General features: G+C 31.1%; 1 protein-coding gene, 1 long non-coding RNA gene and 1 other non-coding gene across 5 annotated transcripts; 1 reads left to right on the top strand and 2 right to left on the bottom strand.

Moving 5' to 3' along the window:
• Positions 1 to 32,743: 32,743 nt before the first annotated feature.
• Positions 32,744 to 32,850, bottom strand: LOC123201215. The gene has a single exon (XR_006498776.1). It is a non-coding gene; the product is annotated as a small nucleolar RNA R71 (small nucleolar RNA).
• Positions 32,851 to 45,885: 13,035 nt separating this feature from the next.
• On the top strand, positions 45,886 to 48,427 carry LOC123200697. 2 transcript variants are annotated; one of them, XR_006498666.1, is made up of 3 exons: positions 45,886 to 46,245; positions 47,770 to 47,834; positions 48,231 to 48,427. It is a non-coding gene; the product is annotated as an uncharacterized LOC123200697 (long non-coding RNA). The 2 variants fall into 2 exon arrangements; XR_006498665.1 differs by lacking the exon at positions 47,770 to 47,834.
• A 7,410-nt stretch (positions 48,428 to 55,837) lies between these two features.
• On the bottom strand, positions 55,838 to 68,856 carry LOC123200695 (protein TRANSPARENT TESTA 9). 2 transcript variants are annotated; one of them, XM_044616028.1, is made up of 21 exons: positions 68,601 to 68,851; positions 68,410 to 68,461; positions 68,252 to 68,328; positions 68,034 to 68,167; positions 67,845 to 67,941; positions 67,656 to 67,713; positions 67,230 to 67,338; positions 66,733 to 66,856; positions 66,461 to 66,647; positions 66,042 to 66,313; positions 64,683 to 64,771; positions 64,530 to 64,600; positions 60,937 to 61,047; positions 59,865 to 59,930; positions 59,423 to 59,560; positions 58,454 to 58,559; positions 58,302 to 58,373; positions 58,104 to 58,162; positions 57,643 to 57,802; positions 56,889 to 57,055; positions 55,838 to 56,451 (listed from the first exon to the last, which is right to left on the bottom strand). In XM_044616028.1, the coding sequence occupies exons 1-21, from the start codon at positions 68,651 to 68,653 to the stop codon at positions 56,152 to 56,154; spliced, it is 2,502 nt and encodes an 833-aa protein (XP_044471963.1). In that variant the 5' UTR covers positions 68,654 to 68,851; the 3' UTR covers positions 55,838 to 56,151. The 2 variants fall into 2 exon arrangements, 1 of the variants encoding a protein (XP_044471963.1); XR_006498664.1 differs by having other exon boundaries at positions 56,136 to 56,451; positions 56,889 to 57,036; positions 68,601 to 68,856.
• Between the last annotated feature and the right edge of the window lie 3,233 nt (positions 68,857 to 72,089).

Raw genomic sequence — 72,089 nt, 5'->3', positions numbered from 1 at the left:
CTTTACAAGTTGGCTTGCCAACTTGGCTAGACTTTTAACATTATATTGTGCATAGATAACTGGTCTAACTTCATGTTTACTACTTTTTAACCTTTTCTTATGCTTCCACCTTTTGTTTATAAGCTTATATAAAGCTTTCCATCAACAATTTAACATTGACCATTGTAATACCAACAATTTCATGGATCTTAAGTGTTTTTTTGGAACTGTGCCATCACTAATGTCTTCACAAGGATTTAATCTATCTCTAGAGCTAAGTATCTAGGTTTAACGAATACATGAACTAATTTCCCAACCACCTCTCAATAGTCTATGTGAACCTACAAACATGATTGATATCAGACCCTTGACTTAATGCAAGATATGAATTACTTATTCATTAAATCAAAACATCAATGCTAAAATATATTAATAATAGAAATAAAATACAAGTTTATAGGGATCAAAGAATCCCTCTTGATCCCTAGATAACAAACTTAGCTACTTATAGTCATTACAAAAATACATGAAAAATATTCAGGGAAATTGATAATTAATTCTAGAGTTAAGTTCAAAGAACATCTCAATTTTGAGCAATTTAATCTGTATGAATTGTCTTTGTCATCTACAAGTCCATCACTAATTGTGTTCTATGTTACAGTTGAATCCTAATGGTTTATCGAAACTGAGAAAATGGAAGTGAAAGTTGACTATCAAAAGTTGTAAAAGTAAACTTTTTCTTTTTATAGTTGAGGGCAATTGCTTATGCAAATCCAATAATTTCGGATTACTGTCACATCTATTGTTTTTTTCTTACAATTATATATGTTTCTTAGTAGGACTTTTATTCTTCATGTGCTAAGGATGTCAGTGTCCTATTATGACCCGGATTCCTCCATTTTCTTGTTTTATTTTTCTGCATTTCCATTATTCAACCTACATTTCCTACAAATGAAAGGATTTAATACTAAAATAAGAAAAAAAAATAAAATGACACAAAAACGACATTAAACCTGATTATTTCAATCTAAAATGATCCTAAATTTAAGTACAACACAAAAATGTAATGACACAAAAATGTGCATAAAATATCAGTACAACATACTTCCATGATCAATCATTTAACAAGGTAAAATCATATTATTATTAACATGTCACCATTTCCTTAATCATCAATACCATGTATTGTAAGGATTTTGCAGTTTTCAATAACGAAATAATAGATTAAAATATAATTTAAACAAGGCAAACATTTCACAAAACCCATTTCTGGATCATCCTTGTAGTATGATTAATTCATAAACATAGAAAAACATGTATAAGGTGTTTATTAGGTATACCTGCATAAGTGGCTCTTTCACCTTTCAAAACTAAGTCGTGCTTTCAAAACTAAGTATAGACCTACTCCTTGGTAGTTATATGAAGTAGTAACTATAGAGGTTGAACTATGCTCGTGGCTTGCTAAAACTAGAGAACAACTTTAGATGAAAAGGAAGGAAAATAACTCTCTGTTGTGGCTAAGGTTGAATGTATTATGTAGTGTATCTTTTAAAACAAGAAAAAACACACATATATGTACATATCACGTGCCTACTACCTACAACTTAAATATGTCCCAGGTCGCACACCTATGCACACTCAACACAAATGAATGTGCCAAGCAGACATGACTTACATGGAAAGATTCCCACCCAGCTTAGGTAACATGGATTTACGTCAATCCAACCTAGTCCTATCAGATCTTGCATACACCCAAGTAACTTAGGATTATTACCTAAGACCCTAAAATACATAAAAAATATATTTCAGGTACATAAACCTTTCTAAGCCTTTAGACTTTCAATCCAAAATTTAGACTAAATCCAACTTAGATTATCCTTACGTCTCAAAATTTCATCAACTTCTTTCGTGTATGACCCATAGGCTTTCTACTAAGTCGATAGTGACTAGATTCATATCGAACTCTTAACTTAGTATGCATTTAGACATAAACTAAGATTGACCTCTAGTAAGGTATCATGGCCACCTAATTAGTAGTTGTCATTATATGACTTCTTTTAACTTTTCAGTGATTTGGTTACTCTTACAATTTGATCCTTTTGTTATACAATATCTTTTTGGAGGCTGAGGTATAGATTAAGTAGTTCCTTCAGGGTAACCCGAATTACATAGGTTAACTTTTGTTAATAACCAAATAGTATTAGATCAAGCATCAACATAATCCCACTATAGTCACAAATTTAATTGGTTATTGACATCCATTAGTAAAGTTTAACTAAAAAATCAACTCTTATGTTCAAGAGCGATAAATCCTTTATAAATCTACCATAACCTTCATACAATCAATCACTACCTTTTTTGCAATTATTTGACTAGATTATGTTGAGTTGGTGTTAAATTATACTAATCTTTGTACAAAATAGTCTGATAACCTTAAGTTTAAAGATCACATATACCTCTATTCACTAAGAGGATATTTTTCATAGACACTAGAATCATGTAGAATCTTTTTGGCAAATAAGTTGGATGGACATGCCTACAACGTGGACCATGTGTTGTACCAAGTTGTCAATAAATAACTTTGACATGTAAGACCTGTCATCATCTTTTGATGAGGTTGTTCAATAGTATGATAACTCTATCACTATGTCTCGTGCCCTTAGTCATGGTAATATCACGATTGCAGACATTTTAAGAATAGTTATCTAATATGCATAGAGGGTTTTCACGATCTGGTGCCAAACAATGAGACCCTTCTCATAATTAAACTATTCTTAGGATAATTATTCATTTAATATAATATACAGATAATATAAATGTTATTTTTATTAAAAAATATTAATAATTAAATTAAATATTAATTATGACATTTGACTTTAGGGCACTACCCTAATAATATTCCATTTGACTTATGGCTAATTAGATATATATCTAACATCATACAAGGCTACATGCTTATCAAGTTTCTGCTACGATAAAGGTTTGATCAATAGGTCAGCTAAATTGTCATCATTATCTACTCTTCTTATTTACAGATCTTTATGTTTAATGATTTCTCTATTCAGGTGGTATCATTTGAGTATGTGTTTAGATCATTAGTAAGATCATGACTCTTTTGCTTGTGTTATTACTTTGTTGTGGTCATAACAGAGTTTTATAAGATTTTTTATAGATAAAACCATACCAAGTTCGATAACAAACTTCTTGATCCATACTACTTCTTTTGTTGTATCTAATAGTGTTTTACTTAGAGTTTTTCTAGTTGACTACCTCATTATTTAGGCAAAATACAAATCCCGATTAAGATTTGAAGTCAGCACAATCCATTTGGAAACTAAGAATATATCTTTAGTCTTTTTGAGGTACTTCAGAATATTTTTGACAATTGTTTAGTGACATTCTCCTAGATCTGATTGATATTTATTACAAACACTTAAAGTGTATAAGACATCAATCCTCATACATAATAAGTGTACATGATTGATCCTATTACACAAGTGTAAGGGATCAGTTTCATCTCATCTTTCTCTTCTTATGTTTTAGGACACATATCACTAAAGAGATATATGTCATGACTTATCAAAAGATATCCTCTTTTAGATTCTTTTATGTTGAATCTCTTCAGCACTTTATTAATGTACGTGCTTTGACTTAGTCTAAGTAGTATACATGATCTGTCTCTATAGATCTTTAATCCAAGGATATATGTTGTTTTTCCTATGTCTTTCATGGAAAAGCATTGGGACAACTAAGTATTTATTGATTATCAGTTTGGTATATCATTATCGTTAATTAATATGCCATTGACATATAATATTAGAAGTATTATCTTACTCTTATAAACCTTCTTGTATATGCATGGCTCATCTTTATTTGTCATGAATTTGAATTTCTTGTGACTTTATCAAAATGAATGTTACAACTCTTAAAAGCCTATTTGAGTCCATAAATGGATCTCCACAACTTACATATCTTATTTGTTTGTCTATTAAGAATAAAATCATCAGGTTATGCCATATACATATCCTATACTAGGTTCCCATTTAGGAAAATAGTTTGACATCCATTTGTTAGATTTCATAGTCATGGTATACAGTTATCATAAGCATAATCCAAATAGACTTCGACATCACAAATGGTTAAAAGGTTTCATCATAGTCTATGCTATATTTTTGTGTGAAATCTTTTGTAACCAGTCATGTCTTATAGGTGTACATGTTACCTTCTATGTCGGTGTTTTTTTTAAAACCTTTTTGTACCTTACAGGTTTCACCCTTTTAGATGGATCTACTAAAGTTCGTACTTGATTCTGGTACATGGAGTCTATATTGGATTTCATGGCTTCAAGCCATTTAATAGAGTCAGGATCAAAGATAACATCTTGGTAAATCCTAGGTTATCATCTTAGATGACTAAAACATCATTATGTTAAGTTAAGAGATAACTAAGCTTTTTTGACTTGTAATATTCTTGATTGGACCTATGCAGCTTATGTGTATGTTGAGTTAGATGTGCAACAAGCTCTTCATGATGTTCAACCACTTATGGTGGCATATTTTCATGTCCTATGTTTATGGCATCTTATGGTGTCTGAACTTCATCAAGTTCAGTCTTCTTCCTACTTGCTCTTTTATAAATGAGCTTTTTTTTAAAAAAAAAAAAAACTCTAATCTAAGCAATAAAGACCTTTTACTTATCTATGTGGTAAAACTAGTATCTTTTGGTTTCTTTAAGATATCACACAAGGATACATATTTCATATTTGAAACTTAGCTTGTTCGAAGTTAATTTCTTAACATGAACTTTACTACCCCAAACTTTTACATATTCTAAATTGAGATTTCGCTCAATCCACAACTCATAGGAAGTTTTATCCACATATTTGGATGAGACTTGGTTTAGTGTATACATGACTATTTCTAAAGTATATCCTCGTAATGACATGGGTAAATTAGTAAAGCTCATCATGGATTTGACCATATCCATCAAAGTCTTATTCCTCTATTCAAATACACCATTATGTTGTGGTGTATCAGGAGGAGTGAGTTATGATACTATCTTATATTCCTTTAGGTAGTCTTTGAACTCAATAAACAAGTATTCACCTTTTGAGTTCTTTAAATTTTCAAAGCATTCAGACTTGTGTTGCATTAGAAACATATAACCATATCTATTGAAATCTTTAGCAAATGTAGTAAAGTAGGAATACCCATTTCTAGCTTAGATTGTTAGGGGTCCACATACATCATTATAGCTTGGTTATCTTGCCTAAAAGGCATGATTTGGATTCATCATAACACTCTAGGTCAAATGATCATAAAACCCCATCTTTATGAAGTTTTGAAATACACTTTGATCTTATGTGACCGAGCTTATAATGCCAAAGATATGTGATGTTTAGATCAAAATGTTTAGTTCATTTATTTTCGATACTAAATACTTTATCATCTAAATCAAGAACATAAAGACCATTTATTAAACTATCAGTTCCATAATAGATATTATTTAAGTTGATGGTTATAACACCACCAGTAATTAAGAAAGAATATCCAAATTTGTCCAAAGTGGACAAAAAAATTAATTTCTTAGAAATGCTAAGAACATAAAAATAATCTTTCAATTCTAAAACAAACCTAAAGAGCAAACAATAAAATAACTTTCTATGGCTAATGCAGTTATTCTAGCTCTATTTCTAATGCATAGGTCCATTTTCTCTTTGGCAAGCGCTCTACTCTACCTAAGTTCCTATATATTAGAGCATATATGAGAACCACATCTTATGTCCATAACCTAAGACATAAATGTTGAGAAGTTTATTTTAGTAATGCGTATACCTAAAGTTGAAGCTATCGACTTTTTTTCTTGCTCTCAAGGTAGGTTTTGTCATGTTTCCTCTAATGTCTAGCCTTATTGCAATGGAACCAAACAACCTTACCTTGTCCAATGTCATCTATAGGCTAAATAGTGGTAGAAGCCTATTTTTGGGCTTTAGGCTTGGGCTTGGACTTAGACTTGACCTTGGCCTTGCCCTCACCCTTGCCACTTTATGCCTTAGCATCTACCAAAAGCGCATTAGCAAACTTTTCACCTCTTGCTTAGCAATCCTAACAACCCTAAGAGCTCAGGGAGAGATTTTTCCTTTTCACTTATAAGATAATTGGTAATGACTATCCCATATGAGTTAGGAAGGGATTGCAAGACAACTTTAATTACCAAGTCATTGTTCATGATCATCCTCAGTGATGTCAATCGCTCTATATAGCCAATCATCTTGACTACATAAGGGCTTATTGGTTCTCCCTCAAACATCTTAAATCTATTAAGTGCACAAATTGTGAACATCTAACAAAGGGGAAAAATAATGGATTGGGTGTATATCTTCATGCTTCTTCTATAGCTCAAGTGTCATAGCAACCAACATTAAACATTGGACATTATTGGAGTCATCCAAATACTTATTATAAGTATTCTTCTCCTTCTAGATAGTATCAGAACCATGCTCAAGAGGCATTGCTCATATAAAGACATACAGTTTCTTCACTTGGCATAGAATAATTCAAAGGCCTTGGTAACAGTTATTAAAGTTATTGCCTTCAAACCTATTCTCTTTTTCCAAAATTGATCGATAATTCATGTTGTTTGACATGGTGGGTTTTTTATCTACAAGTGTAGAAAAGTAAATATTTATAATCTTGATTTTAATTAATTATTTATTCAACATTGTCTTTATTAAATAAATCATCCCACTATTTTATTTAAGCTAACATCTTTCTTTGTTAAAGTTAAGAACTCCTGTTTGACTTCCTAATGGGTTGAGATCTTATTATATTAACTCTCCCTATTACTTTTGCAAATTAGTTTGAATTAATCAATAAGTAGGCCAATCAAACCAACCACAAAAAACCACTATCTATAATTCAACAATTAACATGAATCAATCATGTGATATCAATTATGGCTTTCGATTTACAATAGGGTGGATACTACATATCATCTATACAACGACAATTACATGTCCTTAACTGTGCCTTTAATACACTTTCACCTTCACTTTAGTGAACAAGCTAGATGCATTAGTTAAGTTAGACTCAATATGAAAAATTATTTGGTCTTATACTTGGTAAAAGTAGACCATTTACTTTAGCAAACAAGGTTCCAATGAACAACGGCTTGTCCTGAAGCATTGTATTGGAAAACATTAATTATTTCAACTTAATATGTTTAAGAGATTTATTATGGTCTCATCAATTTTAAATGTTTAACATGTAAGGTGATTATTTGAAAATAAAACTTAACATCCATGCTACAACATAAATTTAAATGTGTTGATATACAATTTTAACTATTTTCAATTCCCTCATGCTATGAGGGATTATTGGTTAACCTAGGTCTTGCTCTTTAGATCTTCAAAAGTCCTTCATCTTCATTCATCAGGAGTGCATAGTTTTATTTCTTAGTTACAATTTTTCTAATACAAAAAAATTAAATCATATTCTAATTTTACATTGGTAAAGCAGAAACTTCGAGTTACATTCGAGAGAAGTTAGATGAGGAAAGAAATATATTAAAAATTGAGAGAAGACAAGAGACGCAGGTCCAATTTTTAATGAAATTACAAATCCAAAAATAATAAGCATTTTTAACATAGATAGTCCAACAATATACTGGGCACCATACATATCAACAATCATGTACACATATAATCAAAATTAAAAAATATTAATTTTAATTGTTTTAACCCAAGTGTCAATTTACAATTTAGTCTCTCAAAATTACATAACTACATTCAACCCCCAAAGGCTAAGAAAATTACAATTTAATCCCTGTTCATAAAAATGGGACTAAATTGAATTTTTTATATGTGCACCTCTATAGCAAAACATCATATTATATTTATTCTCTTTATACTATAATAATATTATATTCAATTTAACAAAAAACTAACAATATATTTACATTTTAACATAATAATAATATTATAATAATTTTTATATTAAATTATTAATATATTTATTAATATAATACTTTTTGCTAATTCTTTTATATTATATTCAATTTATTTATTTTATAAATAATATAATATTCATTAATATTATATTTAATATCAAATCAAATTCAAATGGAATCCAAACAGGTGAGAGATGTTGTTGTAAAGTTATTAGTAGGAATAATGTTATTAGGATAAATAATATCGTCAATTGGATAAACAATATTATTGAAAGGATGAATAATGTCGTCAACGAAAATGAACATTATCATCGAATAAGAATTCAAGTCAAACTCTGATCAAATTGTCAAATTGAAACGTCAACTCAAATTTGGTTCAGATTAAATCAAAGACCAATTCAAATTGAGTTGACTCAATTCTAGCTTTAAGAATATACCAACTATTATGGAAGAAAATAATAATAAAAAAGGTGTTTTAATCATTTAAATGAGAATATATTTAGAGCATAAGAATATATTCTATAATTTTATATAAAAAGGTGTTTTAATCAGTAACGCAATTGCTTGCCACATCCATCTCAACTTAGTAGGAGTAGTAAGATTAAACTTCATTCTATTTCAGATAGTGGGAGCGATGATCTTCAATTGCATAGGGGTGGACATCTGAAAGTACCTAAGTGACAATATGAAATTGAAAACGAGATTTTCATAACCTTTTCACAAGATGATGAAAGACCTAAAGGCAAAAATGATAGTCTATCATCCCCTACTAAGGAAAAATGGTAAGATGCATTAGAATAAGAGAAGAAATACATGGTAATAAACCAAGATTGAAGTTTGGTTGACTACTGCCAAGTTAGAAACCCATGGGATCAAATAGATTATCTAAATGAAACATAAAACGAATGACTCAATAGTCAGATATAAAACTCGCTTTGCAGCAAGACGCTATACTTATTAAGAAAGTATAGATTATGAAGAAATAGTTTTGTCAATTTACTTCAATTTGTTTGATTCCAATTGTAGTAACATATTTGAATTTAGAGTTGCATCAGATGAATGTCAAGGTAACTTTCCTTAATGGAGAGCTTGATGAAGAAAATCTAAATGAAATAACTTGTAGATTTCATTAGTAAAGGTCAGAAGCACAAAGTGTACAAGCTTCAAAGATCAATATATGACCTAAAACAGTTATCCAGATAGTGGTACTTGGAATTTTATAAGGTTATAATTTCTTATGACTTTAAGATAACTGAACAAAACCACTATATCTATGTGACAAAGTCTAATGGAAAATTTTGATCTTTGTACATGATAATGTGTTGATAGTTGGAATCGATTTAGAGTATGTGATGACCATGAAAGGTTAGTTTTATATGAATTTGACATAATGGATAGAGGTGAAGCAGATTACATATTAAGAATTAAAATCAAGAGAGATCATTCAAAAGAAACTTGACTTTATCACAAAAGTATTATATACAAAAGACTCTATAAGGATTCAATATGGTAAACTGCAAACTTATTAATACTCCTGTGTCAAATGGCGAATTATTAAGCCAAAAGATGTCCCAAAACTCAAGATGAAAAAAAGAGAAATGTTAAAAGTATAATATTCAAATGTCATTGGATGTCTTATGTATACTATGGTACGTACATGCCTAGACATTTGTTTTTGTTGTTAGGTTGGTCATATCTTGAAAAAGAGCACTGAAAGGCTAGCAAAATGATATTGAAATTTCAAAAAGACATTATGGATTATTATTTATATTATCAAGGATCAATTTTACGATTGATTGGTTATTTAGATGCCAATTGGGAGGTTATTTAGACCAACGCAAGTTTATTTCTGGTTATGCATTCTTACTTCAAAAGGGTCTATATAATATAATAGTAAGAAATAAACATGCATAGTCTATCCATAATAAAGGCCGAGCATATAGCCTATTCAGTGATTATATAAAAAACTATTTGGTTAAAATGATTCTTCGCAAACATGGGTAAATCGGACAATATTTTGGATCAATAGTTATCCATTGTTATAACTAAGCTAAAAGAGATTTTATAAAAGATCTCGACTTTTATAGTAGAACCAAACATGTCGACACTAGAGACATTTTTTAAAAGACATCATTTCTAAGGGGGAAGTGAGTATATAATATATTTCTATGCATCGAATGATCACTAATCTATTAACCAAACTTGTTCCAAGAAATGTATATCTTTCACATGGTAAATCTCTTAGATTATGTAGTATGATTGATAAGTTATTGAGTTTATATATTGTACTACTGACACAACATCGAAAACCATGAATTCAAGTTCTTTTTTGTTTTTGAACTTGCATCATGAAATTCTTGGTGTTCACTATATACATATCGTTTTATTTGAAAGCTCAACAAGAATATGATATCACACAAGTTTAAGATTGGCTTATGAGCAATCACCTTTAGCACTGAAAAAATGAGTAAATATGAGACATAATTCTTGAGAAAGGTGGCCCTAGTAGAACATGCAAATGGGAGACAAATTTCTCAAGAAAATAATTATTAAAGTCGAAATGTTACCTTGATAATCAATCAAGATAAGGTCCCAAATAGATAAATTTAATTATGACTTGTTTGGATTCCCCACGTGGAAATAACTTGTGTATGTTAGATGTAAGTTATTAATAAATATAAATACCTTCATGTTTAGAGAGATGATTAAGAATTCAAGTTAAGTGCTAGGTATAACAACTAAACTAAGATCTATATAGTGTTAATGTAATGACATTTATAGAGAATATGCATTATAGCTTATGTTTCATACATGTATGCATAAGTAACTTAACCAATTGAAGTAGTGAGAGGATGAATCTTTACTCCCTCACTATATGAGACTTTATGAGGTTTATCTTATATTGGCGCCCTTAGACTCTTTACTGTTATTTGATATTTACTTTTAGTATTTGCTTTCTTAGCATGTCACCTATGGCTACACACGATTTGATCTATGGAATATGACTAGAAAACAGCTAAGTTTAAATTGAGAATTTTGAGTAGAAGAGAAAGACTTATATATTATGTGTATCCATTGTCTAGCCAATCTTGTCACTTATATAAGAGAATGGACTTGATCATAGATACATAAGGAAATAACATAATAATTATTGAGAGATTAAATGGAGCTAATGTTATCAAGTAAATATGGGATACAACAATACTAACGTTGTATAGTTTTATTTAGTTGAAACGACTATGTTATTTTTTATAGATGTATAGTTATTAGCTCATAAGTGTAAGTTTCTCATAAGGTGAGATGACATATTTGCAAATATAAAACATACTGCTATATGGGATTTCTATGTCTAAATATTTGGTTTGAGGTTTTCATCATGTGTAAGTGAGAGATATTAGGTCTGGGTCAACTCGACTCAAATTCATAAACTACTATGGGTAATTGAAAGTTTGTAATTAAAGGGTAGTTGAATACTTATAAATATGTTCAAAAACTACCTCCCTAAGTAGTGAATGCAAGTTATATAAGAGAATTTTCTCTTCTTTCTAGGAACCAAAAACAAAAAACATAGAAAACTATGTTTACCATATTAAGTTAAATGAAATGGCAGTAAAAAAGCAAATTGCATTGTGGAAATGACTAACGATCACACTTAGATCGCATTCAGATTACTTTCGTCAAAAACTTGAATCTGAGTACACATTTATGTTTGTTGTAATTTATAGAATTACATGTTTTATTTTCCAATAGGTAACTAAATTATGCTTAAGTTTGTGACTCTACCAGTTCTGGGCTTCAAATTCTCTTGAACTTGGTATAAACTTCTTGAAAATGGTCTTAAATTTAATGCAACACATTTTGTTCAAGTGTGCATGCTTAAACGCATGCTAGGAGAAGAAAGTTTTAGAAAAATTCCTTTAATCTTCCCTGAAAAGTATAAAAAACTCTACACAAGCATGTTACAATTCTTGTATGTTGAGTTTCAATTATTGTTAATTAAGTTATGGAAGGCAAAACATTTGAGTTGAAGGCATGAAGGTTCTAAGTTCTACATGCAAAAATGCATGTGAGTTAAATAAATGCTTGATATGTAATTTTCATCTATAGTACATGCATGGAACAAGGATAACCATAAAATGTGTAGCTTCTTCTCTTCTTCAATTAAAATGGAAAAAGGGCTGATTAATGGGTTTATTCAAAAGGTTGTTATTTTTTATCAATTCATTGTTGAAGCACCTACCTTTTATTATGGCAAGTTGTGATAAACCATTACTAAGGGTGAATATAAGCTTAGATTGTTGTTTGGCTCAGCTTGAACCCTCTCGTCTTGTCAGCCATCCTTTTTTTATCTAGTGATAATTAATCTGAATTCTCTAGTGATTCTTCTTCTTAGTGATACTAGTCACTAGTAAAGTAAACCAAACTTAATCTCGAATTGACCATTTCGGATATGTATTAAGCTCAAAATAACTCTTTCTAAGATTTGGCTTGACTTGAATTTACCCTTAACCATTACCATTCACAAATTGAGAATCTTTATACTATTGCTCAAGCCTACTACCTAAGTGCTCAAGCCTATTAGGCTTTTAGCCCAACTCATATTTTTTATCTTTTTTTTTTTCTTGACCTTAAAGAAATAAACTATACTTATAGGATAGTGGAAATATTTGGTATGGGACCGCAAATGGGATGTTGTTTCTAAATTATGACCTTTTTGAATTGGTCAGATATATAATCCATTATAAAATACCCAAATTACCCTTTCACTTATCCATCCTTAAAACCTTACTAACACAATAAACCACATTAATGATAGCTTCTTGCTTTCTTTCTTGAATGTGATATCTCACATTCAAAGTTTCAAAGTTGATACCAAATAATGATTGGCTCAACTCCATATTACCAGTTCAAGCTCATTTGAGTTAGTGTATAGGATTGTTGAAAAGTTATTAATGAGATAAGCAATATTGTTAGAGTAAACAATGTCACAAACGAGTTGATAACTCATTTGATTAATGTAAATTTAAATTGAAATGGCTCAATTTGAATCTATCCTTGATTTAAAATGAAAAATATTTTATTAACTAATAACAATATTTTTAAAAGATGGTTACTTCTTTTGCAATCATATTCTTAGTCAAGCCCTTTTTAGCTAGAAAATCATCCAACAAGTGATCAAAGGCATCATCAAACACATCTATGAGCTTTCGAAGCAAAACCCTCACCTTGTGATTCTTTTTTTTTTTTTTTGTCTTTGTCCTCAACATAAAGATGTGCAACCTTGATGGTACTTACAATCTTTAACAACCAAAGCTAGGGTGTGACACCCCTTTCTAGAAATATTGCTCTTTAGAGAAAGATGCCAATAATTAGATCATCTGAGCATGCATTTAATTCAAAACATATAAATAAATCTAAGAAACTTTTGAATAAAACAACATTTATTAATATTCAAAATTATAAAAATACCTTTTGTCATAAAGTCAGTAAAAAATGAACGAAAGATGTCCAAATAGTAAAACATAATTTTAAAACCATAAATTATGTAACCAAATGCATAAAAACACATTGAAATGCATAAATTGATAAAATCCCAAGTGATAGAAATGCTCTTGTAACTCTATGCCTATTGACCACCGTTTGTCCCATAACTATCATGATCACCTATACCTGTATGCATGAAATTAGGGAATCAGTGATGAAACACCTAATAAATAGAAGACTCTACAGCTAACATTTGCATTCTCTCCAAAATGCCCTTGAATCAACCATGTTACCTTTGTCATTCAAAGCCAAACATTAAACTCCCATTAGGATGTGGTGGGTCATATATATTATCTAAGTCCTTATATTGAACTCTAGGGAATGTCTAGGCCACATCTCTTAACTCTCGAGTTGAACGATGTCTTGTTCAATCATTAAAGAACCACTTCTTAGATCCTTATCTCGCATGACCATAACATTTCTTGATAAAAGCATCATTATCTAGAAACTATGTTTAAAGTTGTATACTAAGTTGATCATACTAGATCGAATATAAGGATTTGACACTTTGGCCATTTGAGCTATTTCTCTATTCCACTACACCAAAATGATATTTCATTTGGGCTTTACTGTGAGCAAGTAACCTACTACAAATACGGTGTCAAACTATAGACATGCCCTACTAAGGGCAATATAGGGAATGTGTTCTTACGGTTCCCTCTCGTAATGATCTTATAACATCTAACATATACGCCTCTTAAAACTCATTCCTTAGACACGTCAAGTGCTATTGTGTATTCGGGATCTCAACACTACCTATCAGGATAACCGATCAATTTCTAGCCTAGTTTCCTCTATCTTTTCTTTCTTCTACCCTTATTACACAGACATGTGCTATAAGATACATAAGGGTGTATCCTTTCTTGACATACATTACCTTTTTCTAGTGGTCTCTCCTATTGTAGCATTTTATTATATACACAAGGGTGTGTTTCATTTATTCTAGCATGTGCCCTCTTGATAAATTAATACACTTTCCATTTTTATACTTATCTCGACTACACTACTTCTCAGACTATCATGTAAAAGTCATATACATAGGTGAACCACATCCCTTAGATGATCAGTGACGTCCAATGATTATTGGAATCTAAAGAACTCAACCTAAAATTTGCATGTCACACACACAGGCATGTGTCTTATATCACACGGAGATGTGTTGAACCTAAAAAATAGATCGAGAAAGCCTAAATTCAATCCCTAGTTTGTTTCTATGCGTTTAATCTCTACCTAATCATCCTTGGCATGAAATAATGATTAAAACACCAACATAATCCAACTTTAACCAAAAATAAATGCCCGAGTAATCATTAATCACCAATTCAAGTCAATACAGAGTCCTTTTACTCAATATCACCACACCATTCATCACTTATAATAATTCAAGAGCATAATTTCACATGTAAATTCATCGATAATAGACTCATCATCAACATATTAATCACACAAAAGTATCACAACTTAACATTATATAAATTAATACAATATCCCAATTCTATCATTCACTTCATAGAATCATATCAAAAAAATCTTGCAGTCAATTTCACGACAAAAGGAAACCTCCTCCATTCATATAGAAAGTCATGGTAAATAGAGAATGGAGTGACCCTTACTTACCTTTCTCTTCATAGGGCGTCATTCTTTCTTCTTTTCCATTCACCACATCATCGAAAAACATTATTGAAAAATGCCAACCAAAATCCTGAAGATCAAAATCAAACACTCCATTCTCGTTCTCTCTGAATTTATGCGTTTTGGATTAGGATAATACACTGGCGTGTATCCACCATGTACAGTTGTGTATAACTTAATTCAAAATTTATGTAGAAATGACCTTACTGGCTAATGTGGCAGTAACACACAGGTGTGGCCTTCTCAATCATAACTATGCGTCACCCAAAATTCATACTTTAACATTTAATTCATTTTAAACCATTCACACATCAATTATCTTCATGCACAAAGATTATTTTGCCCTTAAAATGTACCTTTAGGTGTTACATAAGGCAATTTCCTTGGAGACTTGGGATCCTAAGTCTTCCAAGAGTTTCTTAGCAACTTCGAACATTACCATTTCCACCATTTCTATTTGGTTGCATCTAGAAATGTTAATGCAAATGTTCGTGATCAACAGGTTTAATGCAATTAAAAGGTTTACAAACAATAAAGACTAAAGAGTCCAGTGACAAGGTTGAATTGAGTTGTTTATTAAAATGTAGCCTATATGTTAACTAATTTGCAAACTAATTAAACTAATTAATTGTTTATTTTTCTGTAGCTTGTAAAATATCAACTACCAAGTTAGGTCATAAATTTTAGCTCATTTTATATCTAAATTTTTTTTATTATATAGCTTTGTAAAAAGAATAATTTTATTTTATTTTATCATACTTTTTTAAATAACCTCAATAAATTGATCAATATATAATCGATCCTTAGAAAAATATGAATTTAATTTTTAGTTGTCTAACACGAGGATGAAAAAAAAGATAAAACACCATAAAAATCTTCTCAGGTCCTCTTATTTTGTTTTATATTTTATTTTTTAATCTTATCAAGTTAAGTTTTTCCTTACTTATATTATTGATACTATGTAAGAGATTTGATCTGAATAATTAATCAAAACAAATTTAGTATTATACATTCTAGGTAAAATATACCTATAATAATAATTTTTTTGAGTTTACCAAGATTTCCTTAAAAATAATAAAAACTAAAGGTAAAGAGGATAAACAATGTACAAATATTTAATTATTTTGAAATTTTTATTTTATTAATCATTTTGAATAATACCATCAGCCATGAATATTATTCATCAACAAGATTCATATAATGCTAAAAATTTTTAGATTGACAACAACACTTGGTGTCTTCAAAACATCTACTGATTGTTCCTGGGTAGTTTAAATTGCAAAATTTGGTGCATCCAGACATAAGGCAAGGCGTCAATATGGTACAGTGTCCTCGTGCCTCCACATATAATGTAGCTGTCATTTCATAAAATCAAATATTAACATCTATTATGAAAACAAAAAATAAATAAATATATTCAATTTAACAGTAGAAAACATCATAGTCAATCTCTCACAATTATCTAAATTTTAAGAGCAACATTTCGCCTTTCACGTGATAAATTTATTAACCAAAGAACTTCATAGAATTTCATGAAATTCTATAAGTATTAAAGTACAAAATTTAAATGATACAACTTTTATTGCTTATCTCTAAATATCATCTTAAACTCTGAGTAGATGACTCTAAATGGAATTTCAACAAGCAAAAGAAAAAAAATAAATCAAAGAAATAAATAAAAAGACAGAATTGAATGTTGATGTGTACTTAAAAGAGTTTACCGCATGAGAATAGGAAGAAAAAAAATGCAAGGAGAAGAAAGTGCTTTGAAACAACCATTTTTATTTTTGAAGATAAACTTTCAATCTTGTATGTGCAAAGCTATTAAACACACACACACACACACACACACACACACACACACACACACATATAAAATAATTGATATGATTATAAAAACGCGTATGTATATATATGGAAATAATTTGATTTCGGTATATGTATAGTTGCTATATATATAAAATCAAATTACCATATGTACCTTACTATAATCAAAATACTATATACATGATTCAGCACCATTATTTTATATATAAATACTTTAATCTTGTTACTATATATATTTGTATAATTATATTATGTTGTCCATATATGAAAATTTCCTAAAGACTTTATTCTTAGATTGCCAAAATATATAGTCTCCTTGTAATCTATAAACATCCTTGATTTATTGACTTGTAAAGGGTTGATAGCCAAACAGGTTGGTTTCGTGCACACCAAAACTACATACAACATATACAAGTAAGACAAGAAGATAATACAATCGTAGTCGTTTGTATTAAGCAATTTAGCATGCAAACCCATATTTATCTATTCAAATATGGTGAATGCACTGCTCCTAACACGTGAAAATTTAAACAACACATTTGATGCAAGGATTATTACACAAATTCGCCAAACAAAGATATCAATGACGCTCTCTCATGAATTTTTGTGCTTGCCTTAGCTTCATGTCTTATTTTCCTATCCCCGTTCTAAACCTATTCTCAAACTAAAAAAGGAAATCTACAACAATAAAAACAAACGATGTCACAAACAATGTGTACAAATGATGACATGTTACCACTGTAGATAACTTATGTGTTATCGCATATCTACGTAATCTTATCATGCTCTCTAACTCTAATGGTTCTTCCAATCTTTAACACCCTAAGCCAAGGCAATTTCTGTAACATCTCTAATTTAATAGCCCAGTCTACAATTAAGATGTTGTCTACTTTGGACATATAATTCATCATGGTTTTGCTTTTAAACTTTGGAACCCAAAATATGTTTTAATAGCTTAAGAAGCTCACAGGGTATTTAACTAGTTTAATCTTCCCATCCGAAGTGATGTGGGATGTATAGATAAACTTAATATCTCTCCCATGTTTTACCAATGTGAGATTTGTCTAAAAATGTCATTATAAGACTTAGTATTCTCAATGAGATTTTCCTCACTATCACTTAAGAAGACACATAGAGTGATTCTGATATGATTTGTAATATTTTCAGTTCAATAGTTTGATCTACTATCAAGATATTTTACGTTTTGGACACATAATTTATCATCGTTTTGTTTCTAAGCTTTACAATCTAAAATTCATCTTAACAGATTAAGGATCTCACAGATTATTTAATCAGTTTAGTTTTCTCATTCTCAAGCGATGTGAGATATACTGGCAGAGCTAACATCTCTCTCGTGCTTGATCGATATAGGATTTGCCTAGGGCTATTATAATTTCCTTAGAGTCTTTGGATCCCAACTCTTTCAAAAGTTTCTTAGCAACAACAAACTGAATTGTTTCTACCATGTCTATTTGGTTGCACCTATAAATGCTAATGCAAATGTTTGTGATCAAGAGGTTAAATGTAATTAGAAGGTTTGCGAACAATAAAGACTAAAGGTTCTGATGAAGCGGTTGAATTGAATTGTTTATTAAGATGTAGACAATGCCTTAATTAATTTGCGAACTAATTAAGCTAATCGATTTTTTTTTTTCTATAGCTTGTAAACTATCAACTACCAAATTAAATCATAATTTTTAACGCATTTTATGTCTAAGCTTTGTTTATTATTTACCTTTGTAAAAAGAAAAACTTAAATTTATTTTATTATACTTTTTTGGGTAATTTTTATGTTATTCTAATATAAATCCCCTCAATAAATTGATCAATATATAATCAATTCTTAAAAAATAAAATGAATTTAATTTATAGTTATATCATATGACATGAGCATGAAAAATAGATAAATACTACAAGAATATTCTCAAATCCTCTTATTTCGTTTTTCCATTTTATTTTTTAGCCTCATCAAGTTTTTCCTTATTTCTTATGTAATTGACACTATATAAATGATTTAATATGAATAATTAGTAGAAACAAATTTAGCCTCGTCAAGTTTTTCCTTATTTCTCATATGTATATATGAGTTTCTCTATATTACTTAAAAAATAATATAAATGAAAGGTAAAGAATAAATAATATACAAATATTTAACTATTTTGAAAGCTTTATTTTATTAATCAGTTTGAATAATATTATTAGCCACAGATATTATTTGTCAACAAGATTTAGATAAGGCTATAAATTTTGACATTGACAACAACACTGATTGTCTCCAAAACATCAACTGATTATTCCTAGGTACTTTGGAGTGCAAAATTAGGTGCATCTAAACATAAGTCGAGCCAATATTATAGTATAATAACCTTGTGTCTCCAAGGATAGTATATTTGTCATTTCATAAAATTAAATATTAACATTTATATTAAAAACCCAAAATAAATAAATGTATTTGATTTAACTTTAAAACCTATGTTTCACCTTTCATGTGCTAAATTTATTAACCAAAAAAATTGATAGAATTTCATAAAATTTTGCTAGTATTGAAATATAAAATTTAAATAGTCCAACTTTTACGATTTATCTCTAAATATCATCTTAAACTCTTAGTAGAAAACTCCAAATGAAATATCAACAAACAAAAGAAACAGATAAATGAAAGTATTAAATGGTTGATATAAATAAAATAATTCAAAATTTTTTGTTTTTCAAAGATAAAATTTCAGTCTCCTATGTTTAAAGCTATTAAAGACACACACACACACATATGAAACAACAGGCGCATACATAAACACACAAATATATATATATATATATATATATATATATATATATATATATATATATATATATATATATATATATATATATATATATATATTCTTGGAAGACTATTCTCACATTACCTAAATATATAGCCTGCTAGTGATCTATAAACATCCTTGATTTATTGACTTGTAAAGGGTTTCCAGCCAAAGGGGTTGGTCTTATGCACACTAAAACTATGTTCAAAATATACATGTAAGACATGAATATAACATGAGTGAAGATGGTCATATTGTGCAATTTAGCATGCAACACCATATTTGTCAATTCAAACATGGGGAAAGCATTGCTCCTAACACCTAAACAATTTAAACAACATATTTGATGCAAGGAGTATCACATAGAATTACCAAATAAAGTTATCAATTCAAGCAAACAGTAGTGTGAAAACATACTTTCCTAATTTTATGATTCTCTCTCATGAATTATTGTGTTCGCCCTAGCTTCATGTCTTATTTGTCCTATCATCCCTATTCTTGAACTAAAAAGGGAAATCTGTAATGATAAAAACAAGGAAACATAAAACACTAAATCTTAAAAAAAAAAAATTTAAAAGAAGAATAATCAAATTCTTGAGTTACCTCCTGGTAACACTTGTTTTTGGTCAATAGCTTGACCCTTATATTAGGAATTAGGTAGGAAAAGGTAATAATGGGTGTGAGACACTCATTTTAATTGGCTTATCAATTAGATATGGCTTGAGGTATTGTCCATTAACTTTGAAAGCTGTCAATTTCTCACTCTATACCTTAACTGCTTCATTTGAAAACACCATCACTACCTTGAATAGGCCTAACCAACATGACTTTGATTTTTTTGTAAAGAGTCTTAACCATGGTTTAAATAAAAGCACTAAGTCTCTTTTAGTGAACTCCTTTTTATGATGTATCTATTATGCCATTGTTTCATACGCTCCTTGTATATCTTCTCATTCTTGTAGGCATCAAGTCGAAACTCCTCTAATTCATCCAATTGTAATGATTGTTTCTCTTTGACTTTCTTGAAATTGAAATTCAAGAATTTAGTGGCCTAATAAGTTTTGTTCCAGCTTAACCGATAAGTGGCAAGATATCCCATATACAAATTGATAAGGAAAAGTACCGATAAAGGTCTTATATGAAATGTGATATGCTCATATGGCATCGTCCAACTAAATACTCCAATCTTTCATTGATGAACTTACCATCTTCTCCAATATGCTCTTGATTTCTTGATTTGATATCTCAACTTGTCTATTGTTTTGTGGATGGTAGGGCATTGTCATCTTATGTGTAACTCCACACTTTTTCAAGACTCTGTCAAACATATGGTTGCAAAATGCAACCTCCATCACTAATAATTACCCTTAAAGTTTTAAAACTTATAAGGATACACTTCTTCAGGAATTTCACTATGACTAGTGCATCATTAGTAGGGCTTTCAAGTACTTCAATCTATTCAGACTTGAAATCCATAACAACAACTATATATTGATTTCCATAAGAGGTCAGAAACTATCTAATTTAATCTATTACCCATACATCAAACAATTCAACATATAGCATCATATTTAGGGTCAATTTTATTCCTCCTTATGATGGTCTTAATCCTTTGACATATATCACACCTACTTACAAATATTTGAGTATACTAGAAAAAAGTGGGTGAACAAAATCCATACTATAATCTTTTACATTTGTCCTGGATGTACTAAAGTGCCCTCTAGTTTCAAATAAGTGGTAATAGGTTAAGGTGTTGTTTAATAAATCAAGTGTATATACCATCGTATAAGCCTATCAAAGCATCACTTTTATAATAGCAATTCTTTTCACAAATAGTTCTATGTATCATCGAGGAACTTTTATTTTTAATGAAACATCAATTCAAGTAGTAGTACTACATACCATATAATTTACAATGTCTACATAACAGGCTATATTCTAATGGGATACTTCTAGATGTTAGTTATAAGGTGCACCTATTACAAGTGTCAATCAGACTTTGGGCTATAAATATCATATCACAAGAGGAGTAAGACCCTGGTTCTCTTTGAATGCTACACAGGCATCCTAGATGCTAAGACGTTTAGCATCGATGTGTGCACAAGCATCATAGATGCTAAGACACCCAACAAAGATGCATAATCATCAAATGGGTATTAACATCAGACAAACTAGCCTAAATGTTTTCACAAAATATATAATACGTCGATTCAAGTTTTTAACTCAGAATTGCTTTAGTTAGGGTTTGTGACATCATACACATAGTTAAGCACCCTTAAGATCCCTTTATGTCATCAAACACACAGTTAGACATGGTTTCCAAAATATCATCTCATATTGCCTTTGTTAGGGTTTTGCTAATTTTTTCTTATCAATATCCTTACTAGGAGTAAAATTGCCAAACGGGTATGAACAAAGGCACTTGTAATGATAATGGGATTATCACAATATTTAGTGACTCCACTGAAATGTTGCGATAGTTCTCATGTGTCAAAGTTGTTTATAGATAGCATAATGCAACACATGAGTGTATATTGTAGACATGTTCATCGAACTGACTTAACAAAAGGATATCCATATGGATGGTTACTCGAATGTCTATAGAATAAATCTTTTAAACACCACAAGTGCATGCGATCTTTTGACTTGTGGTCACTAAACCATCTTTTGTAAGGATTAGTATGGTTTGACACTATATAATGTGCCACTGTAACCAGGGTAAACATTTGCATTAGAAATGTGCACTTACATATTAGGTCAAAAGGTGTCAAAATTATGCATTTAGTTTAGGATTTTTATTTATAATTATTATAATTACTAGATATTTTGTTTAACTATCCATTTTATAGTTTGTAGGAAAATAATTTGGAAGATTAGAAGAATCGTTAAGAAAAACTTGAAGAAAATGAGAAGTTCTCAAAGCGATCTCCTGATAATATCAAAATTAAGCTAACTCGAATGAAAGGAAAAAGAAAGAATCTAAACTTGTCAACATCAAGGAATCAAGAAAATGTAGATTTGGTGTTGAGACATAATCAGGAAAGGATCTTCAAGGAATCTTGAGGGCATAAGGAGAAAGAAAGATATAAAAAGACATCTAAAGCTAATTTAAAGGGAGATTTCTATGGAGAGCCTTTAACGATACCTTTAGTAATTCTTAGTTTGCATTCTGACATCCACTAGGAGAATTTAAGACAGTGCACGATAGTAGCAATAGTGACAACCAGCCTTTCAAAGGTTGCATTCATACTTAATACAAGTTTTTTTTGTTTTAAATATGATGTTTCATATCTATTGTTGAGCACATGTATTTAGCGTGAATGGCTAAATTTTTTATATTCTAGGAACCAAGAAGGACCTGTTAACCTTATAAGGTCGTAATACATTATTTCTTTACTTTATAAATCATTATATTTTGCTTCATTGAATAGTTGTTCCATGCTCAGCAAACTTAAGGTCTTAGAAATCTAACATATACAGATTCTTTAGGATCGTCTTATTTACTCTACTTTTATTTAGTTGCACTTTAGTTTAAGCATGTTGCTTTATTTTTATCTGAGTATATTTGATTTTGAATACAACCTCCTTAGCTAAATTGAATCTTGGTTTAAATTAGTGGTTGATTTTCCGATCCCTTAAAAGATATATATCCATTATACTACTTGTTGACTTGTGCACTTGCAAGTAAGATGTAGTAAGTTTTTGGCATTGTTTCCAGGGATTTGCATTAAAATCAACATTAACATAATTCAAGGTCCTATTAGACTAAGGATTTTCCTTTTTTTTTTTCTCATTAACTCTTGTTTTCTCGCAGGTGTGGCCTAGTGCATAACTAGATCATGGGTGACCCAAAAATTAGATTTTGACCTTGAAATTGAAAAAACTATACAAAATCTAAAAAGAAACAAACAAGAATAGAAAGTCAAGTTGAAAAACCTAGAGGCAAATAAAAATCAAAATGCAGTTAACTTGCTACCATAATCACGCGCACTCTAAGATTATGTTATACCAACCACCAGGGACACCAGTACAAGTATGGTCTGACTACCAATCAGCACTAACAATTTTGAGATTAAGTCATCCATCATACATATAATTCAGTAAAACCAATTCAGAGGAGTAGTATCTAAAGACTTGCACTTATATTTATCAAAATTTATGCAAATATGTGACACCTTCAGGTTAAACAAAGTACTTGATAAGACAGTGAAGTTAAGGCTATTTTGCTTTTTTAACTTAGAGATTTTGCTCGAATCCAAGGCTTTGAGATCCGTTATGACTTGGAAAGGCTTATCCTAAGTGTTCCTAATCAAATTTTTTCCAATAGGAAAAATAACAAAAAACTAGAATGATATCGCTACCTTCATCATAAGGGATGACGAAATGTTATACAAGCCTTGGGAAAGGAACAAAGATCTACCAAAGACATTGCCCATATCATGGTATCCTAATTTGGTTACTACTACAGACATTTTATAGTCAAGTACCTTGACATATTAAAACCTCACTTGATATAACTACTAACAGATAATTTAAAAAGCTAACAATTAAAAGTGCATTTCAACTGATCGAATGAATGGCCATAATCAATTCATGTTGGACAAATGATATTATGTTAAAGAAAATGTCAAAAGTATATGAAGTAGATGAAATAACTATTGTAAATGCAAAACTTGATGTTTTTATAAACAAATTAGGAAAGATGGATATGAAAGTAGTAGATATGATCGTGCGATGTGAAATATGCGGAGAAGGACATGCTAGCATAAATTACAGTAGTATAAAAGCATGTTTGGTGAAAAGAGTTTCAAATAAGCCAACGCGATAAATTTTAACCAAAGGAGTCAACACTGTTAGGGTAGGTACCATATAACTAATCAAAATTGGCATTTGTTGATGTAATTTTTATATTAATAATTAATAAAAGATTCATTTTTATTCAATTCATATATTATCTATTTATATTATCATGCAAATAACATGCCCTTAGAATGGTAGAACTGTGACGAGGTGATCAAATTAGTGATTGTATGAACCTTATGTACACTTTCAGTGATCATTCTAGAAATGTTCATAATTCTAACATTACAATATACAAGGGCACATGTAATGATGATGGGATTACCATATTGTTGAATGACTTTATCAAAAGTAGCAATAGTTCTCACGTGTTGAAATTGTTATAAACAACATGGTATAACACATAGGTGCACGTTGTAGACTTGTTTAATGGACTGACCTAACTAAATGATGTTCATACAGATGGTTGCTTCAGTATCTATGAAATAAATCTCCTGAATACTATGAGTGCATATGATCATTTGACTTAAGGTTGTTAAACTATCTCATGTAAGCATCAGTATGGTTTCTCACTATCTAATATGTCATTGTAATATCAGTAACTATAAAGGTAATGATCGACCATATTGTAAGATACATAGAGGTTATGGTTGGTGATAAAAGATTTGTCACTCTTAAGCACAGGAAAAAATATCTCATATGAGAATACTAAATGACATCCATGACTTCTTAAATCTATAATCATAGTGGGATGAGATTATTGCCTAATCCATGTTACTCATTGATATATATCAATTCATACTAACGACCTACTAAGATAGACATTTTTCTATATCTCAACCTCAAGAGATATTGGTTGACGAAAAGATTGAATTACATGTAACTATGATATTGTAAAAGTTTAAGAAATATCTACTAACACTCTACCATCTGAGTGGCAATAATGCTATGTTAAAAGTTAATCTAGATCTATGTTTAAATTCAGATTAAATTTAGATATTGTTGATTTGATAAAAATCTTATTAGTCACATGCATATAGGGGTTAATTCAAACCCGGAATAAAGGATTATTTAGTGATAATCATGGTGTTTAAGGAAAAAAAGAACTCGATTAACCATATTTTAACCGAGTTAAACTTAGTGTGCATGGTGTTAGGTGGCACCATGCAAAATTATAAAAGGCATGACACGATTGGAAAAAAATGTTGTCTAGTCATGTAAGGCTTAAAACTATATTGGGTGCACCAGTATGGCATGATGCTTATTGGGTGGCACACTTGTATTCTACCTATGCAAGTCATGAAATATATTGATTGTGCATATGTGTTAAAGGTGGCAGATTTGGATGAAATCCTTGTTGTACTCGAATGCCTACATATATTTAAAGCATGCATTAAAATTAAAATAATACAAGAGCACATACACAACAAAAACCCTAAGCATAGGTTTTTTGTTTTTCTCTCCTTCTTCCCATGAATACACTTAATCTAGAAAAGAAGCCCTAGCAGAGTTTTCCATGGATTGTCTCTTACTTGTTCATGCTCTATATGGATACCAAGGTATTGTGTCTCAAGGTTGGATAGTTCTTAGTCTCAAGTCACGTAAAGATTTGGAAAAACCACCAACATAGGTATAAACCTAAAACACCCTATGAGTGTCTTACAAGATTCTAAAACGGGTATCTTAGTTAAGGTTTTTAGGATTCTTTACTTTTAAAATTTTTAATTTTGCTACGCTATCAGTTATTGATGCCTTGAAAACCTAAGCCCAAAGCAAAGAAACAACTTGATATTACTACTCAACCTACAAGTGGTGTAAGGAAGGGAAACGTTATCTATTTCTATTATGGCAAGACAGGTCACCAGAAGAGACATTGTAAGACCTTTATAGAGAACAAGAAGAAGAAAGCAACTGAAACCTCTACTTCAAGTATGTTTGTTATTGAGATAAATTATTCTTCTTGCTTATCTTGGGTTGTAGACACAGGATGTGGTTCTCATATTTGTCCTAATATGTAGGAATTGCAACAAAGTAGATTGCTCGCCAAAAGAATGGTTAACCTACTTGTTACTATATTAGCCATAGGTGTTTATTATCTAAGGTTATCCACTAGGCTAGTTTTATAATAAAAACATTGTTATTATGTCCTTTCTATTTCTAAAAACTTAGTTTTTATGTTTATTTTGGACAAAGAAGGATATTCATTTTTTTTATTACTAATAGTATTATAACCATTAGCTTAAATTATATTTTCTATAGAACAGCTAAATTACATAATGGTTTATATATTCTAAAATTGGATAATAAAATTATAAATGTGCAAAATAATAAACAATTGAAATCAAATTATTTGAATACCACATATCTATAGCATTACAGGCTAGGCCACATAGGACTGAAATATAATTAAGACTTCTTAAACAAAGAGTCTTACAATCATTTGACTTCTAATCATATGATGAATGTAAATCGTGTCTATTAGATAATATGGCCAAAGCACCTTTCATTGGACATAATCAAAAGACAACTAAACTATTAAGGATCATTCACAACGATATAGGTAGGCCTATGACAATATATATTAGATAAAGGGAAACCTACTTTTTCACATTTACTGATGACTTCAGTAGACATGGCTATATGTTTTTTATGATACACAAGTCTAAATGTCTTGATAAATTCAAATAATTCAAGAATGAAGTAGAAAAGCAACTTTGGAAACAAATTAAAATCCTTCAAAGTAATTAAAGGGGTAAATATCTAAGTATTGAATTTAGACAATGCCTATAGAAAAATGGGATAGTATCTTGACTCATTCCTTTTGGTACTCCATAACATAATGGTGTATCCAAATGGAAGAATAAGACCTTGATGGAAATGGTTAGGTTCATAATGAGTTTTACCAATCTACCCATGTCTTTATAGGGTCATGTCCTAAAAACTTCTACCTTTACGTTGAACCATGTCTTATCAAAATCTGTAGATAAAACTCTATATAAGTTATAGACTAGCTAAAAGTCTATCTAGATTATTTGAGGATTTAGGTTATTAAGCTTATGTCAAGAAATTGACTTCAAACAATCTAAGCACTAAGTCCAAAAAATGTCTTTATGAGGTACCCGAAAGGTCATTAAAGGATACTACTTCTACCACTTAGAGAAGCAAAAGGTCTTTATTGCTAATACTAATGTGTTCCTTGAGAAAAAGTTTATTCTCAAGAGAACCAGTAGGAGGAAAGTAGAGCTCAATAATATTCTTATACCACAAGATACCATAGATGTTAGATAGGACAATACACTATCACAGATAGTTGATCATGATGAGGAAGTTCCTCAACTTTAAATAAAATAATTTGAATGCACACAAAAGCTACTTATGTCTACTTAAGTATGTCATAAGTTAGAGAGATTTAATTTTCTCCTAACTCAGCATGGTGTTGTACTGGTTATCAATGATGACAAATCTAAAACTTACAACGAGGCTGTTTCAAGTCTAGATTTTGATAAATGGTAAGATGTCGTGAAATCTGAAATAAACTTTATATATCAAAACCTAGTATGAACTTTGGTAGATACACCTGAACCAAGTCTAGATTATGATAAATGGTTATTGTCTAATATATGTTAGTCATTGATATATATCAGTTCATACTAAGGAACTATTGAGATAGACATTTTTCTATGTCTCAACCTTAAGAGATATTAGTTGATGAAAGGATTAAATTACACACAACTGTGATGTTGTAAAAGCTTAAAAGATGTATGCGACACTTTGTCATCTAAGTGCCCATATGCTTTGCTAGAGGATAATCTTAGTTTGTGTCTAAATTTAGCCTTAATTTAGACACTACAGTTTGATAAAGAATTTATAGAGCACACACATATAAGAGTTGATTTAAACCTAGAGGAGAAGATTATTTGGTAATAATCTTAGCGTTTAGAGAAAGAGAGAACTTGGCTAACCACATTTCGACTAAGTTGAACTTGGTGTACATGGTGTTGGGTGTCACCATGCAAAATTATAAAAGGCATGGCACAACTAGAATATTGTCTGGTTGTGGAAGGCTTAAAACCATACTAGGTGACACATTTTTAGTGCCACCCATGTACGGCTTGATGTTTGTCGGGTGACACTTGTGTGTTATCAGTGTAAGCATGAAACATGCTGGTTATGCATGTTTACATGCGAACAGTGCATGTGTTAAGGGTGTTGGGTTTAGATGAAATCCTTATTGTACTTGAAATATCCTCAGATATGTTTCAAGGGTATTTATGTCTTTGGACCCTGTTTTGAGATATTTCCAAACCTACACATATTTAAAATGTGCATTAGAATTAAACTAATACAAGAACACATAACAATAGAAACCCTAGTCGTAGGTTTTATGTTTTTCTCTCTTTCTTCCTATGAGCACACTTAATCCAAAAAGGAAACCCTAGTAGCCTTATCCCTAGATTGCCTCTTACATATTCATGTTCTGTGTGGATACCAAGGCATCACCTCTTGAGGATTGGATAAGACTTACTCTCAAGCCCTATAAGTGTTTCTCATGATTCATGAATATATGTTCTATAAGATGTATCATGGTTGGCGTTTTTAAGATTCTTTGTTTTAAAAATTTTTAATTCAAGTGTGCTGTCGGTTATCAATGCCTTTAAAACACAACTTTTATTCAAATAATTATAATCTAGGATAAAGAAATCACCCAAACTTCTCATGGAATAGCAAGTTAGTTCCTAATATTGTAAGCTAGAATTTCAAGCCACCATCACCTAGATTTCAAAATAGAGCATTGCAATAACCTTTGCATCTTATGTAAAAGGAGTAAAATCCGAGTATAGATTTGATAATGGAAAACTTTATACAAGCCTATAACCAAAAGACATAAGCTCAAGAAGAAGCCATCAAGCAACTTACTAAAAAGATAAAATAATTGACCACTTATAATAGAATGCTCAAGGTACAACTAATTTAGCAAACCTCTTCATCAAACTCACACGATCAAAAGAAGCTACCAAGCCAATTGATAAATCTAAGGGAACAATGCCAAGCTATAACTACTAGAAGTAAAACCATGGATGGAACTCTAGAATCAACCCATCTAAATAAGCCAGTCATACCAAAGGACTCTTTAAACAAAGGCACAGATACAAATAGAGAAAAAGATGTGATAAAAGTTATATAAGCAACTAAAAAACAAGAGGAAAAAGACTTAGGGCAAACCTAGTATCGCATGTTATCCCATTCCCTTAAATGTATCAAAAGGCAAAACGAGATCAATAATTCAACAAATTCATATAAATATTCTAGCACATACACCTCTATGTGTCATTCATAGAAGCAATAACACAAATACCTACATACGTCAAATTTTTTAAAGAAATATTTTTAAATAAAAGGAACTTAGAAGAATTCAAGATTGTAGCCCTCTCAAAAGAGTATATTACAATCTTTCAAAATAAATACCATTGAAACTAAAAGACCTAGGAAGTTTCTTTATACCATGCTTGGTAGGAAACAAATCATTCAGTAGGGTATTAAAAGACATAGGTGTTAGTATCAACCTCATGCTATTATCTATCTATAAAAGGCTAGACATCAGATAACTCAAACCTAAAATAATAACTCTACAATTAGTCAATAGATCAATTAAAATCTAAGTAGAGTGCTAGAAAACATTCCTATAAGTGTAGCAAGTTTTATATCCTAGTAGACTTCATAGTATTGGAGATGGAGGAGGATATCCATATCCTCATATCCTCAGGTGACCATTTCTAGCAACTATAAGAGCCATCATATACCTAAAGAATGAAAAACTGACATTCAAAATCAGGCAAGGAAAGGTAGAATTTAATGTGTTTAAATCAATTACACAAACTTCTGTTGTGAATTCATGTTGCAGGATGGATATCACAAAAAAATGCATACACAAGATGCTTAAAGAAGTATTGTCGAATGATGTATTAGAATCCTATGTAATCCATAATGGTTTAACAACCCATAAGAATACTAAAATCGCAGCATATGCATAGTACCTAGAAGTTATCAAACAATACTTGAAAACAACTTTTTTACTCAGAAACAAAATGTTCCAAATACTCTTGGAAATTATTACTCCTATTGGACCATTTGTATCTATATGCATTAGGATCCTGATTCATGAATCTTTCAATTTAAGATGAAATAGTAGGAACAATAACACGTATCAAGTTTGAAATTTTAAATTCGAAAGTAATAAGATCAAGTATAAATGCACTATAGTTATCCACAAAAGATGCACCACAAGTAGAACTTAAGCCATTATTGATGTGTATAAGAAATACACACAAATAGTTTTTATAATAGTATACTTTTGAAGTGAATTTGTTGTTTATTTTGTCGAAATCTTTAAGTTTTATTTATTTTGTATGGCTTCATCTTATATTTGCACTTTAAATCATGTTTTAGATGTTTTAGAAATGCTCAAACCATCTTGGAATGGAAATAAAAGTTTAAAGGTACAAATAAGAAAAGTTTAGAAAATGAGGCAATGGACAATTATAAATAGTCTTATGGTCATAATTGTATCCATAATTACTAAGTGAAAATAAAATTTAAAATAGGAAAATAGGGTTCAGTGGCTTACCATATCAAGGAAGTTTCATCTTTTTCACTTCCCCATCACAAAAATATAGCAACCCAAAAGACTTCTAGAGAGAAAAAACTTTAAGAAACAAGGAAAGGATTGAAGATTAAAGATCAAATAAGAAAGACCTAAGAGTATCAAGATTTGAAGACCTTAGTGTTTTTCTTATCTCTCTTAATGTCTTCTTTGATTAATTAAAATGTCTCTTTCTTCAACTTATTTTGTAGTTTTGACTTGTTTACTATGAGTAGCTAAATTCCTTTGCTAAGGTTTATGATTAATCTATAAATTCACAAAAATTATGTAATAAGTTTTGACTGTTGATCAATAATGATGAATGTTTAATTTAGTAATTGTGTTTTTAATTTCTTACTTGGTGTTAAGGCCCAATGTCATGCTTGTTTGTAGATCGATGTGTGCTATTAAGAAATATACTCAATTAGTTCATGTTGTGGATAAACCTAGGATTTTATTTAGAGATAAATATAAATTCTTTGTGGGTAAATTGATTGTTAAAGAAATTAATGGGTTTTGATTAACACTATACCACTAAAGTAAGTAAGGTTTTAATTTTAACACGTCTAATTAACCTTAAGAGAGGAATTGGGTAATATAGGATAATTACCTATCAACAATTCATTTCATCATTAATCTTAATTGGATTCTTTTGCAATTGTTAAGTAATTGATAGTGAAATCATAAACTCTAGGTCTTTTATATTGGTATTTTACATTAATTTTGTTGGATGTGTATTACTTTTTAACAATTTTGGCTAATTAGTTTGTATTGTAATTCATTTTAAGTCAATTTCCCTTTATAGTCTTTTATTTCTCAAATTAATCTTAATTACAAAACAAACTAGAATTCGACAACCAATCCTTGTGGAACTAATATCTTTCTATATTACTTTATTGACTCATATACTTAGAAGTCATAGGCAACAAGTTTTTGGTGTCGTTTCCAAGGATTGGTGCTTTGTTGATAATAGTATAATTTGTAGTTTGACTAGACTAGAGTTCTATTTCACTTTATTTTCTTTACTTTTTGATTTCTTCTTGTTTTGTTTCTTTTCTTGTAAGTGCTTTATTAGTTTATGATGAGATCTCAAAATCTAGAATTATTAGAATTTGACCCAAAAATTGAGAGAAACTTTAAAAGGCGTACAAGAGAAAGACAAGCTAGACAAAGAGTAGTAATGACGAATAATAACAACAATCAACGAGCTTTTCATGAAAATGTTATACTTACTACTCATGATAGTTGTTCTAGTGTTATGCGGCCTACTGTGGATGCTAACAAGTTCAAGATCAAACCTTTCATTATTCAAATAGTACAATAAAATCAATTTAGAGGGTTAGCAAACGAGGATCCACATGTCTACTTGTTGTGTTTCTCTCAAATATATGACACCTTCAAGATGAATGGGGTTCTTGATAATGTAGTTAAATTAAGGTTATTTTCATTTTTATTGAGGGATATAGTGACTGGGTGGTTAGATTCTAGGGCACTCAGTACATTTACTACCTGGTAATCACTTTCTCAAGCTTTCCTTACAAAATATTTCCCACCTAGTAAAACTATTAAATTAAGAAATGTTATCGCCACTTTTTACCAAAAGGATGATAAATGTTTATATGAAGCTTGGACGAGGTTTAAGGATTTACAAAGACAGTGTCCCTATCATGGTTTGTCTGATTAGTTACTTGTTTAACCTTTTTACAATGGTCTTTTTTATTCTTTGACAAATATTCTAGATACAACTGCTTATGAGTCAATATTGGGTAAAACATCTTATGTGACTTTTTAATTGCTTAAAGAAATGGCTTCCAGTAATTGAAATGGTCTAATGATAGAGCTAGTCATAGAAGACCTTTGAGAGTGCATGAGGTAGATAGAATTACCATTATGAATGCTAAATTGCAAGCATTAGCAAAGAAATTAAAAAGGCTAGATATGAAGATTATAAATACTTCTACTTATAAGATACATGGTGGAGATCATGTGAGTTATGAATGTTAATTGGGTACCTACTATGTACATGAGCCTACAAATGAGCAAGTGAAATTTCTCTACTATAACCAAAAGGTATAAGGTAATTCTTACTCAAACATATATAATCAAGGTTAAAGGAATGACCCAAACTTCATATGGTCAAACCAAGCCAATACTTCCAACACAGACCAAAATTTTAAATAGCCACCTCTGGGGTTTCAGGGTAAACACACTAACTCACTGCTTCTACATCATTCTCAATGTCCTTAAAAGGAGAAAGCAAATTAGGAATTGATGATAGATAACTTTATCCTGCTCAAAAACAAAAAGCTAATGCCTAAGATAAAGTCATTCAATAACTTACCTATAAAGTTGATCAATTAGCTACATATAATAAGATACTTAAGGTGTAGTTGGGTCAACAAAGAAGTTAAGTGAACCTACAAACAAGCTTGAAAATAAGGTTGATGATAAAGGTAAGTAAAAAGAAACTAAAAAGCTTGGTGAAGAAGGCCTATTAAACAAAAAGGTTGAGGAAAGTGTTCAAGAAGCTCTTAAAAAGAAAGTGTCATCCAAAACGTATACTACACCTTTGTCTTTTCCTCAAAGGTTCCAAAAAGAAAAGCTTGATCAACAATTTGGAAAGTTTTGGATGTTTTCAAACAAATACAATTTGGAAAGTTTTGTTGGCACTGATCAAATAGGTAGGTATGAAAAGCGTCTATGTTGACTTGAACACAGTATATAGAATGACTTGAAATTGCATATGGCACAATTGGCACAATTGGAGCACGATTAGACATTGAAGCTTTGACTTTGAAACACTTTGACTACTCATCATGCATGATTAGCAAAGAAAGATGCACAACTAGACCAAGGATAAAATAACACGGTTGGACTTTGCTTCCTAGGTATGATGTAACACGGTTGGAATGATTAGCATGGCTAGACATCAAGATGAAGAGCACAACTAGACCTTGCTTAGCATGGTTGGGCATTAAGATGAAGCATAATTAGCATCCATCATTTTCTTTAAAACTTAGCACAAATTCCAAAAGGTTGTATGGGTGGAGCATAATTAGTGCATAGTTTGGTGTCTAGCTTCCATTTTTTCATAAACTAGATGTTCCACATGAAGATCAAGTCGTTCTAGTTTCCATTATGCAAATTTCACACTTTTGTCCATTTTGTGATGCTTGGACACATTTTTTGGACATGTTAACACTTTTAATTTTGTTTTTATCATCATCAAAATACTAGGGGTCTAACAATCTTCTTCTTTTTTATTGATGATAAAAACTAAGTTTGATTCAGAAGAGAAATTTCGTTTTATATCAAATTTACTACCTTTCATTTTGAGCCTTTAGCACTCTTCTCACTTTAACATTTTGTTCAAAAATTCATTAACAAGTTTGTTAAAGCAAGAAATTTTACTAATTTAAAATTTTGGAAAAATATTGACATAATCTTTTCTATATTTTCTCTTCTTTCTCTTTTTATTATCAATCAAAAATCTATAAAATTACACTCTCAATATATTATCAATAAAATTCAAGCATCTTCCAACCAATCCAATATTCAAGCATAAAAAACAATTAAACACATATATCAAATATACTAGCATCTACGCAAAAACAACCATTGATCAAAAAGACATGTAAACATATTTGTGGCCAGAATTTGATGTCAAGGTTTAAATAACGTCCAAGTTTTAAACAAAATAAGGTAACTAAACATGGATAACTAAAGTTCAAAATGAACTAAAAACCTATGCAGCATAAGGAAAAAAATGACATGATATTAAAAATGGGAACGAAATGCATGACCATTAATTTTGTCTATCCATCCCCAAAATTCCTATCAAAAGCTCTCATGATATTGTCTTAAGTGTTCTTGTTCTTACATAATCTGATTTTTCCTCTAAAAGATCTCATCTTATCTCTAAAGATGAAGTTGCATTGCTTGAAATCCTTCTCTCATAAAGTTCAACATATGAGTGAAATGGTCTTGGAAGAGGTTCTTAAACTCTTCTTCTTCCATTCTTGGTTGCTTATCAAATTGAAAGCTTGGTCTAGGGATATCACTTGGTTGACTCTAAGCAATAAGAAGAACATCCATTTGATCTTTAGCTTGTTAAACATGAGAAACCATTCTTCTTTACTTAAATAATTCTTTGATGCCTTGGACGGTGTTATCTAAATCTATAACCACTTCATTAGTCTTTTTCCAACAATTCCATTTTTACTAAGGATGGAGTGGTAAAGAAGTCTAACTATTTGAATTTAAGGCAGTGGTCAAGATCCTCTGCTTCTAAGTTTAACTCAAATTTCACAATAATAACTGAGGTAAGCATCCCGAATGAAATTGCATGCTTATCATTCTTGATCGAGTACAGTTTATGAATAAGTCATCTAGCAATGTCAACCAGTATCTTATAATAAGTAGCAAACATCAACTTTAAATCTTAAACTGAAACTTGTCCATTCAAATTCGTTCGAGCATTTAAAATATAAGTGATAATTCTATAAAGCACTCTATAGTAGGATTGTTTAATTTTGTTGATTTGGACAAATGCAAATGGTATGTTTCCCTTCCCCCTAATTCATTCCAAAAATCAGATTAATTGAAGTTTTTAAGGGTATTCAACATGCCTTCACAATCACACTCTAACCATTGAGCAAGTTCTTTTGGAGTGACCTCACAAGGCTCACCATGCAATCTAAATCTCATTATATAATCTAAAATATTATCTCTTTCATCTATTCTCAACTTTAAAGAACTATAAAACTCATACACTAAATTTTTGTATGAATCATATTTTATGCAAATAAATTCTTCGATTTCATTCTATTTGTTATCTCTTTAAACTCATTTGCAATTCCAACTTCCTTTAAAATAGGCAAATAAACACATTTACCCACGTGAACATCCTTGTGCCTGATTATTTCCAAACAATCCTTTTGAGCATCATTTCTTATAATAATGACACAAGGAGAAACTCTAACATGAGCATTTTAAAAGGTATTTGTTGTCATTATTCTCTCAGTTCTTGGACCCATTGAGATGAACTTGTCGCACAAAATTTGAAAAACTAGTAAAAACTATAAAAAACTCATGGAAGCTTGTTAAGCTAATTGGAGCAAAACTCCATGGGAGAAAGATAAATAATGATGCATATATGTGTTTATATGTCATCTTTTGTGTGATTTTTGAAGTAAAAATTGTTGATTTTGGTAAGGATATGCATCAATGGCAAGTAGAAGTTAGGGATTTGTGTTTAGAAAAAAATGTGTCGATTGGGAAATGAAATGACTGACTAGAAAAAAACGTTTTTCTTTTATACAAGTACGATGGCACGGAAGGCTCTAGTTAAGCATGTCAACCATGCCTTTAAAATATTATAAATAATAATTAATTTCTTAATTTGAAAAATGTTAACCCAAATCAAATTCCTTTTTATAAGCACAATGGCATGGGCAGCTCAATCTGAATGTGCCAACTATGCCAAAAAACTTAAATTAAAAAAAAAAGAGTTGATCGTGCATGTGAATTTTAAAGTCATTCCCAACATGATTTCATAAGCATTTTTCAAAAATTGGGTTGAGTCGATTGATGGCACATTTGTACCATAAGAAACACACCCATGCAAGTTTTGAATACTAGAGTTGTACGTATGTAAAGTGATTTTGCAATGACCAAAATACCTCAAAACATGAGTCTTGCATATTTTTACTAATTTAAAGACATTTAATGTAATTCATGATTTGACCAACTTTGAACACAAGTTTGAATTGCTTTGACTTGGATTTACGTTAAGTGTTTATGTCATGTAAATGTACAAGCATTCTCAATAAATCACAAACAATCACATTTCATTCAAATAGCATACAATAAGCATAAAAATCACAAAATCAATCTATATAACACAAAATATCATTGTAAACATGAATAACAGAATTGAAAACATTTTGCACTTACTTGGTTTTCATCGATCATACCAAGCTCTCTTTGAATAAAGTTGAACCAATTCTTATCAAGAGGCTTAATAAAAATATCAGCAAGTTGATTAGTAGTAACAATAAATTCAATTTTAATATCACCCTTGCTAACATGATCACGCAAACAGTGATGTGTAATGTTTATATGCTTTGCTCTAGAATGTAATATAAGATTTTTAAAAAGTTGGATTGCACTTAAATTATCACAAAACATGGAATATTTTTCATTTCAAAACCAAAATCCATTAATTGTTGTCTCATCCAAAAAAGTTGTACACAATAACTAGCTACAAAAACATATTCAGGTTTCATAGTAGAAGTTACCACCGAGTTTTGTTTCTTTGAAAACCATAAGACTAATATGTTTCCTAAAAATTAACAAGTGTCACTTGTGCTTTTTCTATTAATCCTACATTTCCCAAAATAAGCATTCAAAAATGCCTTTAATTTGAATAAAGATCCCTTAAGATACCACGAACAAATGTTCGGGGTGCCCTTAAGATATCTAAAATTCTTTTCATGACATTCAAGTGTGACTCATTGGGATTAGCTTGAAATCTAGCACACATGCATACACTAAACATGATATTGAGTCTAAATGTCATTAAATATAATAATACACTTGTCATGCTTCTATATGTCTTAATTTCAACTCTTTTACCTCTCTCATTTGCATCTAGCTTGATTAAGGTGCTTATAGGAGTGGTTGCTCCTTTGCATCACTCATATTGAATCTTTTGAGTAGGTCCACATATTTCGATTGGTTGAGCAAAATTCCTTCCTTGAGTTGTTTGATTTAAAGACCAAAGAATTTTGTTAAGCTCCCCTATCACACTTGTTTCAAATTCTCCCACATCATTTTAGAAAACTTTCTACATAGAGATTTATTAGTATCACTGAAGATAATGTCATCCACATAAATTTACATTATTAAAATATCATGCTTATGTCTTTTTATAAATACGATGGTATCCATATTTTCCTTTGTAAAACCATTTTCAATAAGGAAATTGCTAAATCTTTCATACCAAGCTCTAAGAGCATGCTTTAACCCATAAAAAGCTTTTGTGTATTTGAAAACATGGTTTGGAAATTCATTATTTTCAAAACCAAGAGGTTGTTCAACATATACCTTCTTTTGTAAAAAACCATTTAAAAATACATTTTTAACATCTATTTGAAATAATTTAAAATATAAATGGCATGCATAAGCAAGAAATATTCTAATAGCCTTTAGTGTAGCTATGAAAGCATAAGTTTCATCAAAATCAATACCTTCTTTTTGAAAATAGTCTCAGACAACTAGTCTAGCCTTGTTTCTTACAACAATACAGGTTCCATCTACTTTGTTTTGGTATATCTATTTTGTGTTGATGGTGGGATATTTTGTTGGCCTTAGAACTAGTTCCCAAACTTTATTTTTCTCAAATTAATACAATTCTTGTTGCATAGCTAGCACCCAACTTGCATTTTCAAGAGCTTCTTCTACCTTCTTTAGCTCTATTTGTGACAAGAATGCCACAAATTGACATTTATTCCTTAATGAAGCTATTATCCTTACTCCTTGGGTAGGATCCCTACTGACCTTTCCTTCATTCACTTTATCATTCCTTGGACATGCGAATTCTTTTTATGGTTCTTGAGGTTGCATGAGTTCATCTTCTTGTTCTTTAACCTTAACTTAATGATCTTCTTTTTCTTTTTTTAGTTAAGACGAGTCTTTGATTTGTAGGTCTTCCATGAGCTCAATGAATTCATCTTCATTTTTATTCTTTATACACTTAGAAGATTCATTAAACACCATATGTAAAGATTCTTGTAAGAAATATCTCTTGTTGAAAACTTTATACTCTTTGGAGGTGATAGAGTACCCTACAAATATTGTTTCAACCGATTTAACCTCATTTTTTTCTCAGTTATCTCTACTATTGTTGAGTACAAAGCATTTACACCCAAAGGGATGATAATATGCAATATTAAGTTTTTTCCCTTTGAATAGCTTATATAGAGTTTTCTTAAGAATTGCCTAATCATGACCCTATTTTTTATGTAGCATAATGTGTTTATGGCTTCACCCAAACAATATCTTGATAAATCATGCTTACACAACAAAGTCCTAGCCATATTTTCTGAAGTCCTATTTCTACTCTCAATAACTCCATTTAAGTGCTGAAAAGTTGTGCTCAATGTCATGCTCATTGCAAAATGATTCAAATTTTAAATTTTTAAATTCTTTGCCATAATCACTTCTAATACTTGTAATTGTATAACATACTTGGTTTTACAATTTTTTTAACAAATGGAACAAATGCATGAAATGCATCATTTTTATAAGCAAGAAGTAAGACCTAAGTAAATCTTGAAAAATCATCAACTATCACAAAGTAATAATGTTTTCCACCTAGACTTGTACTTCTAAATGGTCCGCACAAATCTATATATAAAAGTTAAAGTAGTCTTGAGGTTAAAACACAATTTTTTGGTTTAAAAGATATTCTTGTTTATTTGCCTTTCATACATGCATCACACATATGATCCTTTTTGAAAATTAATTTTGGCAAACCTTTAACTAAATTTCTTTTTGAAAGCTTTTGAAGAACATCAATGTTTGCATGTCCTAATCTCTCATACCATAGCCACATTTCTTCTTCTTTGGTTGACATAAGATATAGGTCTCTAGTTGCAATGTCATACAAGTCTATAATGTACACATTTGAATGACTATGACAATTGAATATCTCACAACATAAAGAGTGAAAACTAATTTTGAAGCCCTTGTCATATAATTAACTTATACTAAGTAAATTATATGTAAGAACTTTAACAAGCAATACATCATTAATAGAGAAAGAAGAGTTACCTTTGATATCAATACTGATAACCCTTCCTCTGGAGTTATCCCCAAAGTTGACATTAACTTGATCTTTGGCCTACAATGAGGAGAATAAGCTTTTATCTCCCATTAAGTGCCTTGAGTATCCACTATCTAAGTATCACTTACTAGAGAACCTCAAGGAAAATTGATAACAAGTTTACAAAACAAATTGATTCATTTACTTTTTAGTGCCTAGATAGTTTTAGGTCCAACAATGTTAGTCTTAACCATCCCCTTTAGAACCCAAACCTTTTTAACTTTAAAAGGTTTACCATTCCTAATTAGAGGATGCCTAATAAATGAACAAAACTTACATTTCATATGTAATACATGTGGTTTCATTAAAGGCCTATATGTGTTTGTAAAAGGGTTACCCTCATTATATCTTAAACCTTCTTTATTAAGATCACTTTTTGAGACGCAAGTATCTCATCTAATCTTTTAGTGTCTATTTTAAATTTTTCAAATAACTCATTTGAACTAAACAATTTTTTTCTCAATTCTTTATGTTCTTCTTTAATTCATATCAACTCTTTTAAACATGATTCCTTTTCATTTGATATTACTTCAAAATTAATTTTCAACTTATCATGCTCATGTAAGAGTATGGCATGTTCCTTTTTAATGCATACTAATTGTTTTTTTAATTATTTTGAATGCACCCATACTTATCCATTAAAGATTCAAATGGATCTTGTAATTCATGTAAAGAATATGAGTTTGAATCACTTTCTTCTCGAACCTCTTCTCTTTCTCATCATTTTTCTTCTTTCCTAAGGGACAATCTTGGTGAATATGCCCCGATTTCTTCCATTCATAGTATATTATTTCATTATTGCTCTTTTTGTTATCTTCCTTTCTTCCTTCTTGTCAATCAAACCCCTTCCTTTGTTCCCCTTTGATCTTGATAGGAATTTGCTAAACTTACTAGCTATAAGACTTATCTTCATCTATAAAAGAATTTTTTTTCTTTTTCTTCTCATCAACAACTTTAAAGGCAATGTCCCTTTTTGCCTTGACATCCTCTTTCTTTAGTTTTTGTTTCATCTCATAGGTAAAGAGACTTCCTGTAAGCTCATCTATATGTATCTTGCTAAAATCCTTGGATTCCTTAATGGTTGTTACTTTCATGGTCCAAAAATCTGGTAATGATCTCAAAATTCTCTTGACTAATTCCATTGTTTCAAATTTCTTTTTAAGTTTTTTGAGATCATTCACCAAGTTGGAGAAGTGTTTGTACATGTTGGTAATGTTTTCTCTAGACTTCATTTCAAACAATTCATATTCCTAGAAGAGAATTTCGATCATAGTCTCTTTGACTTGGCTTGTTACTTCATGTGTGGTTTAGAGTATGGTCCAAACTTCTTTAGTGGACTCATAAGCCAATAACTTGTTAAATCTGGTAGCGTAAAGAGCACAAAACAAAATGTCAACAGCTTTAGCATTTAGGCTCCTCATTTTCTCATCTTCATCATTAAAATTCATTTCATTTTTCAGTTCATTGGTTCTAAGGTCCATAGGAACTAAATCACTATGTTCAACAATATTCCACAACTTAAAATTAACAAACCTAACATGAAGTCTCATTCTAATTTTCCATTGAATATAATTGTTTCCACTAAATGATGGGGGCCTAGTAGTGCATTGTCCTTCAACGAAAATGGGTGTAGAAGTACTAGCCATTTTATCATTTAACTCTAAAAATTGTTAGACTTTGAGAAAACTAGAGCCCTAACTCTTATATGAACTGAAAAACTTTTTGAATGGCTAAGATGAACTAGAATGAGGGTGAATAGGTTTTTTAAAAAAATAATCAAAATAAATTCTTTTAACCAAACCAAATTTGTATACAAAGGCAATCAAACAATCAATTTTAACAAAATAATTAAGCATAAACAATATTTAATATTACAAGGCTTACACCAACATTACAAGGCTTAGTTATTTGCTTTGTGATCTTAGTGTCCCTTATACATCTCCAAGTCCTTTCTTTTGTGAGAATCAAGCAACCTTACACATTGTAGCTACTCCTATCTTTCATGAACACACCAAACATATTGAAATTGACTACCATGTAGTCAGAGAAAATTTTCAAGCTGGCCTTATTTGTACTTCTTATGTTTCTACCTCTTTACAGTTAGTTGTTTACGCAAGGATTGAATAAGCAATTTCAATTTTTAAAAAACTTGTTAGGCATTTATAACCTATATGTTCCAACTTGAGGGGAGTATTAAACAATATTCTCTATAATTATGGGGTTAAACCTACATAAATCAAGGGATTCAATAGCTTACTTTTCTCCTTTTACAAAACATTGATTTAGTATTAGTTTAGCACAAATTATCAATTTTTCTATTATATTGTACTCTCATGGTCGTATATAAACACCTTTTCTAATTACGAAATGATAATCTAGTTCATTTCCATTCATTGTTAACACTTTTCAAGCATGTTTATGAGAAAAACTGTAACACCTTTAAGTATGCTCTAGGAGCATTTTTCTCTTTTTCTTGGACTTAGATTCAAATCCAAAATGAGTAGGGCCAAAATTGAAAATAGAATTTTATTTTCGACCTGGTGTATCATTGTGCATAGTGAATATACACCCCGTCCAATGATTGTCACATGGTTAGTCCAAACAGACTGCCACATTAGCAAAATATGAAGATTTATGCGTATACATCCTTAGGATGTACGATCATACATCGTGCTTTATATGGAATCATATAAAAAGGAGGATTCTAGATTGTAGTAGAAGTTTAAAGAAGATATATATTTTTGTCTCCCACAATAAACCATAATTTTTTGTTCATCATTCACTCAAACAAAGTGAGACGATTTTTGAGAAAAGAAAGATATTCAGCCACCCTCAAACCAGTGAAATCCAGTGCAAGTGAGGATTTCTAGGAACTAAGCGTCAAAAAAGAATAGGCAACAATCTCTTTTACTTGACAACCAAGTAAGTGGGATATGATCTTTCCATCATATTATGTTTGCTTTTGTTAAAATCCTTGGTTGTTTGAATATGTAGTGTATACAATTTAAATCATTTTCGATAATTGAATTTATATCTTTGGAACTTACATGTTTGAATCTTGATGATAATATGATTAGCGTGTTAGCAGTAAATAATCATATGTGCTTGTTAGGATACCTTATTTTTAGGGATTTGAATCCTAATTTGATTTATCCTAATTATACTAAGAGCATTAATTTTAGCAAGAATATTAGATTTTCCTTTATTATTTATTTACTTTATTAGAATTCCAAGATGATTAAGGAATACAAATCCTAGTTGACAAAGAATTATAAATTCTATATATATGTAATGTTCTTTGGTTATTTTTCTTAATCAATAAATAATATTATTATTATTCAAAGCTTTTGACTTGATGATCCTCTCAAAGTGATCAAATTGAAAGTCAATCCCTTTGAAGTGATCAAATCCTTATTTTCTTTCTTAATTCTTTTTTCAATTTTCTTCAATAAAACCTAAGGTTTTATCAGTTGGTGTTAGAGTAGTTCTCCTAGGGTTTCACAATTTTACCCAATAGGTATTGATAACTACATGAAATTACTACTAGAGTCATAATTTGAAGATCTTAAGGTAGAACTTGTAAATGTATTATGGGATGTTTTCAATGATTTTGAAAGGAGTTTACCAGAGAATTCTAGCAAAAGTCAACAAGATGGAATTTCGAATTTCACTAGCAAACAACTAGAGCAATCTAAAGTTGCAAGCAAATGCTACCAAAAGCATGATAATAGCTACCCCTACATAAAGGTAGAATATATTAAATAAGAAGACAAAATAAGAGAAGATAGTTTATTAAGGTGTCAAATCTAGCTTAAAATATAGCCCAACCCAATTCATCAATTCAAATTACACCATATGCCTAAAGAAAACTTACTCACCACTGTATGTCAAGCCCAAACACAATCAATTTAATCAAATCAAACTCCTTTCAATTAGGACCTTCCAAATCTAATTCATTTACAACTGAAACTAAACGAAATAAGTCCAAACCCTTTACAACTAAAACTAAGCTCAATCATTAGATCTGACCCAAAAACTATTGGGGTTAACCCTAAAACAACTTTCCATGATGCATTGCTACTTATCGTTAAGGATAAAGTTGTTTTGAAGAGGCGGAGACTATTAAGATACCTTATTTTTAGATATTTGAATCCTAATTTGATTTATCCTAATTATAGTAGGAGTATTAATTATAGCAAGAATATTAGATTTTCCTTTATTATTTATTTAGTTTATTAGAATTCCAAGATGATTAAGGAATACAAATCGTAGTTGACTAAAAATTATAAATTTTATATATATATATATATATATATATATATATATATATATATATATATATATATATATATATATATATATATATATGTATGTATGTATGTATGTATGTATGTATGTATGTAATGACTTTTGGCTATTTTTCTCAATCAATAAATAGTAATAATATTATTCAAAGCTTTTGACGATTTGGAGGCTAATCGCTTGAAATAATCAAATTGGAGGTCAATCCCCTTAAAGTGATCAAATCCTTATCTTTTTTCTTAATTCTTTTTTCAATTATTTTGATAAAACCTAGGGTTTTATCAATGTTCTTTGTTGATTGTGAAAAGCAGGCTAAGATTGGCTAAAAAATCTTTTCCAAAACTTTATGTACTATCGTGACAGATTGAGTCATGATTATATGTCATTACGTGAACAATAGAATTACAAGGGATGTATACTCATTCATAATGAAACATATACACGTACATTACCTTGCAAAAGAATGAATTACCGACAAACGAACGTATGATCATTCACAGCCTAAGAACAATTCATCGACGTCATGTGCTCCCATACATTTAGGCATGTATGGTCATGAATGACTATAGAATTGAGGTATTGACTTAGGGTTTTCCAGAGAATAAGATGAACAATAATTAGAAGTTGTACACTTGTGCATGCATCACCGTACATGCATGAATGCTTATGAAGAGTTAGACGTGACTATACATGTAAAAATAATTATGTACGCCCCTAACTTCCTAGGAGTGATTGTACACCTATTATGTAATGTACATCTGTACATAGTTGAATGTATGGTTGTACATAGAGGAAAACATACCATGACTCAAATATGTATAGGTCATACACAAACACTTTTTAATTGATTATTGAATAAAATTGAGGTCCGATGAGGTGACAAGATGTGTCCTAGAGATAAAGATATGAGTTAGACCCTTAAAGATGATTGATAAACCTAGGTGGAGATAGAGTGAAGTAGATTGATGCCTAAGAGAGTTTTGAGTGATCAGGTATTAATAAATATTTGAATATTCGAGAGGTGTAGGATAAGTCGATACTTGCAAGACATAATTTATGAGATTATGGATTGACTTAAACAAATACCTATGACCTAGGCATACCTATAAATAGGATATAATCCATCAATTGGTGTCCTTAGATTGAGTAAGAATTGTATACTATATGTCTATCGATTAGGTTAAGAGTTATCGGGACATAAAGAGTCTGATGACTAGAATCCATGGATTGATATGTTGGGACCATGAGTCTATCGATTTGTAAAAAGATAGGACAATCAAGACTAGACAACCTTAGAGAATAGCCACTAGAGTGGGTACAAAGATTCCTTCTATTCGATTAAGATCAAAGCAACCTTAAATTAGAATAAAGATAACCTGGATTAGAAAAGTGTAATACCCTCAGGTACGTTTCAGAGGTATTTATGTCTTTTAACCCTATTTCGAGAATATATATATATATTCACATGTATGTGTGTGTTTATATATATATATATATAAAGAAATATATTTTTAAAAAAAGAAAGAAAAGAAAAAGAGATAAAGATCATATAAGAAAGAAAAGTCAAAAACAAAAAGGCAATTCTACTTTTCCATCATCTTCTCCACCCTTCTAGAAAAAACAGCCCCTTCATGCTTGTTTTCTTCATTTTTTTAGAAGGATAGTGGATGATTTGAAGAGTTTGAAAGAAAATAAGGAAAGAAAAGAAAATGAAGCACTTTGGAAGCCTTGGTAACCAAAAGATTTCTTTCTTTCCCCTTTGCCTATGTTTATATATATATTGGATGCATGTTATATAAAGATGTTAGTGTGTTTGGTGTTGATTTAAGGTGAGTTTGGTGAGGAGGGAGCCAATTTAGCAAAGATTAGCTTGAAATAAGGTAAGGGGTATCATCCTTGATATGTTGCATGTTTTAGGCTTTTGGTTCCTTGGATATATGTTATAAATGATGATTTTGAAGTTGAGAAATATTTTTTTGCTATTTGGGGTGTCTATATGTGTGATTTTGTTGATGGCAGAGAGTTGGACAATATTTACAGTTTTGCCTCTAAGTTTGTCCCATGTGTTAGCTGTCTTATCTTATAAATCATAGATGTTATTATAGCTTGTTGGAAAGCTCTTTGATTCCTCTTTTCAATGATATATAACTTGTATGAATTAGAGACTGTTTGGATTGTAAAATTGTTTGAACAAGCAAAACTGCTTTACCAAATAAACAGTGAAGACAGTTTTTTGCCATTGACTTCATCCTACGTTTTGGCCATCTTATCTGATGAATCATGAGTGCTATTATAGCTTGTTGGAACGATATTTGAATCCTCTTTCCAATGATATATAACTTGTATAAATTAGAGATCATTTGGACTGATCAATATTGTATGAACCACAAGGACTGCTTTACCAAATAAATAGAGGGGACTGTTTTTGCCACTGATTTCATCTAGTGTTTTGACTATCTTATCTAATGATTTATGAGTGCTATTATATCTTGTTGGAAATCTCTTTGAATTATCTTTTCAGTGATATATAGCTTATATGAATTGGGGATCATTTGGACTATTAAACATTGTATGAACCACAAGGACTGTTTTACCATATAAACAGAGGAGGCAGTTTTTACCACTAATTTCATCTCACGTTTTAACTGCCTTATCGAATGAATTATGAGTGCTATTATAGCTTGTTGGAAAGCTCTGTGAATCCTCTTTTCAATGATATATAACTTGTATGAATTAGAAACTATATGGACTATGAAATTATATGAAAAAGAAGGTTGCCCTGTCAAATGAACAGGGTTGTGATTAGTATTTCACAGTTTTGGAAAATAAAAGAAAGAAAATAAAGGAAAGGAAAGGAAAGAAAGGAAAGAAAAAGAAAAGAAGAAGAAAAGAAAGAAAAGCAAGAAAAGGAATTTGGGGCTCAAGATTCAGGGGTCGTCCCAAGAGTATGGTCTGGTGAGTTATGAATAGATTTAGATGGAAGCAAAATTAGTAAGATATAAGGCCCACATGCATGCTATGAACTATGAGGGGGCACTTTATACTACACCACCCGTAGTAGGGTAGGTCCGTAATAGGACATAGACCTCTAGTAGGGTCCGCTCGTAGTAGAGCTCAATTCAGATTCAAAAATGGTGTAGTGAGAGAAAGAAAGAGAGCTCAAGCTTGAAAGGTGCCAAATCCCTATAGTCAGCTTCCAAAAAGTATCAAATAGACCCCAGATGGGATAAAGTATAATCCAAATAGTAAAGAATGCACTAGATTATCCCTTTTATTTCCTATGGAGGTTATAAATGAGGTCAAGTCTCGAGAGTGAGTTAGAACAGGAAAGGAGATAGTTTACTTAATTTTTTCCCCTTACTGAGTGTTCTTATCTCTCACTTCCTTTTCTTTCATGATTGTAGGTACAGGTAATCGAGGTAGCTGTAAGGCAGGGTCAGGTCAGCATAGGTAGATCCGGTTGGAGCAGGTTATCTCTGGTTTATATTACATGCATATAGTGGCATGTTCTTGTCGACTTTTGACCTTTTTGAGATGATGGTACAGTTGTATATGATTACTCCACATATTCAGATACTTTCAGATAAGTTTTCATATGAGTATATACATCTTTTGTTCACTTCCAGATTTTCAGTTTTCTTAGAATAATTTCTAAACACTTTTAGTGATGCATTCATGTTAAAGTATTTTAAAAGAAAAAAATAGATGCTTCAGATATTAATTCGTAACATTTTTTCTTCGATGGATAGTACTTCTAGGGAGGGGTGTTACAAAAAGCAAATAGATATATTTGATTGATAAATTCTAAGATAGATCGTTCTTAATTACTAAGTGTTTTATACTCTCTTCCTTTTGATTTTGCAAGAGACATAGATGTGACGACGTCAAGACAACGGGTCAGTAATGGAACAGCATGCAATTAATAGACTCTTAGATTTCTATTGATTATGATTATGAGATGATATGATTTTATTATGGATTTCATTTGGATATTACTATAATGCTTGGGATTAGACTTGGATTGATTATTATTATTATTAATAATTGAGGCATTTTCTTGTATTTGATAATTGCGCATGTTAACTTAGGATAATGGACATACATTGATATTGTTGAACATATATGATATTAATTTAATAACACTTTACTTTAAGGGATGGAACTTCTAGGATGGGGTTTTACAAAATTACAAAATAGAATTGTGTTTAAATGTAGCGTTGATGACACGAAGGCATCGTCATTTAGTCACTCTTTGTTTCAACATGCTAGCGCCTATCCTTTCATCGCAATCACTAAAGTAATCATGTCGTTAAATTACATCTCAAATCCATCTCTGGCATAAGAAGAAATTGCTTAGTATTGTTAACGATTTTGGTCGATGTACTTGGGATGTGTTTTACCAAAAGGTTACTTAAGAATGTGTAAAGGTTGGGTTCAAGAGTCTCGCCACTAATGGTATCCTGTCAAAGTTTGTGATCATATATGACAGTTGGTAATTAACTTTTAAGTTTAAACGGTTGACTAATTGTCTTCAATTAAAAGGAGAAAGACAGTATATACAATTTAATTATCTTAGTTTTTGTCATTGAATTTGAGTTTGGAAAATCGATCGACAAAATCACTTATCAGTTTTGTGATAACATTGTAGGCTAATTTAGAGTTGAGGAAGAGGGTGTAATATTGATAACAAGAGTATTTCTATAATTTTGATATAGGAAAACTAAATTGGTAATTGATATTTTTATAATTTATAATTTCACTAAAATGATAAACTAGTGGTTTCAATAATATCATGCATTCCAATTTTTTTTTAATTTAAAAGTATTAACAATTTATTTTATTGGCTTATAACATATAACTACATTCCTAAAATAAAATGTTACATAATTAAATTAAAATTCAATAAAAGAATCTTAAAATTGATCCTATAGACGTAATACAATTAAATAAGACAAAATACATCAATTAAATAGGTAGATGATGTATCAATATGCAATTAAGTGTTATTCTATCATTAATTCAAGAGCACTTAATCACATAATAATATATTACTTGATTATTAATATCAAATGTATCTATAAAGAATAAGGTATTAGCAAACTATCAAATGTATCTATAGAGAATAAGATATTAATATTGTCTTCAATAATTTTACCATTACAAATTGAACAATACTATACGTACTCATTTTAAATAAACAAATATACATTTATGTTTTATCACGTGATTAAATAGTATTTTATTTTTATTATAAAATTACTTAATCATTTGATAATACACATAAATATATATCCCTATTGTTGCAGATGGTGGATTTTTCCACCCCCTCTTTTTGACTTTAGCCAAAAGAAATAGGAAGGCATTAAATGCCTCTGAAGCTTAGCCTGGAAGGAATTATTTTTATTGGCTGGAGGGGAGGCAAATTGCCTATAAATACCCCCTCCTCTCTTCATGTAAACTACAAAAATTTTCTCTTCTCTTCATCCGGAAATAATAATTGCTTTGCTCTCTTCCTCTCTTTTTATTCAATTCTTCTTTAATAATTTATCTTTGCTAAATTAATTTTATAACACGTTATCAGCACCATCAGCTCAGGTATATAATATCTTTATATTATATCATTATGCTGCTTAAATATTATAAATATGGATATCCCAGTTGTGATATCCCAGTTGACTTTTAATTTCTGTTATATTTTTGCTTAATTTTTATTTATAATCATATAATATTTGCAACCCGAAGTTTGTAAAATTGTAAATCTGGACCTGAAGTCCTGAAACTCTTGAATCTAGACCTGAAGTTCTGAATCTTATTTGTAACTTGAAGTTTACAAAATTATGAATCTGGACCTGCAGTCCTGAATATCATGAATCTGGATCTGAAATCCTGAATATCGTTCGTAACTCGAAGTTTACGAAATTATAAATTTGTGACCTGAAGTCATAAATATTACATGTAACCTAAAGTTTACAAAACCAAGAATCTGGTCCGGAAGTCCTGATATTATTTAAATATTTATTTTTATTGTATTCCATTTGTTTGAATATTTATTTATTCGCATATTTATTTATTTGAATCTTTATTTTTATTTATATCCGATTTATAACCTGAAGTTTGTAAAATCGTGAAAAAAATCATATATATGGGCCCGAAGTCCCGAGTTTTACGATTTACAACTTGAAGTTTGTAAAATCATGAGAATACATGTTTATGGGCCGGAAGTCCCTAGTTTCATAAATATGGGCCGGAAGTCCCCAGTTTCATCAAAGTCTTTATTTTAATAATGATATCACCTTTGCAACCTGAAGTTTGCATAAAGTGTGAAAAATATGGACTTGAAGTCCAAAACATAATCAGAATACGTATTATAATATTCTGAAAACTAATTACAAAACCAGAAGTTTTGTATATATGGGATAATATATGGACCTGAAGCTTCCAAAATTAATCCCAATATTTCTCCTACAAAATCAGCTGTTTTGTAAATATGAAATAATATTTGAACCTGAAGTTTCAAAGATTAACTCATATATATTGTTTACAAAACCAGAAGTTTTGTAAATATGACAATAATTGAACCTGAAGTTCCTAAAATTAGATGGATAATATTAAATGGGCTTTTTACATGAGTCTCCACTTAAAATTTGTGAGCCTTGAAAAACTAACTAAATAAAATATCCCAGAAGGACAAATACGAGGCTATTATCTTTTGGCATCATATCCCTGAAGGATTGCAAGCCAAAATATGAATACAATGACTCTATATTTAGTATAAATCTGTAATATTCAGAATTTTTTCCTGAATGTGGAAGATAAAATATTCCCCACATTTTATTTTTGCTCCTGTAGTAGCAATATCAGAAAAGAAATTCTGAATTAATATTTTTCTCGTTATATATCGTTCCCTGAAGTGAACGCAACTACCAGAAGTAGTTATTATGAGTATGAAATGCCCAAAATTTTTATAATTAAATCCATCATATATATTTATTTTTGAGTCATGCATATTATTTTGTATTTTATTGTCATGTTCTCTTCCTTTCAATATTTTGTATACGTTATAACTAACGTAATTTTTAAATGAAAGGAAATGGACTCCAAAATTGAAGCGTTGACTTCAAAAGCTGATGTGGGAGACATATGTTTGGTGGATAGTGCAACAACGCACACAATTCTTAAGGAAAAGAAATTTTTCTTATCTTTAGCATTAATTGAAGCTAAAGTAACCACTATATCAGGATCAATTGATCTGATAGAAGGCTCCGGAAGAGCCACAATTATGTTAAATAATGGGACCAAATTAAGCATCAATGATGCATTATATTCAAGTAGATCCAGAAGAAATCTACTAAGTTTTAAAGATATAAGAAAAAATGATTATCATCTTGAAACCATGAATGAAAATAGTGCAGAATTCATCTGTATAACTAGTAATGCCTCCGGAAGAAGGCTTATACTAGAAAAGTTGTATGCTTTATCATCTGGATTGTATTATACAACCATAAAGGCAATTGAAACCTACGCAGTATCGAACCAGAAGTTCGTTGATCCAAAAGCATTTACGCTTTGGCATGATCGTTTAGGCCACCCAGGATCTACAATGATGCGTAGGATTATTGAAAATTCACATGGACATACATTACAGAATCATAAAATTTTATTGTCTAGTGAACAATTCTGCACCGCCTGTACTCAAGGTAAATTAGTAATAAGACCATCTCCCTCCAAAATTGGAGGTGAATCCCCATCATTCCTGCAAAGGATTCAAGGGGATATATGTGGACCCATTCATCCACTAAGTAGGCCATTTCGTTATTTTATGGTCTTAATTGATGCATCTGCACGATGGTCTCATGTTTGTTTATTGCCTACTCGAAATGTTGCATTTGCTAAACTGTTAGCACAAATTATCAAATTAAGGGCACATTTCGTAGATTATTCGATCAAGTCAATACGGCTTGATAATGCTGGTGAATTTACATCCAAAACATTTGATGATTATTGCATGTCTATGGGGATTGAGGTTGAACATCCAGTCCCGCATGTCCACACACAGAATGGATTAGCTGAGTCTCTTATCAAACGACTCCAGGTAATTGCACGAACTTTATTATTAAAAAGTCAATTACCTACTTCTATGTGGGGACATGCTATATTACATGTTGCAGCGTTAATTCGCTTGCGACCTTCTTCTTATCATCAATATTCTCCCCTACAATTGGTTCTTGGTTACCAACCTAATGTATCTCATTTGAGAATATTTGGTTGTGTTGTATATGTCCCTATTGCGTCCTCTCAACGCACAAAAATGGGACCCCAACGTCGTTTGGGAATATATGTTGGATATAATTCACCATCCATTATCAGGTACCTGGAACCATTAACAGGTGATCTTTTTACTGCACGATTTACAGATTGTCACTTTGATGAGACAACTTTTTCATCTTTAGGGGAAAAGAAAATGCCTCCTGAAGTTAGGCATGAACTTACTTGGTATGTACCTACCATGTCTCATTTAGATCCTCGCACATCCCAAAGTGAAACTGAAGTGCAAAGGATAGTGCGATTACAAATTATTGCCAACCAAATGCCTGATGCATTTGTTGATACAGCAAAAGTGACAAGATCACATGTTCCAGCTGCTAATACACCAGCAAGAATCAATGTGACTGCTGAACAGTCTATTCGAGCCGTGACTGATCCATCTACCTCACGCCAGAAGCGTGGTAGACCTGTTGGATCGAAGGACACTGTTCCTCGAAAAAGAAAGGCAAATAATCAAACAAATATTCCTCCAGAAGAGGTTATAGTCCCTGAAGAGACTCAAGCCCCAGAAGTGGCACAAGCCCCTGAAGTGGTACAAACCCCTGAAGTGGCACAAACCCCTGAAGTGGTACAAAATCCTGAAGAACAGGAAAATGAGAATATTGAAATATCTTTAAATTATGTTCATACACAAAAAATGTGGAATTGTGAAACAATTATAGTTGATGATATATTCTCATTTGCAGTAGCTACTGAAATTCTGAATGATAATGATTTTGAACCACGTACTGTGGCTGAGTGCAAACAAAGACATGATTGGCCTAAATGGGAAGAAGCAATTCAAACAGAATTAGCTTCCCTAGCAAAACGTCAAGTTTTTGGGCCTGTAGTTCCAACACTTCAAGACGTACAACCCGTTGGATATAAATGGGTATTTGTGAGAAAAAGAAATGAGAAAAATGAAATTGCTAGATATAAAGCTAGGCTTGTAGCCCAAGGCTTTTCCCAAAGGCCCGGGATAGACTTTGATGAAACATATGCACCTGTAATAGATATAATCACATTCAGATATTTAATCAGTTTAACAGTCTCTGAAGGACTGGATATGCGTCTAATGGACGTAGTTACTGCTTATTTATATGGAAATTTGGACACTGAAATTTACATGAAACTCCCTGAAGGATACAAATTGCCTGAAGCAAAAAGTGTCAATTCAAGAGGCTTGTACTCAATTAAATTACAACGATCATTGTACGGATTAAAACAATCCGGACGTATGTGGTACAATCGCCTCAGTGAATATTTGAAAAAAGAGGGTTATGTGAATGACCTTATATGCCCATGTGTCTTTATCAGAAAGTCAGAATCGGGATTTGCTATTGTAGCAGTTTATGTTGATGACATGAATTTAATTGGGACTCCTGAAGAGCTCTCAAAAACTGCTGAATATCTGAAAAAAGAATTTGAAATGAAGGATTTGGGGAAAACAAAATATTGTCTCGGTCTGCAGATCGAGCACAATTCAAATGGAATACTTATCCATCAAGCAGCGTATATTGAAAAATTATTAAAACGCTTTAATATGGATAAAACTTATCCTTTGAGCACCCCAATGGTTGTTCGGTCTCTTGATCCAAAAAAGGACTCATTTCGTCCTAAAGAAGAAGATGAAAAGATACTTGGTCCTGAAGTACCATATTTTAATGCCATTGGAGCCTTATTATATTTGGCCCAATGCACGAGACCGGATATATCCTTCGCAGTTAATTTATTGGCCCGATTTAGCTCTGCACCAACCCGTCGCCATTGGAACGGAATCAAACATATACTCCGTTACTTATGTGGGACTAGAGATTTAGGATTATTCTATTCTGTCAAATCTCCTAAAAATCCTAGTTTGGTTGGATATGCAGATGCTGGTTATCTTTCTGACCCCCATAAGGCCCGTTCACAAACAGGATATGTTTTTACTTATAATGACACAGCTATATCATGGCGCTCTACCAAGCAAACCTTGGTTGCAACTTCTTCAAATCATTCAGAAATTTTAGCTCTCCATGAAGCCAACCGAGAATGTATATGGTTACGGTCTGTCATCCATCATATTCAAAATGCATGTAGTCTTCCTTCTACAACAGACACTCCTTCCATATTATATGAAGATAATGCAGCATGTATAGCCCAAATTAGAGGTGGGTACATCAAAGGAGACAGAACCAAACATATCTCACCGAAGTTCTTTTACACTCATGAGCTCCAGCAGAGTAAAAAGATTGATGTCAAGCAAATCAGATCCTATGAGAATCTTGCAGATTTGTTCACTAAGACACTACCGACATCAACATTTGAGAAGTTAGTGTATAACATCGGTATGCGGCGGCTCAACAAGCAACCAAGTTGATCCTATTATAAAGAGGGAGAGCGTTTATCAGGGGGAGCATTCATCAGGCAAATTTTGAAGGTTATTCAATATTGGACAAAAGATGCACTGTACTCTTTTTTCCTTCACTAGGTTTTGTCCCACTGGGTTTTCCTAGTAAGATTTTTAACGAGGCAGTTTAAGCACGTCCAACGCCAACTTACAGGACATTTAATAATTATGTTCCTTTGCTTTGGTTTTTATCCCACTGGGTTTTTCCTTAGCAAGGTTAATATAATTATCTGTAAGTGGTGAAAATCCAAGGGGGAGTGTTGCAGATGGTGGATTTTTCCACCCCCTCTTTTTGACTTTAGCCAAAAGAAATAGGAAGGCATTAAATGCCTCTGAAGCTTAGCCTGGAAGGAATTATTTTTATTGGCTGGAGGGGAGGCAAATTGCCTATAAATACCCCCTCCTCTCTTCATGTAAACTACAAAAATTTTCTCCTCTTCATCCGGAAATAATAATTGCTTTGCTCTCTTCCTCTCTTTTTATTCAATTCTTCTTTAATAATTTATCTTTGCTAAATTAATTTTATAACACCTATATGTACTAAAAGTCAATGTGCAAAATTTTACTGTTACAAATTTATTAAGAAATGTGGCCTCATCGTTCTATATGGAAAATGCCAATTAACCTACGGCAAAATGCTTGGTAAACCGTGTTTTGCATTTAATTTCTTTAAACTTCAATTGAAGTCCGTCAAATAACATCGTGTAATTCAATCCTTCAAGAAATAAAAGTTCAATGCCAAATCTTATATCATTAACATTCCATTAAGAAAGATGAAACAAGAATGTATAAAAAGCTTTACTAATGGGATTGCCTCAAATATACAATGATGCTACACACGTTATAAAATTGGGGAAATTGTAAACAAAGAAAAGAAAACCCTAGGTTAGAGATAGCTAAAGAATGGAATTGGCCGACTACAGCATGCCAAGAAGAGCTAGTATACAATGAATGAAGCTAATTTACATTTCTAGATATTATCTAAAACTGCCTCTTAAAACATTTACAAAAGGGTGACAAACAAAACACATTTCACCCCAAGCAAACTACTACCTGGAAAACTCAAACCCGTTAGACAGTTACAAAGAATTTATACCGAAGACGAGGCCTCCAATGACACTTGAAAAAGATGAGATGAATTTAAAGTTCTTTCAAGGTCTATTAATGGTCTTAGTCTTCTCTCTACCTCGTTACTTTGAAGATTCAACTCCTCCATAATCATAAACCAAGCAGATTTGCAAGATTCTTCATCCCTGAATGCTAGGGTCCATCTCCCGTCAAGTAAAGCTTTTGTTATCACTTTCCCGGATTTCGAAGGATCCATAAAGGGTAAAATAGATGGACGGATCCGCAAGTGCAACCATCTTGAATGCTTTTCATCAATTCTAGGCTGGAGGAAGAAGACACCAGAAAGAATATTAGACATTTGAAACATTTTAACTATGTCTTTTTGAGTCAAATTGCACATGTCAACAAAGTGAGCAAAGAAGAAAACACAGTCAGCATCAGACAGTACAAAATTAATATAACTTACTTTTGTCCTACAGTTTTTAATTAGATCACCATGACAGTGAAACATTTTGTAAAAGCACAACAGAATGCTAGCTTTCTTGCACGAACACAATCATAAATTATCAACATACATCGTCATAAAAATGACACATTTTCTTCTGGATTTGACACAATTTACTCACACTTTTATTTTACATCTAATAATTTGATTAACTAAGATGAATCATTGGGAACTCATTTTCCAATTTAAAAGATTTCTATGCTCCACAGATAGCACATGAATTAACATGGATAAAAAGAAAGAAAAAGACATACATTGGTGCCAGCCAAAGGTGCAGCTACACGAACAATCCCAAACTGCTGCTTCAAAGGTAATTCTTCTGCAAGTACAACCCATCCGGATGTGCCCATAGAGATTGCTAGAAAGAAAAAATGGCGTTCTCTACCCTTCTCAAATGCGATCCTACAAGGCACAGCATCAACTGCATATGGAAGTGACCAGAGTGATTTTTACAATGAAATGCAGTGGAACTCTAGGAACCAAAAGAGAAAACTACAAAAAGTTAAAAAGTCTATTTATGTATATAATAATCAATGGCATTACATAGACAAATTGTTCAGCAATTATTGTATTATTAGATTGATGCACTAACAAGCCTGAGATCACCTCTAATATACATAATTAACGTAGCCAAGAAAAATTTAAGTTGAATTTAATCCCAACTATTTAAAGTGTCATTCTATTAAGCCAACACTTGTGTAATAATTTAAGTAAAAACTGAAAAGACATATATACTGTCCTTTCAAGTGTGGATCTAAATGCATACCTCTCTTCTTTAATGGCAAACTATGTTGAACGCAGAAGTAAATCTATTTATCAGTACAAGTCTAATGAAAGCTAACGTTAACTGGAAAAAAACACAGAAGTTTTTATACTTTTAGTCTGTAGCTTATTGTCAGCACCCAAATATGTGTGTTTGTGTGTTTGTATGTGTGCATGTATGTGTGTGTTTGCACATGTGCCAGTGTATATATAAATATATAATTTATAGTCAGTTAAAAAACTAACCAATTTTCAATTCTGTGCCTGGCTTTGGACCCGAAATATCTAGACCAGCATTTCTTGCACGAGAATTTTCAGGGACATCAGATGGAGGATAGATAGGAGGTTGGTCAGGCAAAGTCCTACCAAGGGAGAAAATTTGAAGTTGAAGAAGAAGTACAAACACCTAAAAGAGAAGAGGTAAGAAGTATTAACAAATAAAACCATGCATACAAACAACAGCAAGTGCTAATAGAATTGAAGGAATGATGTTCACAGAAGACTAATGGTAATCAAAAAAATGCTGGTGAACTACTATAATTTTCTACTGAATCAGAAAAAATTTAACAGTGACATAATATAATTTTTCTACTGAGTACCAATGAAGATGGATAATGGGGAGGGGAATGGGATAAAGAGGAATGGTGGAGGGTACTTGAAATAATGTATTGCACTTCCCTTAAAAAAAAAAAAAGTGAGACACGAACCTTCACCAACTCACATAGCCTTTCACCAGCAGTAAAAGATGATTCACCAGGAATATTATCTGTATGTGCAACAGATATGCTAAATTTAAATTTGGCTTTAACAAATCCCAACCATATAAATAACCACAGAAGATGAAAATATAATTTCAAGATCCACAAATTGAGACCAATCATTTACACACAGTTGTCCAATCCTACCTTCAAAAGAAGACTTCTGTGATGGCATAAGTATGCATTTTGGTTCTTTCTGAGGAGATGCAGCTTCAATTACTGCAAAAATGATTTAAGAAAATTAGAAAAGCATTTGAAACACACATTTTATTCACAGCATTCAAGGTTCCATGAAGTACCTCTTTTGCACTTTTTCCACTCATTACAAAGCACTATAACAATTAGATCAGACCAGGCACCTCTAATCTCTTTTAGAAGAGCACCAGTGCAATTCTTGTATGAATCCTGTGCACAATAAGTCTACTATGTCAATGAACTATATTGCAAACTGTTTTTTGAAAAATTTCACCATAAAAATGAATCAATGAAGAGTAATATTAAAAAATAATAATAATAATAATAACAAAGTCCATGATTTCCAGTTACAAAAGGTGAAGCTACAAAAACTAACAATAATGGAAATATCTACTTTAAAATACAGTGATGGTACTGTGTTCTCATCCATAGCAAACCAGCGAGATACCTAATACTAGTGGCATACAACCTAAAGCTAAGAGATAACGTCAAAATTCCAACAGTTATTGATGGACTCATATTTTTATTTCAATACAAAGTACATATGGTTTATCATGTTCATTGTGAGAAATTTCCTCTTGTTAACAAATTTCTGTGAGGTAATTGCATGAAAAAGACTTTTAAAGTCAATTTTCTCAGTAAATGACAGAACAATAAAACTAATAAGTCCCAAAACAATAAAATCAAGAGGTACGCCCTCCTACGGGAGATTCTTCTGTTAACAACTCAGCCTAGAGGGTATTTGCAGTTATATCCAGTTATAGTTCACCTCACAAGGGCATCCCCTCAAAGGAAAAATACAATAGAACAGATCCGAGCCAATCGGGCACCAATTTAAATCACTGAAAGCAGAACACATTGTTTGTATGAGTGCAATAGCAGTATCTCAAAAATATAGTAAAGAGTTTAGTATGCAGTAAGTTATGGTTCAGTAAAAATCTTCCAATAACATCTAGTAATTCATTTCAGTTAAACTGTCAACAAAAATATAATTGTTATATGTTAAAACTAGCTGAATATCGACACTGTAAATGCTGTGTAATTCCAAAGATCTATTTTTGCTCCCAACTTACCTTCAGCAATTTTAGATGATGCCTGTTGAACTCTGCCTCACTATAAGGGAGTAACTGGCGCAGTAGCCAACCACCATCCCACAATGTTTCTGCTGATATATTTGAGCGGCAAAAAAGACTAACCAATGCGTCAAGCACCTAGAACATATTCCATGACAATATTTAATTGCTGTTTACAAACTTCTGAAAAATTTTCAATATGTTCATCAATCAGTAGGGAATATCACTGGAAACTGCTGCAGTTTCAGTTATATAACGTAAACTTAGTTTCAAGTTTCATCATATTAATGAAATATGCCAAATCAGCAAGTAGACATGACTTCATTACACTACACTTCATCTTCATAAATGGTATTTCTCTTTAAAAAAAAAAAAGTTCAGTCACTTTTTTTTTGGCACTTAAGAGATTGATTTCTATTCTTGACTCATGCATGTAACATACCTGTAGTCGATTAACATGAGGGCTTGCTCCCAAGTTCAGAGAAGAAGGAAATACACCATATTGTTCCTGTTAGTTACAAATGTATATGTATGATATAATGTCAAGAAAAGAATTCTTAGAATATATATGGCAGGCATCTGTAAAAAACAAGCAACACATAAAACTAGGACAAAATAAATGTAAACAAGGAGAGAATGTGCTGAAATTTGTGAAAATTTAAAACTAAAACTACCTAGAAAACTGAACATTTGATAGTTCATGAAGAATTAAGGCCTTGAATTTCATTAACCACAGTTACACAGATACACTTCCCTATTCATGATTCCATGGATATAATAATGAAATTAACACAAGCCAATCCTTTTACCTAGAAAAAACTTCACCCATAGTATATGACAAAGTGGAAACACAAAACAAATGAAAGAAAAGCCACTATTTAGCTTTATTAGGATGTTGAATCCATAACAAGATGAAGCCCCGAAGGTAACATAAAAAATTATTGATCTAACCACCAATAATTTGTAACATAACAGATCTTTCAATAGTAGACTGTTCAAAATACCAGTACAGTAAGGGAAATAATATTCTTAATTTAACTAAAATCCGTAACTAGAAAAGTAAAATTAATAAGAAATAAATATGAAAACCAAACTTAACAAAATTAAGTTTTCCTAAATTATGAAACCTAATTAGAATAGAAACATAATTGTGATTGCAAACAAAGTTGAAATACATTAGTTCACTAGTATATGCAAACAACTCAAATATTTTTAACATGAAACTCAGGTGTACAACTGTGTTTCTAAGGAGGGAGAAAAGAGATGAATATATATTAAAACAAATTCAAGAAATAGAGTAGTTATATAATAAAAGTTTAGACTTTAGTTATATGATACATGAGAGGGTATCAGGAATCTCTTGGCAATGAAAACTTCGACATTGTCAATTAATTGTCACAATGATAGATTTGAAGGAAGAAAACTGCATTGGTGATTGCAAAGGACACAGACAATAATACAATTAAAGAAAGAGGGCAAGAAATACAGCATGGAAAAGCATCTAACAATAATACCTTCAGCTTAAGTAAATAGCCATCAAGTTCACTACTGATACCATCCTTTAGCAGGTTACTTTCTGATGAAAAAAGTTGCTCTTCAGCGGAGACCTCGCCAACCAAAGCTTCCTGTAAGATTAAAAACACAAAAAAGATTACATATCGATTAAATAAGCAATCAACAAGAAAAGTTGATGGAGTAGTAGAAGAAACAATTATTTTAAGTTCATTAAAGAAGGATATAAATATTTGAATTTAATTGAACTCCATTACACAAAAAAATCCATTTCCAATTTCATTAAAGTTGCAAGTATAAATGTGGAACTAAATAAACTTAAAACAAAATTACATAGGTTAATCATATGTACATATTTGCATAGCAAATTTATCAAAGAATATTACAAAAGTTGAATCCTGTACTCAAAGTATAATATTAAAGCTTTCCAAATCAAGAAATTGACATATATATTTTTTATTTATTAGGATATTAAAAAAAAATCAACATAGGAAGTATGAATTGTTAGATGTATATTTTCAGCTTATAAAATAAAATATGCTTGTTTATATTTTCAACATTATATATCTTCTAATTTACATTAAATTATTTGACAAATTAATCAATGATTTGAAAAAGAAAAACTATGGGTAATTTAGTAGATTGGGCTTAAAGTACAAAAATGGGCTAAAATACAAAAAATGTACTAAAACCACTGAAATTTGTCAGCCAATGTTCAGAGTAAATGTGTTTATTAAGTAGTAGATTAAAGTCAAAAAGATATTCAAACTTCATATTTTAATGATTTACAATATATTGGGTTTAAAATAAAAATATGAGCATGTGTTTTGATTGAACTTAAACTACAAAAATCAGGTTTTATATATACATATATATGTATATATTAGAATTTAGGTGCTCGGTAACTAGCAACCCACTAAAACCTACCCAACCCAACCCAACCCACTGACAGTTTTCAACAATGGGTTGGGTTGGATTGGGTTGAACTACTTCATAACAGCCCAAACTTGCATTCTTGCCATCCTTATTCTTTGTTATGAGTGAAGAATGTCCAACTATGATATCCTAATATCTGAATTCATCACCTGATTGAAGCTATTCTTTACAAATGAGTGATTTGTCAAGATTGTCCAACAACTATAGCCTATTTACTTCCAAACTTTGTCTCCTAATTGAAGCTATATTTTAATAATGAGCATATGCTTACAGCTATTTGCTTGGTTAAAAGGTCTTGCGTAATATGTTACAAGCTGAGTGCTAGTCAACTACCCAAAAGACTAGACTACTAAGTATGTTGTTTACTCAACCTTATAAGCCCAAGACTAAAACTCAACATGGGTGGGCTTAGGAAGGGCATCATATCTGGCAATATTACTAACCAGTCCAACTCACCCTTAGATCAGTTAAGTTAATCTCACCCACCCTATCACATGACACCCTCATCACATCTGACATCATCACTAACAAGTCTGCCATTACACTAGACAGCTGACTTACCACTAAGTCTGTTTAAGAAACCTAACCCTTTGTTGATCCTTGGGTTGGTTTTAAACCTGTATAGCAAGACTAACTCATCCCTTGTTGGCTTGGATAGGTCAATCTAGGAAACCTCACCCCTTGTTGATTCCTAGGCCAATTTAGGTAGACCTAGCAAACAAACAGGTCAGACGGGGTCAAACAGTTATAAGTTGAAGACAGATCGAGTTATAAGGCTAGAAATCTAGAAACCCATACCTGAACCTGCAAGTACAAGTAGACCTACAGGTATCCGTGTTAATTCTTTTTAATTATATTTTTTTATATTGTTTTAAATTTTCATAAATTCTTCACTATACATTCATGAATTTAGTATCTCCTTTGATTACCAAAAATAATTTACAAATAATTAACAACATCTAACCACAACCAACTCTAATGATCAAGTTACCATTCATTTTGTTGCGGAAATAAAAAAACTAGAGAAAAACTAACTTTTCTGATTGCTATTTAGAGAAACCAAACAAAAAGTAGGGAAAACCAAATCTTCTAGATAAGATTGATAGAAAGAAAACTTCTCACATAATGACAATTTGCTCTCACATCACTCCAAAGATTTCTCAATCATTTCATAATCTTTTTCTTCTCAAAATTCAGAAAAACTATAAATTAAAAAACTAAAGATCATGGGTTAACTACATCAAATACAATCTTGTCAAAAACCCCTCATTTGAGAAATGAGAAAGTGAGATCAGATGGGAACAAAAGAAAAAAAACCCTAAAATTAACAACTGAAATGAGAAATGAAAAAGAACAAATTTTGCATTGGTAAAAGAACAGTTACAACAAAAAATGGTTTAAACTAAATGAAAGAAGAAAGAGGATGATGGGCTTAATCCTGGTAGAAGGACAAATGACATTTGATTTGATGAAGCTGAGAAATGAGATTGCAAAACTTATTATGTAATTGAGAAATAAAATAATTTCTTTTTCTAAAATAATTTGTGTTACCCATGGGTATACCCGGCCCATGGACAAAAACAGATGTTTTGCAGGTCTGGGTCCAGGTCCAAAAAGTTAAAAGCTGTACTCGTTTTCTAAACGGGCACCCATGGGTAACCCGCTTAGTTTGTCAGGTCTAGATGTAGGAAAATTTTATCAGGAGACTAACTTATCACTTATTGATTTGAATAGCATACATGGCACATGAAAACCTGGGCCTACTTTGATACTACTTGTGCACTTTCCAAAAGACTAGCCTCATAGATACAACTGCTTACCTAGCCTTACAAACCAAAGAGAAAACACATTTTTAACCAATATGGGATTTGCAGTTTGTTATGTTTGGTATTCCGAATGTTTCACAACATTCAAGACTGGAAAGTTTCTTCAACCAAAGCTTCTTCATACTTCAAGATGATTTCCTAGTCATTGGTTTGCCTAATCTAGTTCTAATCATGCTAGTCTATAAGCATGTAGCAATTTACTACATAATTTGCAAAATCTTCCACTTGTAAGACAATAGATTTTGACTTGCTTTATACTTACCTTCTTTATAGGCTATTTTCAAGATTTGTGATTTCCTGTTTCTCTCTTCCAACAAAATCATACTTCTTCCAGAATGATAATACTATTAAATTCACTCTTAGCATGTTACTTTAACATCTAAAATTTTACTTACCCACCTTTGACCCCACACCGGAACAAAAAGAAAAAGGTAGTATTAGAAGGTCAACTTACTGATTTTAATAGCAAGGATTCTTAAAAAGTATGTAGCTTCAATTTCCGAACCATCAAAACAAATTACTGGTCTTTGATTACTTCTCCATCTTACAATTTCACATATATCAAGATAGCATTAGAATTACATAGGTCCTTGGCTTAGATTCTAATTTCAACGCAAGTTTTATCATTGGAACTAAAAAAACTCTTTCGTCAATGCACACAAAAAAGAAAAAAAATATGTCATCAGAATCTATTCAACAACAAGCAATATAGTACCAGACAATTTTATTCTACTTTAATCCAATGAAGCCTTCAAATCTGGTACATAATATCACATCAATTCACAGCAGATACATTGAAAAAAATAAGTAGATTAATCTTCACAATGACTTACCAGCAAAAGTTTCTTGTGTTGTTTTCGCTGAGGAAGAATGCCAAGGGCATCTAACATTGATTCATCCAATTCTATGAATACAGATACAAAATCAGAAAAGTAAAATAGGGAGCAAACAAGTAAGATGAATAAATTAAAATTCAATAATGTAACCTTTTGTTTGCAATAATGTTGCCAGCACACTCAGAGAACCCAACACGTGTACATCATCTCCACTAGTAACATAAGAAAGCAAAGCCTCCCTACACAATATATATTTCACTGCTATCATACAAGATACTAAATGGAAAGAACTGTTTATAGCACTTGACCATATTCAGGTGAAGTTTGAGTGAATTAGAAAATATAATTCTTTTCATGACTCAAAAAAGGTAAATTAGCTCGGTATTAAGAAAATAAAAGACCAAAATCTCCATGCCAACAATCAAAATACGAACAAGCAGTAGAAAAAGAAAGGGGGAGGGGCCAACTAAAGCTAAAAATTATCAATCAAGAGCAAAGAAATAATATTAAATTAAACTATGCGGAAAGAGATACAAGAGAATTGATATCGTAATTTATAGGCAGCAAGTAGACAACACAAATTATGGTTCGCAATCAACTTTACTAAATACTACTACTACTACAACTAATAAAAAGTATAGTTATTAAAACTTTAATTTGGCCTCAACAAAAGAGTGGAACACATTAACTGAGAACTCTCTCCCCCCTCAGCGCACAACCCCTCCCCCCGCCCCCCCTTTTCTTTTCCTCTTCTGCTGGGGACCCTAAAAAGCATAACTAAAAGTTCTCGCTTTTACTAAATCCCAATACAACCCATTTAATGAATTACATGTCACCACTAAACCAAAAAGCTTGAGCAGATAGGTAAGTACCTAAAAATACTATTTTTCTAACAAAAGACAATATGAAAACTAACAAATAATGAAGAACAACATGACCAAAAGTAATTCGTTGGAAGAAGATGATATCACATTACTTATTCAAGATGTCATATCCACCCTTTTTCTTTTGACCAACAAGGAAACAAAATTCATTGAGCACTAATTCACCAAGCCAGAGAAAGAAATAATTATGGTATGAATTAAATTTATAGTTGGATGACAAAGAAAAAATTAGGAAAAAGAAAAGAATCAGGAGGAAACACATAAATGTGTACGAGTATAGCGGAACTATCAAAAAGGAAACAATTAATCCAGAATACATAGTTTCCATCTCAGAAACACAATCACAAAATATAAAGATTCAAAACCCTCAATGTCAGTGAAGTAAAGAAGCCTTTCAGAAGTAAAGACTAAGTTTGATAAACCAGCATGCTATCTGTGCTTTTCAGAGATCAAAAAACCAGAACTCTTGTCAATAACTAATTTGATGATGATTATGTAAAAACCATATGATTGTTATAAGGGGGGTATCTATTCTATCAGCACCAAAGTCATGAATCACATTAAGCTCATAATCAAAAGGTAATGGAACTGATAATTTAACTCAACATAATCAATGACAGGGTACCTCAAAGCCATATCAGAAGAACTTCGGTTATTATGCTTTATATTATCTTCAGTTTCCACTTCAGTGTGACAATTATCATCTGGCTGTAACCTTTCACCAGCAAAAACATGACCAGGCATATAGCCATTCTGTTTACTTTCTAAATGCTTAATGTAGGCTTCTGGCGGGCAGAAAAGAGCAGCAGCAACCATGTTCGACAAATCTCTGATTTTAACGATGCGCAAGATGCAACAAAATAGATACAAGCTAGTGACAGCACCAATGACGTTTTCCTACATTTACAAGCTACCAATGTTAAAAAGGAAAAGGTAAAAAGCATATAAACTTAAATACAGTTAGAAACTAGCCACACCTATGATGAAGATAATTAAAGACCAAAAATAAAGGAAAGGAAGCATAGAAAAAGTAAAGGAGCATACATCAACAGTATTTTTTTGTAGAGATGGAAGCAGCAATGGAAGTATCAAAAGTTGCAACATATGGTCTGTTATTAACTTTCCCACATCAGGGATTCCAGCAGAAATAACATCGCTAAAATAGTAAAGATTGTCCTCAATTTCATCCACAGCAGCAAGAATTATAGAGGTTGAATCTGGGGATGGGTTTCTGTCTCAATAACCAAGTGAAACTTGTTTAGGAAATAAGCACATTATGTTCATTGTCAATAATTATCAAAATTTCTAGTTCTTACTTCTGAGTTTGTGAGACTAATTTATTTAAATCATTGCACTGCTTCCCAAAAAATGAAACCAAATTTGAAAAATATTCTGCATGAGGAGCACTAGTGATATATCTGTTGACACTTTCATCTCCAACTAAAAAAACACAGCAAGCGCATCAGATAATAAAATTTAATTATCTTTAGTATAATAGCATTTTATAAAATTTGATAGACTTTACCATACTTGCATTTCATAAAATTGGATAGACTACAGAATAATTGCATTATAGAAAAGGTTAATTTCATTCCCCAACCTGAGAGATCATTATGTCTAAAGTGCCCCAGCGAATTTTATATATTTGCAACGGTTTTTGATATTTTTCAAGGAGGTTTTTAGTTTCAAGGGCTATTTGATAGGTTTTGAATCACAGGGGCACTTGAGACTTAGCAACCTCACAAGGGGCAGATAAAATTAAACTTTTAAAGAAAATTAAAGAGATTTAAAAAAATGACATAAAACAACTGACCATGATATACATTAAGTGATAGGGCACGTACTGCAGTGCGAACCATGTTCTCTTCATGGAAAGCAAACTGTATTGCCTGAGTATACAGTGGAAAAGAAACTACTTCCTCCTAGACAAACAAAAGTTTGGATAATCATACCAAAAAAAAGAAGGCAACAAGGAAGAAATATGATACTAATATGACAAGATCATTCATTGTGGCCACAGAATTGTCTTGGAAGTTATGCCATGCATTGCTAAGTTCGAAACCCAACACCTCCTTTGATGCAAACTAAGGAATAACTATTATTCAATAATGTAATGGCTGTTCAACAGTGCCAGTCTCTTTACTACTCAGTTGAATATGTTCTGATCCTAACTTCATCCAGATTTTAAATAGATTTTATCATGGAATAAATTCAATACACAAATGAGGAGATAGCTTACATTTTGAGTCTTCACAAGCAAAGATATTGTATTCTTGTTTAGTTTTCCACTTGTTGCTCTGCAATAAATACAATGCATGCGAGTGGATAACACAGTCAGCTTAAAAAGGCCTGTAATTGTTAACAGCTGACATAAACAACAAGGACAAATAAACAGTATAATCACCAGATACGAATTACTTAAGCAAACCTTAAGAAAGATATGTAGTACGACAACAGCTCTTCATTGCGGAAGTCAAATGAATATGTTATTAAATAATTAATATGTTCATTACTAAACATATAATCTGCAAAAACAATTCCAAAAGAAAAACCATTAAATCCATCAAGAAATTAAAGCACCCACATAAATAGATTCTCCCTCAAAGAACCAACTCACAAATAGCATGATCATTTTTCAAATTCTGGATCATAATACTCATTGTCTGCAATAACTGAAGTGAAACAGTCACAGTTCTGCTAACTTTTAGTATACGAACAAACTCCCCCATGACTTGCTTCTCCATGAAAAATCTAAACATAAATAACCATCTCATAAATTACAAAAATCAAAATATAAACATCAAAGTAGCAATAACCATAGAAGTGAAGTCCCACTCGAAAAAGGCCGAGTCATGCTGGTCCCCGTATGTTAACAACTCCGCAATTGATCTCAAAGCCTCAATGACAAAATCCTTCATAAGAAATAAAACTTGAGACCATCAACAACACAGAAAAACAACTAAATTACAAGTAACGAAATGAAAATTTCTAACCTTGTTAACATCATTAACAATTTGAACTTTCTGCAGCTGATCAGTCAAATATCTGCACAGTAATTCACCTCAAATAAATAAAAAAGAAGGGATCATTGAAAGTCTAAACAAATTTAAAAAATTTTCCTCAATATGGCTTTAATTTTGAACATAGAAAGAATAGAAATAGATCTAAAATTAAAAAACGAAACCTGAGTTCTTCCACAGAGAACCGATCTCTGGATCTCCAGAAGGAAAACCACATGATCGTGAACGATTAAATCCTTGAATTGAGCTCGTAAAATTCTAAATTGCAATTCATTCTTCTTAAAATACAAAAACTTTACCAATTCGAAATCGTGATCAGAAAAAATTTCTGTTCCTTAGCTTTTGTTCTATTAGAATTCGGATTAAGGGCAGAAAGATTTGACAGAAAAACAAGAGGGTTTTTTAGCCCAAATTTACATAACTGAACCCAGGCTGCAGGCCTACTGAGCCCTTTATTTCTATCTCGGCATTAAAAAAAAAGTATATATTTAATTGAATAGGATCTGTTCCGTTGGGCCCCCAATCATCAAACTGAACACGGCCCAAATTTTTTATTTTTATTTTTTTATATAATTACAACTTTATCATTATATTAAATAGAATTTACTTATTATTTTAACAACATCCAAACATTTAGGTGATGTTTGGTAACTTGTCCAGTAGCTATATAATGCTCACAATTAAATAAAAGCAATGCTACGTGTATCTAATTTTAATTACTTAATTAGATATTTAGATAACATGTTATTATATAATTGAATATTATTTTATTTTTCATTTAAAATTACTAAATCAAATGATAACATATTATTCAGATACCCAAGTGAATATTTAAAATTAGGTGTATATAGTTTTATTGATTAAATAATGAATAAGCATGCCACATGCCCCAAAAAAAAAGTGAATTTAACCAAAAAAAAAAACAATGCTAAGACTTTTGAAATCTTGCAAACAAACATGTTTAAAAAATTGCAAATGAGCTCTTAAAATTTGTATCTTCTTAACAAGTTTGAAAACTTACAAATCAATCCCTATAAATTGGTTTTCTTCCTCATTTTCATTGAAAAATTCATTGAGCTCGCTCATTATGTCTATCTATACAACCTAGGAAACAAACTAAAAAAATTGTATAGGTTGGATTCGATTTGAGTTTAACCAAGCTCAAGCTCAGCTCAAGCTTGAACTTGCTTTAGTGGAGTCAAGTTCAAATTCACTTTAGTAGAGTCAAACTTGAGTTAGGCTTATTTGAGAGAAGTTAAGCTTGAGTTCAAACTTGAATCGAGCTTTAAGCTCAATTTGAAATTGAAATGACGTTATTTTAATACGTATTGGTCAAAACAACGTTGTTTTAGTCAATTCGTATCAAATTTTTCAAGTTTGCAAGTCTTACGAGTTAAACACCCATATAGTTCAAGTTCACAAGCTCGAGCTCAAAAATATTAAACTTTCAAGCTCAAGCTCACTTGATTCAAGTTCATTTCAAGCTCGTTTAAGCCAAGTTTGAACAAATTTGGCCCAAATCCAACCCTAACTGTATGTAGATTGAACTTTTCATTTTCTCAAAACTAGAATGTTTGGCTTTTATCTTTTATAGATGCTTGCTTGAAAGAGGTAAAAAAAGAGAATAACCATACGTAGAAGAGTAAATTAGATTTGGCATTTGGAGAAGCCTTTAATTCAAAGGAGAAAGGAGCACAAATGTTATATCTTTGTATGGGGCAATAAAATAAGTCCTTCCTTTTGTGGTCAGTTGAATTTAGCTATTGAAGCCTTGCTTGTTCTTATTGAGCTAGGGATGGTTCCCTACATTTGACACTGACTATCTCTCAATCCGCTATAATTTTTTTGTTAATACTCATTCTTGTTATGTAAAGTTTTATTCAATATTTAAGAACCGAACAAGATATCAACTTGGTGAAGAGGCAATTTGATCCAATCGATAGTTAGATTGTTTAACTAATGGTCAAACCAATTAATTGTTCAAATATATATTTAAAACAATTTTATATAATTAATTATTAAGTAATTTTAATTGTTTTAGCATAAAAATATATTTAGTTTGATAATATGCGTGCTCTAAATTAATGGATAAGATTTTGAATTCAAGTCCCAACAAATGAATTTGAAAATTTTAATTTTCTTTTTTGTTGACCTCAATAATGAGGTTTTTACCTTATCTAACTTCTCAAACTAGTAGGTAATGGTTTTTTAATCAATCAAGATTAGTTTTTAAAATCATGGTTTTACTCTCGATGGCAAGGCTAAAGAGAAAGTGAGAAGGAGGACAAAATTAAAAAAAAAAAAGAAATTTTGAAGAAGTAAGGACAAGAAGAAGAAGAAGAAAGAGAAAGAAGTGGCATAAGATAAAAGAGAAAGGAGAAGAAAAAGACAAAGAACAAGAAACTTTAATATGGGGGTAATATGGTAATTTCAACCTTTGTATTATGTCAACATTATCAGACTTAGGTTTTGAATAAGAAAATGTGATTTATAAATTTAGCGGGTGATAAAATGTTTTAAGGCTAAACCTTGGGTGGATAAATTTGATCATTCAAAATTTTAAGATATGTTTTGTAATTTTTTCATTTCAAATTATAAGTATTAAGTGTTTTTTTTATAAATATTTGAGGGATATTAATTAAAATCGACAAAAATTTTTCTGCATAAACCTTTTTAGGCAAATGTGCAGTGATTTTACTTTTATAAGCAAATTTACTTTTAATTTCAAAAATACCCTTCCCAACTTATTACTTGACTTTTAGCAACTTATGTGTGCGTATCATAATGTATGGGTGTGTACAAGGTGCATATAAAGTGTGTATAGGGTGCGTACAGGGTGCGTACAAGGTGCGTATAGGTTGCGTGGGTGCATGTGAGTGCATACAAAGTGCGTGGGTGCGTGCAAAGTACGTCGGTGCGTGCAGGTGGTACAAAGTGCGTGAGTGCGTGTGGAGTGCGTTCAGGGTGTGTAAGGGTGCATGGGTGCGTAAAAAATATAAAAATAAATATATATATATATAAATAAATAAATATATATATATAAATAAATTTATTTATTTATTTATTTATATTTTTTATGCACCCGCACGCACCTACGCACCCTGTACGTACTTCGCACGCACCCATGCACCCTGTACGTACTCCACACGCATCCACGCACTCTGTATGCACCCGCACGCACCTTCCACGCACTCATGCACCCTATGCGCACCTACGCACCCTGTAAAACCCTTCACATCCCACACACGAAATTGTTGAAAGTGACGTAATAAACCAGGAGGGTATTTTTGAAATTACAAATAAATTTGCTTATAAAGGTAAAACCACTGTACATTTGCCTAAAAAGGTTTACATGAAAAAAATTTCGCCGATTTTAATTAATATTTTTATTTAGAATATGAAAACTATTAATTTTACATAAATATTCTTTCAAAACTATCATTTTTAATATTTAACAGAAGTTGTAAAATATTTTATATAACTTTTTAATTTTGTATAAAATTTGAGGGATTTAATGTAAGAATTATGGCTCATGTAGCGTTAAAAAATTTATTTTATTAAATATAATTATATTTATTTAATTAAATAATTAATATTTAATAAGATTTTTAATACTTAAATTTTTATTGACTAATGTAAATATGTGACTCTTT

This window comes from Mangifera indica, chromosome 17 (genome assembly GCF_011075055.1).
Source record: "Mangifera indica cultivar Alphonso chromosome 17, CATAS_Mindica_2.1, whole genome shotgun sequence".
Classification (NCBI taxonomy): domain Eukaryota; kingdom Viridiplantae; phylum Streptophyta; class Magnoliopsida; order Sapindales; family Anacardiaceae; genus Mangifera; species Mangifera indica.
This window is presented reverse-complemented; position numbering and strand designations above follow the sequence as displayed.

Excerpts from the sequence above, each read along its gene's own strand:
- LOC123200695 (XM_044616028.1), bottom strand. The coding sequence starts at position 68,653 with ATGTGGTTTTCCTTCTGGAGATCCAGAGATCGGTTCTCTGTGGAAGAA. Across the intron at positions 68,168-68,251 it reads CATGACTCGGCCTTTTTCGA|ATTTTTCATGGAGAAGCAAG; the intron begins GTGGGACTTCAC and ends ATTTATGTTTAG. Across the intron at positions 64,601-64,682 it reads AACATTATTGCAAACAAAAG|AATTGGATGAATCAATGTTA; the intron begins GTTACATTATTG and ends CTGTATTCATAG.